At 45.7% G+C, this 61,831-nt stretch overlaps 1 protein-coding gene across 3 annotated transcripts; it reads left to right on the forward strand.

The window, feature by feature from the left end:
* The first annotated feature begins 11,513 nt into the window (after positions 1–11,513).
* Gpam (glycerol-3-phosphate acyltransferase, mitochondrial) lies at positions 11,514–41,981 on the forward strand. Of its 3 annotated transcripts, none has more exons than XR_004768936.1 (22): positions 11,514–11,651; positions 12,386–12,457; positions 13,332–13,462; positions 14,700–14,822; positions 16,737–16,810; positions 19,343–19,456; positions 21,846–21,992; positions 22,562–22,658; positions 24,082–24,218; positions 27,960–28,059; positions 28,334–28,546; positions 30,182–30,295; positions 30,427–30,512; positions 31,308–31,420; positions 32,832–32,902; positions 33,553–33,817; positions 34,144–34,286; positions 35,276–35,353; positions 35,985–36,096; positions 36,891–37,080; positions 37,911–37,969; positions 38,588–38,672. XR_004768936.1 is itself a non-coding variant. In XM_027407008.2 (22 exons), the coding sequence occupies exons 3-22, from the start codon at positions 13,361–13,363 to the stop codon at positions 38,702–38,704; spliced, it is 2,484 nt and encodes an 827-aa protein (XP_027262809.1). In that variant the 5' UTR covers positions 11,514–11,651; positions 12,386–12,457; positions 13,332–13,360; the 3' UTR covers positions 38,705–41,981. The 3 variants fall into 3 exon arrangements, 2 of the variants coding, with proteins under 2 accessions (XP_027262809.1, XP_027262812.1); XM_027407008.2 differs by having other exon boundaries at positions 35,985–36,125; positions 38,588–41,981; XM_027407011.2 differs by lacking the exon at positions 11,514–11,651 and adding an exon at positions 12,178–12,198 and having other exon boundaries at positions 35,985–36,125; positions 38,588–41,981.
* The last annotated feature ends 19,850 nt before the right edge of the window (positions 41,982–61,831 follow it).

Raw genomic sequence — 61,831 nt, forward strand, 5'->3', positions numbered from 1 at the left:
AGTCATATGGTGAGGGCAGGCAATTGATTGTTCCGCTTAATTACAGTTTGTCTGAGAGTCACTCTGGCTAAACACATAGGGTTACTTGGCTACACAGGACATTTTATTTTAGGTACTATTATTATTATTTAAAATTCACATAGTGGACATGGGCTTGGCTCAACTCTGTAGAGGTAAGAATCAAGGAAGTCTTATCTCTGAAAAGCTAAAATTCCCTTCATTCCAGCATTTGATCAATTGGTGAGGCTTTATATAATCATTATTTCTTGGTCTAGATTGTATTTGTTTAGTAGTTAGTGAGCAAGTGACCTAGAGATTTAGATGGGCTATTCTATTCGCCTCACTTATAAATAACCCTGAGAAAAACCAACCTCACTGGTATTGACATTTAATTACCTATCTGATGACTGAAGTTCCTAGGAATTCTACGATTTTTATATTTTTGGTTGTGAGCCTAGCCTTTAACGGGTGAGCCATCTCTCCAGTCTGAATTCTACGATTCTTGTGTGTAATCTACACATGGACATGCAGTAAGGGCACATACAATTCTTGTGTGTAATCATATACTCAGGGACATGCAGTGAGGGCACATAGGATTCTTGTGTGTAATCTACACAGGGACATGCTGTAGGGGTGCATGAACAGAACTGGTCACACCCTTCAAATGGAGTAACCATAGTGTCCTTGATAAATGGGGGCATGCTGTGTCACAAACAGAAAAACATGTTCAGTGACATGGATGTACTTTTTGCCCTGAGTGACAAGCTGGTTTCATGATCCAGCTAGCTGGTTGGGTAACAAGAGCAAATGGAGAGGTAACTGCAACCCGGATTCACCTGTGACTTTGGAAAATGAAACCCATCCCCCCCCATATCTGATTCTGTGTTAGAAGATGACTTTTTAACATGACAAGTGACTGGAGAACTAGATTTGATTAAAACCATACTCAACTGAATTTTCACTTTGTTTTTACATTTTCCTTTGTGTTTGATTTGTGTAATGAGATGGACATACTCTTCACCTTGAGTGACAGGTTGGTTGATGACTAACTCTTCCCTTTGGAAACCATTTATTTGGGAAATTTGTGAGTTAAAAACCAAAGACATTTGCATAGAGGATGTTTCTAATGCCCAAGTGAATATATTTCCCGAAAGCAAATCTTTGAGATTTTCTATGTCTTTGAAAGTAATAAAACCAAATTTTCTCAGAGATATGCTAAAAAAAAAGGTATTGATTAAATTTGATTGATCTTCTTCTCAGTTAGACTTAATGAGTGGAGTCTTAGTTTTCTTTGAACTCATTAGAAACAGAAAACATGCCAAGTAGTTCTGACCTCTGTCTTAGTTAGGGTTTCTATTGCTGTGAAGAGACACCATGGCTACAGCAACGTTTAAAAGGAAAACATGTAATTGAGGTGGCTTACAGTTTCAGAGGTTTAGTCCGTTATTTCAGGGCAGCATGCAGGCAGAGATGGTGCTGGGGAAGGAGAGTTCCCCATCTTGATCTGCAGGCAGCAGAAACAGCTGTGCTGAGCGTAGCTTGAGCACAGGAGACCTCAAAGCCCACCTCCACGTGAGACACTGCCTTCCACAAGGCTATATCTACTCTGACAAAGCCACACCTCCTAATGGTGCTACTCCCTATGGAGGCCAATTTTTTTTTCAAACTATCACACTTTCCTTTTCATGAAAGTTCTCTCCTTTGACACAGGCCAACCCTGAGAGGAAGGATAGCGAAAAGATCATCCCTGGCCACTTCTGGTTCTTTAAATATTTGAAAAGTTCTTTCAGGATTATTGGGCAGAAGTGTGTTTAGCTCTCATCTTCAACTTGGCTTTTTATTCACGGCTGTGACATTCTAGTCCAGTGGTTCTTAACTTGTGGTTTGAGACCCCTTTGGCAAAATATTGTCTCCAGAAATATCTACATCTCAATCTACAGTAGTAGCAAAATCACTGTGAAGAATTAGCAATGGAAATAATTTTATGGTTGGGGGGGTGGTCACCACAACGTGAGGAACTGTGTTAAAGAGTTGTGGCATTAGGAAGTTGAGAACCCCTCTTGTGGTCCATGGCTCCCAGCCCCCCACCTTGGGTAGTTGCTCACTTCTGGGGACCTAGCACCTACTCTCTTTTGTGCTTAACATTGTTTGCTTAACACTGACCCAGGTGTTGGTGGGTGTGGAGTGGACGGAAATCCATTGTCATCCCCCCTATTGCAATAAGAAACAGCGTGCTCAGGGAAATGCAGCTGTGTCTTTCCTGAGGAACGGAAAGGACTTGTATCAGTCGATTTTCTATTGCTGTGACAGAACACCACAGCTGAGGCGGCTTATTTGGGATTGTGATTCCAGAGGGATAAGAGTCCTTCGGGGTGGGATGGCAGCCAAGCAGGAAGCTGAGAGCGCTCATCCTCCACCACAGCCATGACACTGAGTGAGTGAAGCAGAAGTGATAAGAGGCTTTTTACATGTGATGAGCTTCCTCTAGCAAGGCTGCAACACCTAAAAACGCCCAAAATAATGCCACCATTTGGGGACAGAGTGTGAAAATGCCCAAGATTGTGGGGCCATTTCTAGTTCAAATTAACCCTAGATGCCAAGGTGGCTAAATTCAGAGAAAGGATGAGAAGAAAATGAGGGTAGGGAGTTAGGTACAGGCAAACTTTGACAGGTAGTAGAGAGTATGTTTAAGACATTAGTATATAAGGTATGTTGAATAAATTCTAATCAGTTGGAGCAGGGATAAGCGTTTGACATGGCCTGTGGCCTGCATTGTCTTTTTCAATTTTGTTTAGAGGAGTACAGAAGCTCCTTTGGTCTCCCAGGCTCCCTCTGGGAGAGCAGTGCCTAGCCTTTGGAGGTACTCTGGTCTCCCAGGCTCCCTCTGGGAGAGCAGTGCCTAGCCTTTGGAGGTACTCTGATCTCCAGGCTCCCTCTGGGAGAGCAGTGCCTAGCCTTTGGAGGTACTCTGGTCTCCCAGGCTCCCTCTGGGAGAGCAGGTGCCTAGTCCTTCTTCATTCCTGCCAGCGTCTTACTTTCACCAAGCAGCTTACACAACATTGTTCAAGAACAAAAGACAAGTTTCAGAGACACGGTCTTAAACAATATCTAAGGATAAACAGTTTTTTCCTAAACAAAGTGTTGTCTTCAGAGTTGCCACGCCCTGGCTCTGAGTGAAGAGGAAGACAACACTTTGGGCTGGCACCTGCAATGGCTTGGCTCCTTAGGACTTCCTCTGTTTCTTCATCCCAGAGTAAGGCCTTTCTTTTATCCCAGCCCAACTGGAATTGCCACTGATTGTTCTGGAGAGCATCTGGGCTGGTCCTTTCTTTTCCCACACGCTTGGTGGGGTTACTGTATCTAGTAAAATGTGAACAGACTGATATACGGATGAGGAGGGCATCTTTCCCCTCCTCCCTTGACAATCAGTGAGGTGTCTTTCAGTACGTTCTTCTTGGCTTACTCAGTGACCTACATGAGCACGGTCCCTGTAAGAACCATTTGCCAATATGCACATAGAATGTGCCCAAATTAACTTCTGTTGTCTTAACACTTAGAGTCATTTGTTGCTGCATCATAACTCAGCTCATCCTGACTGACCCGGAGGCACTCTTGCCAGAAAACAAACCTGAAGGGCTTATGTGAGCTTTGGAATTTTGGAGAAAAAAAAATCTTTGCTAGGATCCAAGCTCAAGAGAATAGGATTCTTATTTATGGCCCTAGGACTCCATAAGGAGTATGTTTCCCAAGCACAAGGCTTTACGCCATAGATCTCTGGAGATGAGAACTGTCAGAGAACTATGACTATGTCCATGGCACGTCTCTGCTAGGTATAATGAAGGCTGCCATTGAGGATATCTCACCTGCTGCAGGCCCTGTGCTGGTGATTTTGTATACATTATTTCGTTTCCATTCCCCAATAATGCAATCAGTAAAGGAACATCAGATAATCAACCATCCAGGTGGGTGAACTGGGGGGTCAGAGAGGGTTAAAGCAGGGGTACATCCAGAAGGGAAAGCAGGTTCTTTGTAGGGCTTGGGAAGGACAGGTCCCCATTTCCCTTTTTGACATCAGATCATTTTCTGCCTTTCCCCCTGCTTTCCTCATTGAGGAAATGATGGGTGAGGCTTCCCTGCAGCTTATATTTTGCTCATAGGGAGGCCAGTCAGTACTGAGAGAGGGAAAGGCAGGCTCTGGTCCCCTTACTGGGTGGTGGCTCTGTGGTTTAGGCTCCTCTTGGCAGTCTGCTTCCTGTGTCCCAGGTGACTGTCTCTCGAGACTTCAGGAGCATAGTGATTTGTGTTCCTGCTAATCTCTGGGCTGCTTCACACAGCAATTCCAGGATCTTTCTAAGTGGTTCTCTGTGTGAAAGTCCCACTCTTGAGCTCTTTGGCACAGACTGTATTTTCCTGGCTTCTCCATGGCTGAGAGGCTAGCTTGATACAGTGCCTACAGTGTGCTCAGCATGTAGCGAGTTCTGGATAGAGGGAGCCTACAAAATGAACCTACTGCCCACTAGTTCCTGCCTGCACTGCCAACTTGCCCCAGGCCGGCCCCTGGGAACACCAAAGCTTCTGAGCCACTGCCCACTCCTCCTTCCAGATTGCTCCCATCTTTAGACCTGTCTGTTGGCTCTTACCCAATCTAACAAGGTGGGGGAGACGCGAACTCCACGACACTCATATCATGTCCCAATTCTACTTTTAATTTTTCAAACTTACTGTGGCTTACAGAACCTTGCTTTATCTGGTCTCTACTTTCTTCTAGCCCTCCTCTGTGACTTCATTATTCTCCAACCTCGTTGGCCTTGGCGCAGCTTGCCAGCTCTGTCTTCCCTCTGGGCTCTGGAATGTTTCTTTGGCTCCTGGTCAGCTATTCTCTGTGCTCCTTCTATGGGGAGGTCATTTTCACCCTGGGTAAATGTGCCGCCCTCCACCTAGAAATGCTCTCTGAACATTACTAGGATTTCTGGCTCCCCTAGGATCCCCAGTTCTGTGATACTCATCATATGAGTTTAGATGAGACAGAGTATGGTATAGAAGGTAAGCGAAGGCGATTATAGAACGGGAAGTGTTCTCAAGGCTGAGAGTGAACAACTACCAAAGAGACCACCAGGGAAGGAGAGGGTCTTCTGGGGGGAGGGTATACAATGGTCAGAGATGATGGTTTAGGAGCAGACTTTCATTCCATGAGAGTAGACATTGGCCATATTAACCCTTATGTTGACACATTTCTTTAGATAGGCTCTCTCCATTTCTTGAAGTTTTAGGAATAGGTATCTTCCCAAAGGTGTATTTATTTATTTATTTATTTACTGTCCAGGAAATTGACAGACTGACAGGCCCATTTGTATTAACTTTTCTTACTTTTTTTTCTTTTCTCAAGATAGGGTTTCAGCGGTGTAACTAGGGGTTACAGTGAGTTCCCAATCCTTCTGCCTCTACCTCCTGAGTGCTGAGACTACATGATCTTCCAGCCTTCTAATGCCTAGTTAGAGACCTACCATGACTGTCGCAAGACTGCTCTCCCCATTCTGTGGCATGGACTCCTGATATGCCTTATTTTGTCTTTCCTATTTTATGTGTGTTTGCCTCTCATCCCTCTTCCCACCTCGGTGTGTAAAGGTCCGTTAGCCTCTTCACTCGCCAGGACCAGATCCAGGCCCAGCATCTTCATTTTTCTATACATACACTCAGCAAGACACCTGCTGCAAAACAGACTCTGAGTGGGGTCTGATTGAGAGCACGTTGATGAACCCATCTTTCAGCCATTTATCTTTAGAAGTCTGCCCCTGTCCTCTACTTGGGTGTACACAGTGCATGGGGGGCCATGCAGAAGCCCTGGCTCACTTTCGCTGGGTCTTTCCAATCCCTGCCGGGCCCAGCGTGGTTCTCAAAGCTCTAGCCCTCCTGTTACAAGCTCCACCATGGGGGACCTTCCCGGAGGCTCCAAAGACTCACTTCACCAGAGAGCCTGTTGCCTCCAACACTCTGCACTGGTGAGAGGGATCTCATATCTCAAGGACCCTTAGGTCCCGCAACTCTGTTCCCTTTCCAGTGTCTGGGTCTGCTGAATTCTGAGCCCCTTGCAGCCGACTCTTCTCTCTCACACAGCTAAGCTGAACTTGCAGTGGGAAATTAAAGCTCTCTTGAGTTCATCTTGTTGTCAAGAGACCAGTGATGGGGCTTCTCATTCTTCCCCCATTCTATCACAGACTGCAACTGCTTGGGCTCCCTGATAGGAAGGCGTCGGGAAGCCTGATTACACTCCAGAGCAGAGAGGAAATACAGCTCATTCCATAAGAGTGAGCTAGCTTGGTTCTTTAAAGACACACTACCTAATTTCTCGAATACCTGATTGCTCACCCTGCTCACCTATATGTAGACAGTTTCTCTTTTAAAACCAATTCACTACCCCCAGGCATAGAGAGTGGCTGGAATCCACCTACTTTCTGTCTTGTTTTTTTTTTTCTGAAAATTTTAGCCTTGTCCCTCACCCTACCACTTAGGCACTAGGTCATGCCAGGACAGGTTTCTCTGAAGTCTGATCATTTCTGGTGGATTTGAGGGCTGCCCTGAAAGGCTGTTGCTTTCATCCGTTTCAACCAGCCTTCAAACAGTCCAAAGCTATTATGTAGTTACAGCCGTTTTCAGCCAACACCCGTACTTAACATGGAAATCCTCTTTTGAGTTTATTTGGAGCTTAATCCATGCATCCATTCACTGCTGAAGCAACTTCCAGTGAGAGTGTGAGGTCTTTGCAGCACTATGAATGTGTTCAAAGTGAGTCAGGGATGTTCAGTCCCCTGTGGCCTGAGGTCATTTCTAAAAGATGGAGTCCACCCCTTCCACTGACAGTCTTCAGCCTGCTTGACTGGTAAGGTCGATCTTTAAAGCCCTTCTCTTTTGTTTATTCTTTCACGTGGTTGAGTCACTCTTGCAGCTTGAACTGTGGCCCGGTTAAAGTCAAAGCAGATGTGTCTCTGTCTGAGAGGAACAGAATTCTGTCAAATATTGGTGCTTTAAGTAGGTGGGGATCCGACACAATCGAGACAGCTCGAGTCGAGGGGGAGGCAGGGAAGCAGCAATGCCTGCTGTGTCCCTTTAACTGGGAGAGCAAAGCTGGGCAGTCCTCACAGTTGTTTTTCTCTTAGGTCACATTGCCCCAGACTAAGTCATGTGACCATCTTGGCTGCAGCAACAGTTGCAATATTCGGGAATGAGATTATCATAATTGGCTTAGACACCTTGTTTCCTTCTTTTCTCAGAGTCTGGCAAAAGATCACCATGAACAAAATCAGAGGGAAAAGACAGATAGATGTTAGACCAGCCACTCTCTCAGGGAGAGCAACTAAGAGGATACTAGAAGCCACAAGCCAAAGAGCTAAAGCCAAGCTTTGAATCTTTTGGGGAGCAATTACTGACAGGAGTTGAGTAAGTACACCAGACTCTAGAGAAGAGACGGCACTGTCTTGTTAAAGCTGTATTTACAGTGGAGTGCCTGACATAGAGAGGCTCTATAAATATTTACTGAATAATTGAATGCCCAAAATGATCCTGGAGAAAAGTAAATGATGAGAGGGGAAAAAAAGCATAGGTCTCTTTATCATTCAACTGATTTCTTCAACTAGAATTTTCTAGAATAATGGTTATATTTTAGATCAAGGGATGCCATGGTTACTGCATGATTGGATTTTGCAAAGTCAGCTAATACCATTCTCTTTTGGAGTAGTGTACATTCGTAGGTGGATCAGCAATAAATGAAACAAATGTACTCAGGTTCCTTTGGATCACCACGGGGAATCCTTTTGGAGAGGAACTGTTAAATGGGCAGTGTAAATATTGGGAAAACAATTTGGAGCTTATTGTTTGAAAGGCTTGGGTTCTGGTCCCTTCTCCGTCACCTCCTGTCTTTGTGGGGCTGTGCTCCCTGCTCTTGTCATACATGTTAGCTATCCATGCTATAAACTCCACGGTATATTGTTTTTATTTTTGTTGTAAGTAGTTGGTATCTTTTAAAGAGATTTTAATAAGAACATTACTTGGGGGTCCTTAAGAGCTTGTAATTTCTGTGTGTAGATTCAGATTTCAATCAGTAGCACTTTCCTTTTGTTTGAAAACCAGTAACATTCCTTGCAGCCTGGGTCTTCTAGAGATGAATCTTCCAGAATTTCCCTTCCCCTTCCTTCAGGGACACCAGTGCCATGCACCTCAAGTCCCGGATGCCAAGTTCATTAACTATTCCCAGTTCCTCACTGCTGCATTCTGCATAGTTCTGACAGTGTTTAAAGGAATTCATTTTGTTTTCAGTAACAATTAACCTGCTGTTAATTCATCACAAGTGTGTATGTGTTTATGTTTTTAAAAATCTCAATGATTTTATTATGTCTGTTTGATTTAGATTTTTTTTTTTGAGACAGGGTCTCTTGTAGCCCACCAGGCATTGAAGTCATCTTGTAGTGGAGGATGGTTTTGAACTCTGATCTTTTGCCTCTACTTCCTAAGTGCTGGAGTTAAAGGTCTGTCCACCACACCTGCTCTTATGTGGTGTTATGTATGAAATACATGACTTAATGCATGTTTCCTAGGCAAGCAATCTACCAACTGAGCTGTGTCCTCTCTGCCAGTCTAGACTTGGCTTAAATTCTTTTCCATGTCTCTACTCTACTTGCTATTAACCTACTATCTCTAGGAGTCTCAATTTATGGATTTCCCCATTTCTTCTTCTTCTTTTTGTGACCTAACAATTTCAATTTGACAACATCCAGAATTTCACTGTGAGGTACAGGATATGGGGTATTTTCTACTCCCTTAAGTATTCTCATGCACTATTCTTGGATATATATAATATATATATATATATATATATATATATATATATATTGCATATTATATATATGCAATTGACTAGGGGGCTGGAGGTGGAGCTTGGTTTTTAAGATTTGTTAACTAGGACCATGATAAACTTTATTGTAGGGATAGTTGTGCTCTGCTACTGAGGCGAGATCATTTATATCATGACTTATGGGGTTTTCAGGCTCTGTGAAGATCAGGCATCTTATCGTCTTGCATGACCACTGAGGATCTTTTAACTCTGACTTGTAGGAACAAGAATAATCCCCATCTTGTGCAAGCCACAGCGAGTGTTCTTTCCTCTCTTCATGGTTGTGTTCTTCTTCCTGTGCCTGGACAGCTTCCTGACATTGTAGGCTAATTAGCTGAAGATTGGACTGACATCTGCAGGTCTTCATGGATGCCTGTGCCACATAGCTTTCTCCTCTCTGGGACTCTGCTCCAGATCCAACACCCATAGTCTCGCAGTCTACCTAAACCTCTGAGTTTCTCCTTTTTGTACTGAAGCCTGATAACTTGTTCTAGGCGATAAATCAACACAATTATAGGGCTTAACTCATTTGCTTCCCTCCCCCTGGACTGTCCATCTCAGGCACATCATGTTTGAATGCCATTTTTTTTTTTTTATGTCTGCTTGTTTGTTTTTTGTTGTTAAACCAGGCAGTGAATTCACTCATTGCTCCATCTTGACTGGCTGGACTGGTTACTGTTGATAGAATAGATTGCTTAGGGTGTCACCTGTTTCCAAAACAATTTTCATTAGTAACCTGAACTTCTTGGCAGGGCAATCAACATTTACAAATACAGTAACCCTTGTGCAGGAAGAGTCCATACAACTGAGCTTTATGTAAGACACATTTTCCCTCTGGCTTAGATTCTAGAACTTCTCTGTTGTCAGCCTTTCTACTTCATTTCATGTTGGTTTTTTTTTTTTTCCCTCCTTCCATGTTTTGTTTTGTTGTTAGGGACAAGTATGCTGTGCACAAAATTTCATGTTTTGGGATAAGAATTACTCTTTGTAGTTAGCATACAGTGCTCCAGGACTTTAGTGAAGTGTGTTTGCTTTTTGCTAAGATACATGTGAGGCTAAATAAAGCAGGGTCTTTGACTTCAAGGTCTATATTGCTTCTTCTATGAACATCCACTTCCACTCTCCAGGGTTGTTTTCCAAAAGAGAATATTTGCTTCTTGGGATGGTTTATAAAGAGAAGTAGGAAGGTCAAGCTAAGAAACTCTTGTTTTTCTTGTGCCCCAGCTTCAGGTGTTTATGGGGAGCTTATTATAACATGGCACTGAGCGTTGATTATGGCTCTGGTGCAAGGCACTGCCTTCATGGGTTTGTATCCTTGTGGAATCCTGACACAGATTGATAAGGACCTGAGACATGGTGCCATTGTTAATCTTTGAGATGTCACCGGGGAATGTGATAATTGAGAACAGGAGTGAATAGGGGAGGCCTGGAGAACCAGTTTAGGGAGGAGCATCATAGCATGTCTCAGGACCATGGCAGGGACAACTGCTGGGGAAGTGGGCAAAGAGAGGCTCACTCACTGTTGTAGGCTTGATGTGCCTGCCGGGCCCAGGGATTTCAATACTAGGGAGCTCTGGGTAAGTTTTTATTGGGTTATTCATGCACAAAGATTTATTGGAGCAGACTAGAGTGAGAGCATACAAGATGGACAAGAACCAACAGCAGTGACTTGAGGACAGAGGCCATGCCTTAATTATCTCCGTGCTCCCAGATTCTAGTTCATATTTAATGTGTGCTGAGCGGTACAGCTTTTTCATTTTAATAGCAAATGCTTTTGATAACCATCACCCTTGTCGATAGCGTTGGCAAATATTGCAAGAGCCTCTTCCTGCCCAGTGTCGTTTTGTTTAAATGGCTCAAGTGAGGCAAAGTTTGACCCGGACTTCTTCAAGCCGTTTTTTAAAAAGGTATTTTTAATTGCAACACACACACACAAAGACACACAGCAAAGTGCTGTTGATTTTTGAATACAATGCAAAGTAAGTATGTTGAGCTAATTGGCATTCCATTATTTCACACACACAGCAGTTTTTGTGTGAGAACATTGGAAATGTACATTTCAGCACCCCTAGGAAGTCAGAACACGGCCATTTAGCACAATCACCGCACACACTGTTTTGCGCAATGTACCTCAAAGGAAAAAGCTAACTCTTCCTGCCTTGGCGGTTTTGTATCTCTCAAGCCGTAGGACCTTATCCATTCTTCATTTTTTTTTTTTTTCTCCTCTCCTGAGGCTCAGCCACTCACAGATATTTCACAACGCTGCCTTCTGCAACGAGCCCCCGGCCGCCCCCACATTCTTAACAAATTCCGCTTACTCTCACCCGTCTCGTAAAAGGGCAAGATCACGCGTGGGCGCCTGAACACACAGAGCCCCATGCACTCCACCGCACGCAGGTCAGCTGAGGTCACCCAGGGAAGGTGGCAGACAGACAGCAGACAGACAGACAGACAGGCCCGCCGACCCGCGCGCGAAGCGTGCACGCAGCATGCACGGGCAGCGTAACCCTTTAGGCTCACTCCCCACGCTCGCTCGGCGCCTACCCTCCGTGCAAGCGCCTTATGCCAGGCCCAGCGGCCGGCCGCCGCCGCCAACGTCACTGCCGCGCGCCGCTCGCCCGCGTCATCACGGCGCGCCGCCGCCGCTGCAGGCACAGAGCCGGAGCGCTGGCAGCTGCGGGCGCCCTGGCGCGAGCTGCCGGGGCGGGTGGAGCGGAGCGTGGCGCGGGCTGCGGCGCGGACGCCGCGGGCCCGGAGCGCGGGACAGGTGCGTGGGCGCCGCTCTCGCCGGGCCCGCCCGGGGCTTTGCAAGCGTCCCGGGCGAGCTCCGAGGTCCCCCGAGTGGGCCGGGCTCCGCGGCAGGTGGGCTGGCAGCGCCCGCGGGACCGGGCGGCGGGGCAGCGCCCGCGGGACCGGCGAGCGGCGGCAGCGCCGCGGGACCGGGCAGCGGCGGCCGGCGGCGGGCGGCGGCGGGGCCGTGGTCTCGGAGCCCCGGGGAGGCCGAGGCAGCTGGGCGAGCCGCTGGCCCTGGGGGCCGCCCGCTGACAGCTGCCACGCGCGGCGGGACCGCCCGGGCGCGCCGTGGGGACCCCGCCCTCCCTGCACCCCAGCCGGGCCCGGCGGGTTTGGCTGCTCCTTTCCCAGACCGGCCAAGCCAGGCGCGGATAGCAGCTCCCGGACTCGTCCGGACCCAGGCGCGGCGCGTGCAGCCGGCCGGGGCTTGAACTCCAGAGGGGCCTGCTTGCCTCTGCCTCTGTCCCACCGTCAGACTGGGTTCTGTGCCCTGCTCGGCACAGCTGTCTGGACGCTTTCAGGTTTTAGGTTTTCTTTCTTTCTTCTCCTTTTTTTAAATTCCTCCTCGCCTCTCCAGAAAAAAAAAAATCTGCCTTGACCTCGGGTAAACCCTATGGGGCGGGAGGGAGGAGCAAGGCGTGGACTCCTCTTGGCACTGGCCTCCTCCTCCTCCTCCTCCTCCTCTGATCTCCTCCTTTCTTTCCCCAGGCGGCAGCGTGCTCCCCCCGTTGTGTGGCCATTCTGGACAGGAAGTTGGTAGCTGAGGGCCGTTCCCCCCAGGTGAGATGCTTTAGGGGTCTCAGCTGTCAGCTGACTGCTTAGGCAGATGCAGGTGTTTTGAGGCTGAACAGTTACTGGAACAAATCCACGTGGGGGTGTCGAGAGTCCACGTGTTCCCTTTAGAGAACACTGTTTCTGAGGTGGTCTTTGGGTTTTAAGAGAAGACTCTTATGCTAGGTGAGAAATAGCCTATAGCTAAAATAATTAAAGATTGTACAAGAAAGTTTTTCAAAATTAAAAGGAAACCCCTGTACTCATACATATAACGTGTGTTGCACTAAGTAAGCTTATGCTGCAGCTGGAGAGGTGGGTCAGTGGTTAAGTGTGTTTGCTGATCTTTCAGAGGACCAGAGTGTGGTTCCCAGCACCTGCATCAGGTGCCCCACAACCACCTGTAACTCTAGCTCCAGGGGGTCTGATGCCCTGTCATGGCTCCCTCAGGTACTCATATGCACACATGCACACCTACTCATAAATAAATAGTAAAAACGTTTGCTGTCATCCTCTCAGGAATTACTCGGTTATTAACAAAGTGCAGTAGTTCGTTGCACGCCAGCATTAAGCCCTTGGTTCTTACAGGTGACTCTATGTCAGTTTTGCTCAGGAATCCAAAAGGTACACATGTTGTATTCTTGTATGCTTAGGAAATACTGGTATACAAATGTTGACTTTTTCCTCTGTGGTCAGGGCAGCTCAGCAGAAACATCAATACGTCAAGCCAGAAAAGCACTCTTCTACCAATCTGGAGTTTTTAATGCAGCTACTAACTGAACCAGAAATCTGTCAGTTCATTTGCTATCCTGTTTCTGACCGGGACCCTGCAGACCTGGCACTGTCTCTGGATGCTTCCTTGAGTGTTACTTTTTTCTTACAGCACATGATTCGGGACTCCCACGTTGTGACATGGATGAGTCTTCAGTGACACTTGGCACGATAGACGTTTCTTATCTGCCCAATTCATCAGAGTACAGCCTCGGCCGATGTAAACACGCAACTGAGGATTGGGTAAGCTTAAATCTTCAGAATGGTAGAACTGTTTGCCTCGTACCAAGTAGACTAATCACTGCAGAAACTGCTTCCAGCTGTTAGAAGTGGTTTTGCAGTCTAAGAATAATTTAAAGTTTTTAGTAGTATTAATTAGCAAGAAAAATTGGATGGAAAATTTCGAAATAGTGATTATATTAAGAAGCAAATTACTTGTCTGGAGGCATAAACACATAAATAGTAGCCATTGTTTTGGGTAGTATGCTCATAAACTCTTTTTGTTTCGGTATCTACTACACAACTTATATTTAGTAAGCATGAATTTTATAATGGAAATGAGCTCTAAAAACATTAAAAATGGGAAACTTGCTTATTAAACTAATTGAAAAAAACAGGCATTTCAAATTACAGAGTATTTCAAATACCTCAATACAAGTTTATAACAGTATTTGGTTAATTTTAAGACTGTCGTATCAGTGAGATCTGAACAATAAACAAACCCGAAGTTAAAGAGAAATCTCAACACAGTTGGGCAGAGTTTGACTCCAGTCAAACTGTCTCAGCTTTAAATCCTTGCCTTTCAGTGCTCTTGCTAAGAGAACACCATGAAGCATACTTCATTTTTGCTCTAAAATACTGTAAGAATGCCTGCTTGCTGCATTAGGCCTTCGTAGCTTTCCTGCAGGAATGACTGGAAGGGCGTGAGGCTGACTGAGCATGGGGATTCAGGAGTCTGATTTCCTGATCCCACTGTCAGAAGTCCCTTTGACCTTTGAACTTCGGTTACTCTTCTATTCTCTGCTTCTGTGAGGTCAACATTTTCAACTTGCAGGTGTAAGCTTTTGTGTGCCTGGTTATTGTTAACATAATGAACCCCAGGCTTTTTTGGGTTTCATCCCTTTTTGTGGCTGAATCATATTCCACTGGGTAATATGTATGCCATGTTTTTACTGTTTGCCCTCTGGTGAACATCAAAACTGATAAAACCTGTGAATGCTGTGTCAAGCATGTAGCAACTGTTACAAACTATGTTTTTAGGAAACCAACTTTCCCTTCTGTAACAACCTTTTTTCCCAGGTGGTAATTGGGGAACAAGATGGCTTTACATGGGAACACTCACGGCACATGTAATTATACTGCCCAAAGAAAGAAACAGCATAACTTTCTGTTTTATTTGAAATATCCTAGTTTTAGAGACCCAAGGGGATGAGAACAGTTCTCTGCCATTGAGACACAATTTCTGCCTTATATCTACCAGGGTGACTGTGGATTCAAAACTACCTTCTTCAGATCTGCAACGTTAAAATGGAAGGAGAGCCTCATGAGCCGGAAGAGGCCCTTCGTGGGAAGGTGCTGTTATTCCTGCACACCACAGAGCTGGGTAAGATCTCTCCTACTCACCACAGAGGGCTTCACTTATGTGGATTTTGTTGTTGGGTCTTAGTGAATTTGATTCCTTCAGAACCAAGACCCCTGCTTATAAGTTAAAAGTTTCTGGTAAAGAAATGGACTTATTAATCTACTCAGTAGTAATTGGTTTACAGTTAGGGGGAAGAGTAGATTTTACTTTGAGTTAATATCCGTTGAGTTGGTGGGGTGCTCAATACCTGCTGGGTGCTGACTTTTAGCCTGCAAGAATGCCCTTGGTTTTTGTTATTTTGTTGAGAAATAAGCATGCCCACATCTTCCTCATTCCCTGAGAAGAGCCGACTGGGTGAAAGGTGAGCTGCTAATGGCCTTTGGTAGAGGGATGAGTTGGCAACCCTAGAATTTCCTTCCCTACTGTTCCAAGGCTAGAGTTACATTTTGAAAGGTTGTTTAAGTTGTTAAGCTGTTGTTGGGATGGACCAAATATTTAGGAATCAGAAACTGTTGTTTACAGAGAGGTTGCTTATAATTTGTGTGAATTTTCCACTGGTGGCTGGCTTGGCAGGAGGTGTAGTTCTGAGTCTGGCATACAGGACTTTATTAATATTGGTGAGATTTAGGCAGAGCCTGAGCAGTTCTTAGTCCGTGTTCAGGTCTGCTCAAGAATGGCTTGTTAGAGATGCCCCTTTTAAACAGTAAGTGCCTTAATGCAGGAATTTGTTACAACTGAGGAAGTATGAAAATTGCCCATCCAAGAGTGAGACCACTTGGGATTTAGAGGTCAGTGGGAACAAAAATTTAAGTAGGTCATGTGGCTTTTGTTTTTAGACTGGCCTCTCACCTAATTCTAATTTTGAACACAAGATAATACCTTAACTCTAATTTTGAATGCAAGATGATGCCTTAAGGACAGTTTTACACCAAACAATATTGCAACCTCAGTGTTACAGTGTATTGTCAGCCAGAGCTTTGCACCAGTTACTGGGGTTGGGTAGATATATTGTAACAGGCTGTTTTTTGTGTAGAGATAGTTATGGATGGAACTACATTCTTCTTGGATTTTTTCCATGCTCATTCAAAAAAATTTGTTAGTAAATTTTTTAACGTTCTTGATATTTGAGAGCCATTTTTTGAAACCCTGTTTTTTTTTTTTTTTTTTTTTTGGTAAAGAATTTCATTGAAGTAATTTTTTACATCTTATTGACACATGTTTTTGTATTTATTTCTTGGACTTTTACTGTCTTGCTCACATTGTTAAAAGGGTAGACTGTCTTTTCAAGATCTCCTGTAAAGAGAGTGGCTGGTAGATGGATGTACTTTTAGGTGACCATTAGGTGGTCGGTTGTTTTAGGGAAGGGAAATGTCTGAATGCTCAAGTTTTGACAGCTTCAATTTTCTTACTCATATAATGAGTAATTTTCATGTGTCTTATGGGCCTAGGGGTTTACCACAATAGTAACTGGTGTTTAGGATAATAGTTTGCATTTGGGGACACTGAAATCTGTGACCGATTGTGGGTCCTGCTTAGTAGAGGAGGGAGCAGGGGTGGGAAAGGGGAGGGATTCCTGACCTTTGGTTTCAGCGTTTCAAAGTTAAACTTGAGTTTGTGACTATCTTTAAAGTACAAAAAGTACTATTTACTAAAACATGTGTTTTCTTCATTCTGTAAATTTTTTGGGTTTTCGAGACACGGTTTCTCTGTGTAGCTTTGGAGCCTATCCTGGCACTCGCTCTGGAGACCAGGCTGGCCTCAAACTCACAGAGATCCGCCTGCCTCTGCCTCCCGAGTGCTGGGATTAAAGGTGCCCGCCTTCATTCTGTAAGTTTTGAAGCAGCTTGAATTTAAGTGTCTTCTAGAGACATCACTGGGATTCGTGACCTCCAATCCAGCTGTGAATTCATGTCTGCATTCATTTTGTTCTTTTAGGAAAGATTTTTCAACCCCAGTATCCCATCTCTGGGTTTGCGGAATGTTATTTATATCAATGAAACTCACACAAGGTAAAAAGACATTTTCTATACTTGTAATAAGTCTTAGAAGTAAAATTCCGTAACGCTAATTAGCTACTTTAAGGTAAACTCGTGGTTTCTAGAGTGGATAGAGTGTGAGCCTTTGAAGCAGTAAGTTCATCTAAAGAGTAGACGCAGGACAGACAGCCTCCGAGGCCCGCCATGGTTACTGCTGCCCTACTGTCAGGCATGCCCATGTGGTGTAGCTGTCACCTGTGGTATTCTTTAACACATGTAGGTACTGGCTTTTGTTATGCAGTGGGAAGTATTTCTTTGACAAAAGAGATGTAGGTTTGAATGTCTTATGATACTTTGTAACTGTTTCATACTTCAAAACATATAAATGTGGCCAATGAGATGTCCTAGCTGATGACCTCCTAAGTTGGATTACTGTAACCCACTATGGAAGGAGAGCGTCAACTCCTGACACATCTCTGATGGCCATATATGTTCACATGTGTGTAGTCATATACCAGCACATGTGTGCAGTCACACACCAACACGTGTACAGTTGCAGACCAACACAATAATTAAAAAAATAGAACAAATGCTTAAAAAACCTCCCCACTCTGTAGAGTCCTGGAACATATTCTTTCCCGAGTAAATGCCCCCTTTTAATAGCATCTGTTGTACAGAATGTTGAGTTTCATTATATTTTCATGATGTACATCACAGTACTTTGCTCAGATTCAACTCCCTCTTTCCCTTTGGTCCTGTTGGTCCCCTCCCTGCAGTAAATGTTCTTTGATTTATTTACCAAAGATAATTTTGACTTCCAAATTCCAGTACATGGGACTTGGTAGGTGCCAGGGAGAAAGGAGCCTTTGCTTCATAATTCAAGAGGATAAGGGAAAGGTAGACTGTGTGTCTGCGAAGCAAGAGAAACAGCAGTCAAAATGCCCCTGGTCCTTACGGTCCCAAGAACAGATGCCTAAAGGTGCTAAGAGGTGTTCTTGGTTATGGGAAATGCTGAAATTCTATGAAAGGTGATCCAAGAATGTAGTACACGGATTTGGTCCTCGATGGCACTGCTCTTACCAGGGTGAAGAGGGTCTTGTGAGTATCGAGATCTGCTTGTGTGTTAAATTTGCCTTTGTAATAGAACCAGAGTCCAAACCCAACTTTTTTTTCTTTTCATTTCTCAGGTTTCCCTCTGTCTTCTTTGTTTAAATTTAAAGCAGAGAGGAGAGAGTGGTCCACAAAATTTGTTTTTATTTCCTGTTTCTTAGTTGATATGACTGTGACCCTCAGTAAAGAAGCAGTTTCTTCTTCGTGTAAAGGACATTTTACATACGAAGTCAATTTTTTGTCTGTTATCCCTGTTTGGAGTAATGTTAAAGACATTTTAAATGGCATAGGCTGTATTGACTTGATGGTAGCTCAAACTATTACCTGAAACAAGTTGCCTGTGAGCTGCTTGTGTGTTAAATGACAACGGCTAAACGCTTTTAAAGCTGTTATGAGCACAGGGTGTGCACTGTCCTGCTGCGATGCCCAGGTCCCCTCACATCCCCTCACATCCGTGTGTACTACTTCTCTCTTGTATTCTCAGGTGTTCACTCACCCACACCTCCACACCACACAAACGCCATGCTTCATAGGTCGAAAAGGCATTTCAGAGAGCGCTTAGGTTTTTTGTAGTGATCATCTGAAAATATTCACTGGAAAGGGTTTAGGGAGAATGCAACACAGAGAGCTAAGCTTTCTGAAGCTGGAAACAGGGAAGAAGTCAGGAGACATGAGAAGTTACTCACAGACGGTTCCACTCTTTGCGTCTTTTCAGGGCTATTGACCTCATGTTTGAATCTGCCGTCAGTATCACCGTGGAGAAAATAATAATGTTGCCTTATGCCATTATCAGACGTGCTTTCAAATCATTAGCGTGAGATTCATAGCTTCTTACTGTGAAATGTATCCCTATACCTCCTGCTAATCACCACATAGTTGTATTACCTATAAGAGCATGTCCTTCCCCTTAGATAGACCTGATGTGTGCTTACAGTGAAAATTTGAAACATTCAAAAGTTGAATGTCTCATTTCATTACCTTTTAATCCAATTTGAGACTCAGTGCTTATCTCGGAAGAACGTGTTAATACAAAAAATAGCCCTTTGTGTTGGAAGAGACCTCCAAGTTTCCTGTTTGTAGCCTAATGTTGTGGCTCTAAGCTGTACACATCTCTGTCTACCCCTGCTCATATGTAGCTAATGGGTAACATCCTACTTGCTGTCTCTGTAATGCTATTGAGAAAGTCACATTTTTCTTTTGTTTTTAGATTTGGGTTACTATTCAGAAAAATAGGACAATTTGAGCATTGATATACAATTTCCAAGTTTCAGTTTTACATGAGAGTATACAAAAGCAATTATGAGTCAAAATGTTTGTATAGCACCCCGACCTCGAGGACCATAGTCTGGAATAAGTGGCCGAAGCTCTCTCTGTGAGTGGGAAATCACTGTGTGGTGGAGGTGTGCTGGAGGACTTACTGAGAAGGCATGTGTTGTGTGTGTGTGTGTGTTGCAGGCACCGAGGATGGCTGGCAAGACGACTTTCTTACATCCTTTTTGTTCAAGAGCGGGATGTCCATAAGGGCATGTTTGCCACCAGTGTCACTGAAAACGTTCTGAACAGCAGCAGGTGAGTGGGGGACACTGTTGATAAGGTGGGGACAGGCCAGATGTGTGGCAGTGGGAGGGCAGAGGGAGTGAAGCCTCTTCTGTTGATTTCTCTGCTTTTCTCTAGGGAAATGCTGACATTTCCGAACAGTGAGTGTTAAGCCACAAAAGACATGGAGGAAAGTCAGGGGGGTGGAAGGTGTGGTGAAGGTGGATTGGACAGTTACTGAATAGTCTTCTAGAGTGTGAAAGGCAAGACCTAGCTAGCTACTGTTAGAGACGTGCACATGTGCCTAGGGTTCCCCATCAGCCTTCTGTAACATGAATATTGGGGACAACCCATTTTCTGTTTTGACAGTCCAAAGAGAGGTGCTTGGTATGTTGTCTAATGGTTACTGAGAACCTAAGTCCAAGCCCTTGTAGTAGGAAGCCACAGCTATAGTCTTGGGGATAAGATTCTTTGCTCTCTGAGAAAGTGTTTGCCTGCCAGGGAGGCTGACCTCAGCAGACTACCAGGAAAAAGAACTGCACACCTTCACTAATATGTACCAGCCTCCAGCAAAGCCATTGCCTGATGCAGCGAGAAACTGGAGTAGTTGCAGGGGAAAGGGAAACAAGGGTGTTTAGGTAGTTTTGCAGTGTAAATAACTGCAGGGGATTATGGGTGAGCTAAGGAAAACAATAGTAGGGACAGAGTTCTCTCTGAGGGAGATAGGTGAGCCACTGAGCTTCACCGGGGACAGAATGATTAGATTGCCCAGGTAGCTGGAAGCCTTCTTCAGAGGTCTAGTGACTTCACCCTAACCCTGCCCAGCAGCCTTCACTACCCACCGAAAAGAATTCCAGAAGTTACAGAGAATCTTATCTCTTAGATCAGGGGAGACCACGGAGAGCTAGGAAGTGTGAGGTAGTTTCATTTACCTTTAATTTAAAGTCAGTTTGCTCCATAGCTTTTGGGGTGGTTTTCTGATCCACTAAGTGTAGGGACTTGGGTGGGAGTTTCTCTGCTTCACCTCTTGGGTGTGACTGGAACTGGAGACTGGAGATGGGGAGACTGAAAACTTGAAATTCATGAAGTTTGTTTATAGCCCTGTCAGGGGTTGTGGCTTCATCCCCAATAGTGCTGGTTCATAGTAAGTACTTAGGAAAACATGTTAAATGAATTGCCGACTAGGTGAGAGTGGAGGTGTCATATTAGATACCCAGAGGAACATGCTAGGCCCGTGCAGTAAATGCTGTCTAGAGAAACATGCTAGGCCCATGCAGTAAACGCTGTCTAGGGAAACATGCTAGGCCCGTGCAGTAAATGCTGTCTAGGGAAACATGCTAGGGCCGTGCAGTAAACGCTGTCTAGGGAAACATGCTAGGCCCGTGCAGTAAATGCTGTCTAGAGAAACATGCTAGGCCCGTGCAGTAAATGCTGTCTAGGGAAACATGCTAGGCCCGTGCAGTAAACGCTGTCTAGGGAAAACCTTCAGGTCACTAGGGTGGTGGGGTTGCTCTTAGTCAAGAGAAGATCTGTCTGACTGGGGTGAGGTTCTTCTTCAGCACATTTCTTATGGCTGTGCTGATTTTGATCCTGAACTCTGCCTTGGTAAAATGACTGGATCAATTGGACAAAAGAAAAAGTAAATAGTTATTTCCACTTTAGCGCTTCTCACAGAGTTTTACATACAATTCTAGTGCTGTGGTAATACAAACAAATGACAACTTATGATTTCTAAGGGAAATCATACACTACTTTGACCTTTTTGTGGCAGTTCGTTTTAATTTGATTACTATACCAGGTTGCATAAAGCCATTTCCACAAAGTTTGCATCTTGTTGAGTACATTCTCCATCATGGGTTATGTGCACAGGAGTAACTCTCTTCATCTTTACTTTGCTAAAGTGTAACATGACTGGGGCATTCAAGTTCCGTAGCAGTCACTCAGTGAATCTGAGATTTGTAAGGGATTCTGTGGCTTAGGAATGCATTGCCCATTTTTAGTATTATTATTATTTGTGTGTGTGTGTGTGTGTGTGTGTGTGTGTGTGTGTGTGTGTGTGTGTGTGTAGGAAGAGGCCAGAGGGCTGGTCAATCCACTGGAGCTGGAATTACAGGCAGTTGTGAGCTGCCTGATGTGGGTTCTGGGAATCAAATTCAGGTCCTCTGCAAGAACAGTACAGACGCTTAGCCACCGAGACATCTCTCCAGGCCCTCAGTTTTGATAGTGAACAAGGGCTAATGGTCTTGAGCTTTCTCTTGCTGCTGTACTACTTCTTAAAGAGAACATGCATTTTCTGCATATTAAAGACAATGGGCATTTTATTCTGTTTTCCCATCCTATTCATTAGCATAGTCTAGAAAATACTGAACACATCCAGCAACATAGAATCCGTTTTATTGTCTGACTTTTACTTTCAAATCAGAGTCCAGGAGGCCATTGCTGAAGTGGCTGCTGAGATGAACCCGGATGGATCTGCCCAGCAACAGTCTAAAGCCATCCAGAAAGTGAAAAAGAAAGCCCGGAAGATCCTGCAGGAAATGGTTGCTACTGTCTCCCCAGGCATGATCAGGTAGTGAAGGCAGTGGGTGGCCTGAGGCCAAAGCCAGCGTGTCTCCATCCAGTGGGTTAAACTATTGAGTCTTCCTTTCCCAGCTCAAGGAAAAGATGTGAACAAAAGACACTGGTGTATTTCAGTGTTAAATCTACCCACTCAAATGCGACCTGCACAGCGGAGGCTTCCATCTGCCTTTGTCCCCATTGATTGGTAGCAGTCGCTCTATTATGGGTGTTGTCTGTTCTCCTCAAACGGCTGAGTCTAGTGTCTTACAGGGAGTGGTTGTGTGTGTTAGAACCATCCTTTTGCTCTCCAATTTAGCATGGCCTTCGAAGGATTAAGTGCTAGCAGAGAAAAATGTGTTTGTTGTCCACAGCAAGGAGTGTCTGTGAGCAGTGTCTGTTTATATTGGAACACACATTCGTCAGTCCAGACGCCTAAGTGCACACATGTGAAGTCATTTACAAGTGCTTTTAGGTTGTAGGCTCAGAAGCTGTGGGAGACAAAAGTGAACTGTGTGCAGATTTATAATATATACATGTTTGTCTATGTTTGTATAGATTCAAGTGTTTTTATTTCTTCAGGCTGACTGGCTGGGTGCTGCTAAAGCTCTTCAACAGCTTCTTCTGGAACATTCAGATTCACAAGGGTCAGCTCGAGATGGTCAAAGCTGCAACAGAGGTGAGGGTTGATTTCTGTGCCCTATCACTCTGTTTCCCCTGGGTGTGTGGTATGCCATTAGAGCTCTTTCAGAGTCCCTTCTTTGCTGTTAGGGATTTGAAGCGTCTCCCATTTTGTGACAACTGCAGTACTATTTCAGGAGAGAAGCAGGGTCTATCAAAAGTGTATAGAATTCTTTTCATAAGTTATCTCGCAACAACCCTGAACACCAAGTCATGCTATGTTTTATACATAGCAAATAGAGGAGTAGGTAGAGGGGCACCATTGGCTCAGGTCTCCATGTTCTAAACCAGCCTGGCTCCCAAACCTCTGCTCATTTTCCATAATGAAGACTTCCTCTAGAAGAGGTGTGATCAACCTGAGCTCAAGTTGTTCTTCCCCCAATAGTCGCTATGAAATAGCAGCTCTCATAGCTAGATACGTAGGCACTGAAGATTTATTGGAGCATTTTTTTTTTTATCATTTTTTATTTTAAAGGAATCTTTTCTCATTTTACATACCAATCCCAGTTCCTACTCCCTCCCCTCCTCCTGCTCTCCCCACCTCTATCCACTCCTCAGAGAGGGTAAGGCTTCCCCTGGGGAATCAAGGATTCTCATGGGGAGTCTAGCACCTCACTTTAAGGCAGGACTAAGGCAACCCCCCCCCCCCCCCCATCTAGGCTGAGCCATGGTATCCCTCCAAAGAGAATGGGCTCCTAAAAGCCAGTTCAAGCACCAGGAATAAATCCTGGTCCCATTGCCAGTGGCCCAAGCCATATAACTGTCACCCACATTCAGAAGGCCTAGTTTAGTCCTTTGCAGGTTCCTCTGTTGTCAGTCCGGAGTCAGTGAGCTCCTACTTGCTCAGGTCAGCTGTCTTTGTGGGTAGTCCCAAAATGGTCTTGACCCCTTTGCTCATATTATCACTCCTCCCTCTCTTCGACTGGACTCTGGGAGCTTGGCCCAGTGCTTAGCTGTGGATCTTTGCATCTACTTCCATCAGTTGCCGGACAAAGATTCTATGATGATAACTAAGATAGTCGTCAATGATGATAATTAAGATAGTCGTTAATCAGCTTACAGGGGAAGCCAGTTCAGGCACCCTCTGCACTAACGCTTAGTGTCTTAGCTGGGGTCATCCTTGTGAATTCCTAGGAATTCCCTAGTCCGGGTTTCTCAGTAGCCCCATAACGGCACCCTCTGCACTATCAAGGTATCTCTTCCCTTGCTCTCCCTTTCCATCCTCCCGTCTCGACCATCCTGCTCCCTCCTGTTCTCCTCCTCCCCTCCCTTCCCCTCCCCTCCCCTCCTGCCCTCCCTTATAGAGAGGGAGTCACTGATGAGCCAGGGATGAGTGACTGTAACTAGAATGCAGTAGCAAAGTGGGGCAGAAAGTTAAAGTGGACTCCTCCCTCCTCCCTCCCTCCCTCCGTCTGCCCTAGACGAACCTGCCGCTCCTGTTTCTGCCGGTGCACAGATCCCACATCGACTACCTGCTGCTCACCTTCATCCTCTTCTGCCACAACATCAAGGCTCCGTACATCGCGTCGGGCAATAACCTCAACATCCCCATCTTCAGGTGAGGTCAGCTGCGTCTGCATTCCAGGTCAGCACGCAGGACACACCTGTAATCACAGTATTGGAGAGGCTGAGGCAGGAGGATCTCTGAATTCTAGGCTGTCTCTGTCCACACTTCAAGTTCCTGGCCTGTCAGGGCTGTATAGTGAGTCTTTGTTTCAAGAAAAGAAAAAAAAATTGTTTTAAATTTGGGGTTTGTTTTTGTTCCATTTTGATAGTTGTTATGAAAATGCCTAGTTTTATTTTTATTAAAAAAGTCAGCTCACTGGGCTGGAGGTGGCTCAGCCGTTAAAGGCTAGGCTCACAACCAAAAAAGGTAATGCTTCATTGTGTAACCTTTGGCTAGTACACAAAACATGGCATTATTCATCACCGTATTTCTGATAGCATCATTATTTCTGATTTGATATGTGCTGGACTGTGGTTAGGTAAACTCAAGGGACAGCGTTTATCATGGGAATGAAAAGCTATTAAAACTCAATGAAGTAGGATGAGGTGCCAGACTTGTCAAAGGAAGGTGAGGTGCTGGCAGATAAAGGTTGGTAAGAGTAACTGCTACTACCTTGTCCTGCTGACGGGGAGAATCCAATCAACCCAAAGGTTTGCGCATTTGCAGAGGCTGCTGTGTACTCTGCTCAAAGGGAACAGGGTATTCAGAGGCACAGACTGCAGAGCGTGGTGGTAGGAAAACGATGGACCGGTAGGTAAGTTGGAGTGTGCACCAGGAGGGTCAGGAAAGACCAGAGGCTGGAGGTGGCGGCCACATAGACAGTAAGGGCCAGATCAAAAGCAACTCTAAGCTGAGGGCTGGTGTTTGTCCTGACTTTGGCTCTGATGGGTTCAGACCTTCTGACCTTGAAGAAATTAAAATCCTGACTCTGTTGAACGTTTAGGCAAGTGACTATATCAGGATATAGCTGTGCTGCTGGGGAGGAGGGCAGAGGCAGACTGAATAGAAATTAGTGAACTAAGTTCCTAGGTGTCAGAGCTTGTCCAGGTGTGAGCTCAGCAGGGGTGTAGGCGACTGGATCTACTGTCAGCTAGCTAAGCCTGGTCACTGAAGAGCCAGTGAGGACTGGGTGGAGCTGAGAAACGCAACTCTCAGCTCCAGGCAGCACGGAGCACTGAGGTCAGCTCTGTGACCCGACATGAGTTAGGTGCACACAGAGAAACTGCATGAAAAGCTGGTGGCCAGGCAGGTGGGGCCTCCCACAGTGGCATTCAAAGTCCTGGCCTCAGCCTCATGGTGCAGGGCTCTCTGTCCTGGTCCCCAGAGTGCTGTAGCTAGTCAGACTGGTGTCAGCAGAAGTCAGTGGGGTTTATTCTGATGAGCTTCAAGCAAATATGGACAAGACACATAGATTGTCATGTAACAGGAGCACAGACAAACAGCTGGCATAGTGACATGGTGGTGGGAGCCTACAGGACAGCCATGCTTTCCCAGGGACTAGAACATGCATGCCATACTCCAGGACATCTTTTCTCATTGCCAAGGAACAGAGAAGCTAAATTAGAAAATCATCAGACAGGTTGGCAGGGGAGATGGTGCAGTTGGTAAACTGCTTGCCAGGCTTGAGGGCCCGAGGTTCCTTCGAAAGAGTCTGGGTGTGTGGTGTCTGCTTGTAATCCTGGTGTTGGGAAGGCAGAGACAGGTGGAACCTCGGGCCTCTCTGGCCAGCCAACCTATCCTGTTTGTCAAGTTCCAGGCCAGTTAGAGACCCAGTCTCAAAATGTAGGTAGGTCTTGATTGAAGACACTTGTGGTTGTGCTCTGACTTCGAATGTGCGTGCATGCGCGCGTGTGCGCGCGCGCGTGCGCGCACACACACACACACACACACACACACACATATACTAGGCACTGGGGGGGCTGGGGGGGGTTGTGGGGAGAGACAGAGAGGCAGGCAGACAGACACAGACACACAGAGATGCCTGGTCTCAGAACTAAGGTGGCTGTTCACTGGTGCTCAGATAGCTCATATATTCATTCCCTTCTGATGTAGTTTTCAGAGAGGCTTTTTGTAAAGTGCCAAATGTTTATAGTTTCTCATAATTGAGTGTTGCTTTTCCCGAACTCACGCCAGCCATTGTTTAGCTTGCCTTTGCTTCAGATGTAGCCGACCGTAGACAAATTTGTCTGTTTAGAGTTTCCTTTTATCACATTTAAGTCTCCACAGTGACAAAAACATATCTCAGGGGACATTGTTCATTCAATGAATTTATTCTGAAGAATTTCAGAGTGACTCTACACTTAACCTGGCTTCTTATGTTAACATTTTAATATAATAGAGTATTGGTACTTACCACAGTGCAATGCTAATGTCTATTTGAAAACAGTTATTCCATTTGAAAAGCCCAGGAAGGGGCTGTAATTCAGGAAATCTGACTCAGAAACTTTTAACTTCATATCCAAGTGACTTGGGATTGGAAGCAGAATTGTTTTGTTCCTGTGTATGCAAATGAACCTAACTTTTGTTTTGCTAAACACACAGTCCAAAGGAGGAGATCTGACCCCATGGAATTAGAGTTACAGAGGGTTCTGAGCTTCCACATGGGTGCTGGGCATTGAACCAGGGTCCTCTGGGAGAGCAGTCAGTGCTCTTAACTGCTGAGCCATCTCTCCAGCACCTGTTTTCTGTTTTGTAAGGATGCTTAGATTTGATTTCAGTTAGATAATATTGTCCTCATCATAGGGACCCTCTTTTAAGCATTAGTTATTCGAGAGTATTTTCCCCAAAGAATATTTATTCACTTTACAAATTAGCCAAGGGCCAGTGTCTATTTGTCTGAGACTCATTGTCTGGAGAGCATGGACAGGATTTTATGCTAAATTTTTTTATTTTTTATTGTTTAATATTTTTTTTCCCATTTCTGAGAGACAGAGTTTTACTCTGTAGTTCTGGCTGGCCAGCAATGTAAACCAGGCTGAACATGAAAATTCTATGGTCTCTGCGTCCTGACTGCTGAGAGTAAAGGCATGTGCTGCCATGCTCAGCCATTGGTTTTGTTTTTGATGTTTTCTGTAGTCTGATTATTCTCTTCCTCATACTTCTACTTCCCTCCCATCTCTGTTAACCCTGTCCCATCCCTTCTCAAACTCATGACTTTGTTTTGTATGTGTGACCCATTTATGCTTAATTTTTAAAAAGTATTTCTTTTTGTGTATGAATGTTTTGCCCGCATGTATGTATAAGCATCACTTGTGTGCCTGGTGCCCAAGGAGTTTAGAAGAGCATGCCATATCTCTTGGAACTGGAGTTATAGATGGTTGGTGGTGGGAATTGAACCAGCATCCTCATTGAGCAGCCAGTACTCTTAACTTCTGTACCATCTGGTCAGGCTGTGAGCCATTTAGTTTAGCCAGGGCCACCCATCTGCGTGACCAGTGGACGGAGCTGTCCGTAGAGCTTGGAGGACTCACCAGTGGATACGGAACCTAAGGCAGTGACTCTCTACTTGTAAATTGAGAAGCATTCCAAAATCTTCAAAGCTGTGTCACAGCCTTTGCGGATGACATCACATTGGAACTCCCTTTTGGCGTAGAAGTTATGCAGCGCTTCTGCGAAGGCAGAGGGATGGGTGAAGCATGTCAGTGACACGGAAATGAGCATCCGTGTCTCCGCTGTCAACACTAGGGTGACACGGGCTTTCTGTCTGAATGGAAAATGCTTTGGAGTACTTGATGTTTGAGTCTTCTTTTTCCATTTTCCCTATAAATAATTCACATGTTCTCTCATTTGCAGTACGCTGATTCACAAGCTTGGGGGCTTCTTCATCCGAAGGCGGCTCGACGAGACCCCCGATGGACGAAAAGACGTTCTCTACAGAGCGCTGCTTCATGGGGTAGGCATGAACTTTAGCTGTCCTCGACACTCAGTGCTAGCTGTCACGGGAGAACCACCGAGATGTGCTGAAACTAAGATTTTTACAAACTTGTTCCTTCATTTGGGAGATGACTGCATAGTTAGGAGTGATCCTGTTTTGGTCATCTCCCAGATACAGCTTTGGTGGGAAGTGTTTGGTCTGTGGTGAAGTGATCTCTCCCCTGTGTTTTGTTTGAAATTAAGCTGTTCTGAATCGCACAGTCTTAGTCCATGTCTAATTTTCCCCATCTCAGCATGTAGTTGAACTACTCCGGCAGCAGCAGTTCCTGGAGATCTTCCTGGAAGGCACCCGTTCCCGGAGCGGGAAGACCTCGTGTGCTCGGGCAGGGCTGTTGTCAGTGGTAGTGGACACTCTGTCCTCCAACACCATCCCTGACATCCTTGTCATCCCTGTGGGCATCTCCTACGATCGCATAATTGAAGGTCACTACAATGGGGAACAGCTGGTAAGCAGCCAGCCAGCACAAGGCCAACTTGGCCTTTTAAGCTTCGCCTTTGTATCTGGTGGTTAGCATTGGATCACAGTGACATTTACTAACACGGTTCTTGTTTCCTATCTTAAACTGTCCTGGGTGGGCGTGATGAGCTGCCTTCATCTTGGCTGTCAGCTTGGGAGTGATTCTCTTGTGCTTCCCTGGGCCTGGAGAAGCACGGAACTCACACATCAGTGTTGGCCTTGATCATGGGATTGAGATAGAAAAAAGTCACTTGTCCGTGAGTGTGATCTCCACCATGGCGGAGAGGTTATTCATGCTTTGCTTTCTCTGAGGACAAGTGGCTCTCCTGGAGGGAGCAAACAGGAAGGATGTGGGGAAGATTCCTGGGGCCCTGAAAAAATTACTCCCATCTCTCATACTAGTTTGCAGGTGCTTTGCCAACATGACCCAGCCAGGCGTCAGGCTTCACTAACCCTCACTCACTAGCCTTACATGTTTCTCTTTGAGAACTGAGAGAATACACACTAAATGCACTAGCCTTACATGTTACTCTGTGAACTGAGAGAATACACACTAAATGCACTAGCCTTACATGTTACTCTGTGAACTGAGGGAATACATACTAAATGCACTAGCCTTACATGTTACTCTGTGAACTGAGGGAATACACACTAAATGCACTAGCCTTACATGTTACTCTGTGAACTGAGGGAATACATACTAAATGCACTAGCCTTACATGTTACTCTGTGAACTGAGGGAATACACACTAAATGCACTAGCCTTACATGTTACTCTGTGAACTGAGAGAATACACACTAAATGCACTAGCCTTACATGTTTCTCTTTGAGAACTGAGAGAATACATACTAAATGCACTAGCCTTACATGTTACTCTGTGAACTGAGGGAATACATACTAAATGCACTAGCTTTACATGTTTCTCTTTGAGAACTGAGAGAATACATACTAAATGCACTAGCCTTACATGTTACTCTGTGAACTGAGGGAATACACACTAAATGCACTAGCCTTACATGTTACTCTGTGAACTGAGGGAATACACACTAAATGCACTAGCCTTACATGTTACTCTGTGAACTGAGGGAATACATACTAAATGCACTAGCCTTACATGTTACTCTGTGAACTGAGGGAATACATACTAAATGCACTAACCTTACATGTTACTCTTTGCTCAGTTTCTTCCCATGAATGACAAGGCTGTATCTTGTGTGCATCTTTACATACCAGACATTGTCTGGCAGGTTTCAGTTGAAGCAGTCAGGCCTGTCCAGTCTGTCCTGTGGGTCACATGATCCCAGGGAAGCTGTGAATGTGGCCAGACCCCTTAGAGTCAGAAGGCTGACAACCCTGGCTCCCAGCCGCTCAATTTTTCTTCTTTACATATCATTGTCTTTTTTTATCAAGACAGAACTCAAGTTTCTATTGAGAAATTATTCTGAGTCAGGCACAGTGTCTCCTGGCTGTCTCTGAGCAGTTGAGGGGCTGCAGGAGTGCAGATTTGGATAGCATAGTGAGATAGTAAGTGAGTGAGTTTCTTAAATTTTCCAGAACTGAAAATTCATTGTCATTTAGAACAAACACCAGCACACCAGAGCACCCTCCCCTTCGCTGTTGTAGGGCAAGCCCAAGAAGAATGAGAGTTTGTGGAGTGTGGCGAGAGGGGTTATCAGAATGCTGCGGAAAAACTACGGCTATGTCAGAGTGGATTTTGCACAACCGTTTTCCTTGAAGGTGAGAGACCGTTAAAGCACTGGCCTGAAGCTTGTAACATAAACAGTTCCTTTTAACTGTTGAAAATCGAAATATAGTGTATATGTTGTCATGAAGGTTTTTTATTTTTTCCTTTCTTTTAATTTTACCAGGAATACTTAGAAAGCCAAAGTCAGAAGCCAACGTCCGCTCCCCTTTCTCTGGAGCAAGCTCTGCTACCAGCCATTCTTCCTGCAAGGTTGGTGTGCAGCCCAGTGCTGACTCAGCTGCCCTCCAGGTCTCATGCCCTCATTGTATGGGAACATGTTCCCCTCCTCAGTGCAGTGGCATCCTCTTGATTTGATAAATAATGCTCGCTCTCTCTTTCACTTTTTCTCTCTCTCTGTAGCCTTTGTCTAATTATGTGTCACACTTCTGATTTTGTGAATCTTGTTGGGTTATTTGATTTATGCTTTTGAATATTTGAGCTGAATTTATTTGGGGGTCGCTTGGGTTATGCATATTGTAAGTGAGTAAGTGAGTGAGTTTCTTAAATTTTCCAGAACTGAAAATTCATTGTCATTTAGAGCCTTCCTTTATAGTAGGTAAAATGTTGAGTTTTCGGATACTCTAAAACAGGATATCTTGCTTCCTGCATTCTTTCTGTCAGTTAGTTTGGAAGTGATGTATTGATAGACTATTTAGTCATTAATAGACAAAGAATTCTGCCTGAAAAACGATATGTTAGGCTCTACATTGTAGAGGAAAAAAACCCAGAAAAATGATCTGCTTATAATTTAAAGTATGTGGTGATCAGAGCTATCCATACATTTGGAAATTACTCCTATATTGTGAACTAGGGCTATGTGTGGTACATGTATGTCACCCCAACAGTTGGAAGGCAGGAGGAGTGCTGTAAGCTTGAGGCAGACCTAGTCTCTATAGTGAATTTTAGCTAGCCTGGGCAACAGAATGAAATGCTATCTCAAAATATAAAGTAAAAATAAACTTGAAGTGTGAGGCTATAGAAGGCTGATTTGACGAATTTTTTTAGGCCTAATGATGCTGCTGAAAGTGAAGACACGTCCAGCAATGAGCCCAGAAACACAGCAGATGAGGCCTTCCGAAGACGGCTGATTGCAAACCTGGGCGAGCACATTCTCTTCAGTGAGTGGAACTCCACGCTTGCTTGTCAGATACACACTGTGTAGTGTAGTGTGGAGCAGTGTAGGCCGTGCAGGCTGGACGTCTGCCCAATTTAGTTCCTCTTCAGAGTCCATTACCTCTTCCAAAAGTTGTGATAGGCAAGATCCTGGCAGGTGGGTGGCTGTCTGAAAAATACAGCAAAACACCCAGAGGGTGTCTGACAAGAGTAGTCCTTGTGCAGTAATTCTCATGCTTCTTAACACATACTTTGTCAAGAGGATTTGTAGATTCCTTTTGCTCATAAATATGTGCCTGACCTATTGGATGGTGTGGTATCTGTTGCTGTCCACTCTCCTGATAGTCAGTCAGCGGTGTTTCTGTCCACTCTGTTCTGACAGTCAGTGGTGTTGCTGTCCACTCTGTCCTGACAGTCAGTGGTGTTGCTGTTCACTCTGTCCTGACAGTCAGTCAGTGGTGTTGCTGTCCACTCTGTTCTGACAATCAGCGGTGTTGCTTTCCTCTGTTCTGACAGTCAGTGGTGTTGTATGGTCTCTAAAAATACTTTGTGGCTGTGAATTGTTTTCTATTTATTGCACATTTACTGGTGTTTTTAAGTTTGCATAAATTCTTTTCTAGTGGCTATAAAATGGTGCTGGACCCTTTTCAAACCCTGGAGACAGTTTTAATCGCAAGTGAAATATTTCTTAATTCACTGTTATTTCAAAAGACCCACAAATGGCATTTCTAGTCCATATTTCTCCATATGATGACAATTTTCTACAGATTCAAAGTGCTGGGCACCAGAGCATAGGTGTTCCAAATGTGTGTCCATGTCTCCCACTCCCCGCTTCTCTGGGCCACATTGGAAAGAGGAAATGCAAGTGTACTGAGCATTCTTGTTCTGAGTGGCCGCCAGGCAGTCAGCCTATTTCCTGTTTAAAAACGGAGGTTATGAATTCATTTCGAGTCATGAAATCAATTAGTGTAGAAGTTAGAATTTGAGCCCTAATTTTGTGACTTCAAGTCTACTGTGTCCTTATTCTTTCATTTTTACACATGGAGATACACAAGAAGAAGGAAATAAGACTGTAGCCCGTAGCTTGCCAAGGCCCACAGTGAAGGGGCCCTTAGAGTTCCAGAGTGTGCTGACATTTTGGTCTTGGATCTTGGTATTTCAGTAAAGACATCCATTTAGTGATTTGATCTCATTGGTCTGGATTGAAGGTGGACTTGTCATAGAATGTGGTCTCATGGCTAGCGATTGCTGTGAGGCTCCAGAACACTGGCAAATCCAGTTGTATCTCCGTGGTAAACTGTAGTCATGGAAATACAGCAGAAGATGGGGTTAGCGCCATAGTTCTGTTGAAAGCTAAGGCACTTCCAAGGTCTCGCTTATTAGAGCAAGGTCAGCTAATGCTCTGTCTCTTTACAGCTGCTAGCAAGTCCTGCGCCATCATGTCCACTCACATTGTGGCCTGCCTGCTTCTCTACAGACACCGGCAGGTATGTCTGATGCTCCTGGTGGTTCAGCCGGAAGCCTGGGTATTTGTCAGCCTGTTCCGGGCTGAGGCTGTGAGATGAACAGTGAAGCTAAGCGACCTGCCCAGCGTTCACCAGCCCAGCGAGGGAAGAAGTTTGCATGAAACTGAGCCAGACTGTAAACACATAGAGCAGGAGGATGCCGCAGTGGTGTAGTTAACTTAAGGTGTATTTCAGTGGCACACAATATGCACAGAACAGTTTCCAGGAAGTTTGCTTAGTATGCCAGAGCCCCCTTCTGCCTACCATAACAGGCTTGTGTAGCTCTGCCATGAGAGAGGCCCTGCCTTTCATGTTCACTGTCATGCTCTTGATGCCAGACATAGGGTCTGTGTACAGACACCAAGTAAACATTCGGTGGGGGCGTGCTTAAGAGGGCATCCTCACTTCAGACTGTTTGTGTCTCCCTCCCATTGTGATCCCGTGTGCTCAGGTTTTGTGATGTGACATCTGCCCATGACACTCCCCAGGAGCAGCTTTTTAGTGCCTTTCCTACTGCTGGAGTTGCTGGTCTGGGCCTGTTTCTGTGTGTGCCAGCAGAACAGCCACAGCAGGGAGAAAATCTGGGGAAATCAGGCTTTCTGCTGTCACAATCCCTTTTTGTTTCTCTATAGGGAATCCACCTCTCCACATTAGTGGAAGACTTCTTCGTGATGAAGGAGGAAGTCCTAGCTCGTGACTTTGACCTGGGATTCTCAGGGAATTCAGAAGATGTAGTCATGCATGCTATCCAGCTTCTGGGAAACTGTGTCACAATCACCCACACTAGCAGGAAAGACGAATTTTTTATTACCCCCAGCACAACTGTCCCATCGGTCTTTGAACTCAACTTCTACAGCAATGGGGTTCTTCATGTCTTTATCATGGAAGCCATCATAGGTACGTGAGGGCCTGAAACATCCTCAGAGATGTCCCTGATGCTCTAGAAACATATAGGGTGCCTGCTTGGTTTAGGTGCCAGCATCTCGCTTGAGGGAGTCCACCACTGTAGTTCAGTCTGCAGTGGACACAGTGTCTACTGAGTCACCTCCACAGCACTGTGTTTTCTACTGTGGAGGTGAGTTAGAGCTGTGGGGGCAACAGAGGACCTGAGCTGCTTACAGAATGGGATGCTATTGCAGACTATTATTTTGTTAATTGTTAATAGGCTCTAATGTAAGAGTCACCCGGCACTGGTGACTCCACTGTTCCTTGTGTTTTCTCAGCCTGCAGCCTGTATGCAGTTCTGAATAAGAGGGGCTCAGGAGCCTCTGCGGGTGGCCCTGGTAGCTTCATCAGTCAGGAGCAGCTGGTACGGAAGGCAGCCAGCCTGTGTTATCTTCTTTCCAACGAAGGCACCATCTCGCTGGTGAGTGAAGGCTCCTCCATGCTTAATTGTGTGAAATACCTTTACTTTTCTGTTAGAGGACCTTTGTCCTATTGCTGCAACCTTCTGAGTTTCAGGGACTACTAATCTAGTTTTGGCGTTGACTGTCTTGGTTTGTGTCTGGCTAAGTGTCCAGTGCCCTGGTTCTGAGGCATGAGAAATTCCTGGAAGTTCTCAGTCAGACCCCAAGTTACTGTGCAGTGACGATGCGGAAGGAAGGTACTGAGTTGGTTGTCAGTAACTAGCACACCCACTTGTGGATGTGGAAACCCAGATGATAGGTGGATAAGCCAGAAGTGAGCTGTCCCACACCTCCTCGGCTTACATGCTCAGAGGCTCAGAAGTGTGTGTTTACTCTATCACATCTCTGCACTAGTTGACATTGAAAATGAGGCCTGCATATTGAGCAGATTTTGGATACTCAAAACCAAGTAGAACTGTTTGCACTGTACTATTCTTTTTTCTCATATGGCTGATTATTCGGACATTCATGAGTGTGTACATTTTGAATGTGTTCTTCCTGAACATGCTCTTTGTGTGTGGTTGACACTTGGGTGGTGGGATCAGGAGGGGTGTGGGCAGATAGGGCTCCTAAAGTGGACCTCGTATTTTTTATGGGTCTTTTCTGAGTTATTGGAGTGTTGTGTTCATTTCTTGTGTGAGCTATTTTCACTGAGAGATAGCTCCTGCACGGAGATCACCATAAAACAAAAGAGACAAAAGGTCCCGAAAGGCCCAGGAAGCTGGTCCTTCAGGGCTTGTCCTACTCAGGGCACTGGGATCAGGAGCTCTCTCTGTGGTTGGCACCACATAAGTGCACTGCTGTCCCTGGGAAAGGACTCTTTTCTCTGGCCTTGTCACGACCATTTGTTAAGACGGTGGAGCTGAGATCTTAGGCCGTCCTCGGTGTGGAATGGAAGGACTAACAGCTGCACCAGGCTGACTCACCCATAAATGACTTTTCTCTGTAGCCCTGCCAGACTTTTCACCAAGTTTGTCACGAGACAGTAGGAAAGTTCATCCAGTATGGCGTTCTTACAGTGGCAGAGGTAAGAGAGCACAACACGCATGCCTTGTTTTCTTCACTTAGCTGCTTGTCCTTCACTGTCTTTTTCTACCGATTGTTCATCTAAACCAGTGTTTCTACCAGTTATCTCAACCAATAAAATACATTTGCTATGGATTTACATTCAGATGGTAGAAGAGGACAATAAGAATGGGGCACAAGTATCCTGGGATTGTTTAATATTTGGATTTCTTTTGTAAATGTTATTTTCTAGATGAAATAGATGAAAGCATATCTTGATTTGATTCTCTGGCATGCAGAAGTTGATTCTGGGATGAGACATGAAGCATGTCAGGGTTCTTGGAGCTTATGCGTAGTGAGTTTTTTTATCTTCTGAGATTCCAAGTCTGGTCCTTGGAATAGACTTAGTGTCATTCTGAGGGACTGGGAAAGCAGCTAGAGAAGATAGGAAAGTTCCATCTTGCAGCTCTCCCTCAACCGCCATCTGCTCTCCCTGCTGCCTCCCAAGTGGTTTTGTGTTTGGAAAAGGCCGGAAGTTATCGTGAGGGATGTGCAGCAGAGAAGGCACAGGTGGACTCTGAGGAGAGGGTGGCTTTGTCAGGGTCCGTTGGATGTTGGCTGTGTATTTACTGTCGGCTATGTTCTTGGAATAGCAAGATGACCAAGAAGATGTCAGTCCTGGTCTTGCAGAGCAACACTGGGACAAGAAGCTTCCAGAACCTCTGAATTGGAGAAGTGATGAAGAAGATGAAGACAGTGATTTTGGTGAGGAGCAGCGAGATTGCTATCTGAAGGTACTTTGGTGAAGGATTCTGGGTATATAATAGTGAAGCATTAAGTTTGTGTTGCAGCTGGATAATGGGGACTGGTGACTTTCTCATGTCCAAAGTACTTGTGAACCAGCTCTAACCAGCTCTGGTACCTCTCACCAAGTAAAGTCATTTAAAGTTAACGCCTTATATTGTCAAGTTTGGGGACTGGTAAGTGGAGGGGGACTAGGATTTGCAAAGCTAGGAAGAAAAGAGGTGACCTCCAGCACGTCTGAGAGATGTACAGGTGGCAGCTGCTACCCACTTGTCCCCACTCTCCACAGGGCAGTGGTTGTGTTTTCAAATGACACTCAGGAGCTCCCGCTCTTTCCGTTTGGGTTTCACTAGTTTCACATTGGACAGTGGTCTTGCTTCATGCATTTGAATATATAATTGCTGTTCCCTGCTTTTTGGATGCATAAGTGACCGTCATGCTTGAATTGTAAACCCTAGAGGGCTCAGCCCTATACCAGCTGTTTTCGGTGATGAGAATTTGTTACAGTTCTGTCAGTCAATTGAGACAATGTCCTCTAGCTGACTGTTGAATGGAGACAGCCCTTAAGTCCTGAGGAAGTGCATGACTGCACAGAAGAGCTCCCTGATCTCAGCTGCTCTTTCCTAGTCAGCCATGTGCCAGAGAAGCAGGCTGCTTTCATGCTCTGGGAGGGACCCATCTTAAGAACTGTTCTCCCCAACTCGCTCTGCATCTGGCTCTGCTTTACCATCTCCCCTCCTCTCTCACACTCTCAGGTGAGCCAATCCAAGGAGCACCAGCAATTCATCACCTTTCTTCAGAGACTCCTGGGGCCCTTGCTAGAGGCCTACAGCTCTGCTGCCATCTTTGTCCACAACTTCAGTGGTCCAGTTCCCGAGACTGAGTATCTGCAGAAGCTGCACAGATACCTTATCACCAGGACAGAGAGGAACGTCGCCGTGTACGGTATGTGACAGTCCCCATATAAATCTGTCTGTTAATTTTGGGAAGTTGGGAAAAATGTGGAATTGTGCTGACCTCTCATTCCATAGCTCTGCCATGGTTGTCATATAAATTGAGTGGTACAGTTATGGATCCTGTGTCTGCCTTTCTGCAGTTAGCATGAAGAGTGAGATTTACCCATGTTCCGTGTGGCTCTGTCTGCTATGTAGTCTTTCACTGTACAAATGCAACCTCTCTTTCATTTTGCTGTTGTGAGTATTGAGCCACTGGCAGCCAAGAGCTCCTTCGAGAAGTCCCGCTGTGCCCCTGTCTGCATCCAGGTAGAGGGTCACCACAGCTGAATGTGTGCCCTTGACATGTCTGTAGGTCAGCCAGTTTTCAGAGCCAGAAGAGATGTAGAGATAGTTAATCCCCTCATGCCACTTTAGGGACAACTGTCCTAGGCCCTTGGCTAATTAGTGGCAAACATGGGTTAGAACTCTAGTTTCCTGACCTCTAGACTTGAGCTTCATGTGTGGTCATGAGCCTAGGAAGCATCTCTGCATCACCTCTTTACCCACCATCTTGTTTGAGTCTCACAAACCCTGCCTGACAGATGCTGTGTGTGTCTTTCTCCTCTCCTCTCTGCCTCTTCTCTGTTTGTGTTAGTAGATGATAGAATAGATTTAAAGAGGTAGTAGTACATTTGAAGGAGGCCTTGTGGTAGTTGCCAGTAGCAGTAGAGAACTTGCTCCAATCTGGACTCCTGTGTTCATGCCCTTTGGAGCCTCCAATATAGAGTCTTGTGTGTGCGGAGCCTGAACACACTGACAGGCCTTGTTGTCTCTCTGCAGCTGAGAGTGCCACTTACTGTCTTGTGAAGAACGCTGTGAAAATGTTTAAGGATATCGGGGTATGTGTCCACGAGCGTGCTGGCCTATGTTTCATGTGGCTCTAATCTGTTGCTCTGCCTTTGTGGGGTCCAGAAGAAGCATTTTCTTCTGGGTTAATTGGGAGTGAATTTCCTGGGTGAGGGTTGGGGCAGGGCATGTTGAAGGCTTGTTTGAATGTATCAGGGTTCTGTGGGTTTCACATTCATTCCCAGACTATAAACAACAGCCGCTGGGCACCTATTCCACATTCTGTTATTTTCTTGCATGTTTACCCCATTGCTAGAATTAGCGTCAGTTTTCTTTACCGTCATGTATGAGGATCTCCATGGATCTGCTTGTGACTTTTTTTATAAGGGCCTGTTTCTGACTTTATTCTCAGTTGTGAAACCCAAGGCTCTGGCTGAATTCCCCTGGAACACCGTCTCACGCCTTCATGCTTGCATCAGACCCACATGCCTACAGTGCTAGCCTTGGACATGCACACCTCTATGCCACATTTATGTAAAGCTTTCTGTCTGTACTGATAGCAAAGGGTCAGTCTTTCTGGGTCTTGGACGTACATCTAGGGCTGCTAACAAAAGCGCTTTCTCCCTACCCCGTTTGTTTTTTGACTGGTATTTTCTCTCACCTCTCTTCAGGTTTTCAAAGAGACCAAACGAAAAAGAGTCTCTGTTTTAGAACTGAGCGGTACTTTCCTACCTCAGTGCAACCGGCAGAAACTCCTGGAGTATATTCTGAGTTTTGTGGTGCTGTAGGGATCTCTTGGCACCTATGGCGAGGGAGGAGCTGTAGAGGAGTCTGACCCAGAGTGGCAGGTGTCGTGGTGTGACCCAGCCTGCCTTACCCCGAGGAGACCTCCAGGAAGATGCGTGCCTTCTGCCCACCCCATGGACCTGCGCTCCTCCCAACACAGTCACAGTGGCCTGTGCAGAGCACTTGGGGCCGGTGCCATCTGTGATTCATGATCACTAGGTTACTAGGTGAAATCTCAGTAAGTTATTTTGGAGTTGATTAAAGATTCACTTTTAAGTTTGACTTTTAAGGACTAGTTACTGCGATGGACATAGAGGTGTATGTAGAACTGACTCTTGTATAGTGTGTAATAACGCTTCCTTTAAAACAAACGGGTCATCCATTCTCTGTCTCCATCTTCTCGCTGTCAACAGAGCTGTGGTTGTGTGGGAGCCCTTACTTCTCAAGTGCTTTACTAAGGAGTGACTCTGCCCTGGGCTGGCAATCTCCCAGTGTGTTTGAATAGCTGCCTGAAAGCAGAGGATACTGTGTAGAGCAGGAGGTGAGACACTGTGACAAAGGGCCTGTGTCAGGAGTGACTATGGTTGGCAAGGGTAAAGCTGCACTTGACTAGGAAAGTGGCACTGGAGGTTTCGCTCACGTGACCAAGTGCCATTGCGTTGTAATGCCCAGCAAGTGTTTAGAATTGCCCGCTGTTTGGTGGCTGTACCCTCCCTGCCCTTTAAGGGCAGGTGTCTGCTGCTGCTTAGGGCCCTCCAGCCAGTTGGCTTCTGTGCTGCTCGATAGCTCAGCTGGAGGGCCTGCTGGCCTGTGGCACACTGCTGCACCCAAGTCTGGATGACCAGCACTCAAATGGCGCACTGTGCAGCCTGTGTGGCATGCACAAGTGACCCTACAGAGTGGTGGATGGTTAGAGGCCTTTGTGGATTTTAAGCTCTGAGAAGGATCCTTGGTTCCTTAGACATTTATATGGGCTACATACCCAAACTCCATTGCCGCTTGAAGGCAAATAATTATGAAATTTTTTTGTTTTCTATGGGTAGGTGCCTTTTTGTGAGAAAGGAGCATAATTGTTAATTATTTGTGGTAGTTATGGCAGTTTCTTAATGATCATGTGACAGTACAATTTCTAACAATCTGTTTTCCATATCGCCATCATTTTATGGAATTTTTCTGCTGAGTGTTCCATAGATTATTTGAATTTATAAAGTATTAGGGATGACGTTTGTACTTTCCTGACTTGAATTTTAAACACTAATAGTATCCAGTGAGAGATGTGTATGCTTGGCGAGGGTAGGGTCCTGCCTGGCGTCCTACAGTGCATGAAATGGCTGGTTTGGAGCTCATCGCGATAATGCTGTGCTCTGGTGGCTTTCCACCCTTCCCAGCTGTGCATGCCAGATCCCCCTTTCCTCTGCATCAGTTCACTGTCAATTGTAGCAACTTGGGTGTGGAGTGAGCTGTTCACCTTTTAGCCTTCTGTATTGATAACGAGGGCCTTCCCTTGGCTGTACTTGGGGATGCCCAGGGAGTCTGGCTTACTCCCTTGGGACACCCTTCTGGGGACTCAAGCATTGTGTTAGTCTTTCTTTCTCCTTTACCCTCTGAATGGAAACTGAAGGTGGCTCCCTCTGTCAGGTGGCTGCAAAGCCGTGGACCTGACCTCCCTGCCTATCACCTGCAAATAATGGCTGCCTCTGCAGCCTGCGCAGAGAAGCGTGCCCTTCATTTGCTGTGCTTTCCCTTTTGTCCGGTTCATTTTAGGGACTGCAGTTCACTTGCTGTTGCCAGACACTTAGCTCACTGTGAGGACAAGTCCGCATGCTTTTTGTAATTAACTGGTGCTTTGAGACCAAATCTCAACCAAAGTTATGCGCATCCCTACAAGCTGACCCTTGAGTTAATTTAGCACAACTCATTCTTCAGTGCCTCGTTAGGAAGAGGGAAAAGTGGAAGTCTTGCAGGGAGCCTGCTCGCTAATAGAGACAGTCCCTCCTTTCCAGCAGTGGGCAGCGTCCTCGGAATTAAACTAACTAGGTGCTTGTATATAACTTATTACAGTTTACTCTGCTGCATTTCTGTCAGACCGAAATGCATGCCCTTCAGGGGAAGACTGTGAGACAAGTTTAAATAAACAAATAAAAGCCTAATAATAAGCAATATGAAGCTGCACTCTGTTTTCAAATGAGGCTAACCCAAGTAACTCAGAGAGGGGAAGGCTATTTGCTTTTCTAATCCTGAGGAAAATGAAGGCAAAAACAAATTTTAGGTGAGCACACCCAGGAATACGCTGTATCCTTCTGGACTCTGTTAACCCTGGGAACTCATGAGGGTGGGCGCAGACATTAGATCTGCTTAGGCAGTGAAGGGAAGCTCAGATGGGGATTTCCTGTGCTGGTGTCTGTGTCAGGTGGCTGCTCTGAGATGGGTTTCTGGGTTTGGGCATACAGCACATTGCAGTGCTGTTGCATTCTGCAGTGCACAAGCCTGCTGAACCTGGAATTTCCCCAGCTGCTTTGACCTCAGGACCTTCTCCCCTCTGCACTCACTGCATGCCATGGAAAACATTGTGGGAAATTGCATCAGTTAGTTCCTTGAGCAGACCCAGATGGTCACAGACAGTGGCGCTGAGGCAGAATTTGCATGCTTTTGTATAGTCCCTGATGCAGCCAGTGAACGTTATTTTTCCTTGCTGGAAAGAGTCAGCACAGGACATTGGCTGGAGCGCTTTCCTTTGGTGGAAATCAGCTACCCACGGCCCTGGCCTTTTAAAACTGAAAGTAGCAGAATTAATACAAGGATTAATTGGGGTAAATAATGAAGGTTTTAATTTAGATCTAGAAGAAAACACTGCACAATCGAATGCAGATTTTTATCCACAGACAACTGTAGTGTTTTGCAATGATAAACCCTATCTTTGAAGTTTATAAGACTTACTATGGGATGTAAATCTGTTTTTTAAAAACACTTTTTAGGAGCTTGAGAGTTGCCATCTGGCATTTAGTTTAGTACAACCAATGACTGCTTCTAGAGGCTCTTGACCTTACTTCCCTTCAGCTAAAGGGCTAACCGTCTCTGTGAGGTGTTTGTTACAGTATTTGCCCATTGTACAGCGTATACTAGATTGTTGTAAAAAGAATTGCTACTGTAGAATAGCACTGTATGATTTTATGAGAGACACTGCTTTGAAAATGTTGGCTGGTTTTTATGCCTGATGATGGTGTATCCTGAGAAGCATGGAAATGGAGTTTTGTTTTAATAAATCAGAAAAAAAAACAACCTGTTGTGGAATATTATTTTACTTGTGTAAAGGTGTGTTGCATTTGTTTCTGCTGCTTTTGTTAATAATGCAAAGACGTGTTACATTTGTTTGACTAAATAAAATTAACCTGGTTTGAGCAACTGACAGGAAGTGGTCGGGAGGAGCCAAGTGTAGTGAGGTCCTTAAGTGGGGGCTGCTGAGCAGAAGGACAGCTCCCCCCTTTTTTTGGGAGATGGGAGCAAGGAGAGGAGAGAGAGAGGAGGGTCAGGGAAAGGAGGAGAGGAGGGCATCAGGGCCCAGGGCAAGCCAGGCATGGAGTAAGAAGGAAAGAAAGATGTGTAGGCTAAAGAAAGGTAAAAAGCCCAGAGGCAAAATGTAGAAGGAGAGAAATGGGTTAATTTAAGTTAGAGAAGTAATAAAATCTTAGCATCCAGAGGTAATTTTACAAAATGTTGAGGCTGAGAGTAATAGAAATGACATTTTGGGGGAAGAGAAATGAATCAGTGGGTGCCAGATGTCCTGTCTGGGAAGCGGAGCCTCTGCTGAAGAACGGCCTCTGCCAGGTTAGCCTGTGGTTGTGTCTGCGGAACTGTCTTGAATGATGATTGCCACTGAGGGACAGGGCTCGGCCCACTGTGGGTGGCACTGTACCTATGCAGGTGGCCCTGGGCTGAATAAGAAAGCTAGAAAAATACAAGCCGATGAGAGAGCCAAAAGCAGCCTTTCCACCTTCAGTTCCTGCCCTGACTTCCCTCAGCGATGGACGGTGAGCTGGAAGTATAAGCTGAAAGAAATCCTTTCTTCTCCAAGTTGCTTTTGGTCAGTGTTTTATCGTAACAGAATAGAATGGAGTGCTTGCTGTGCAAATGTGTGTGGGGGGGATCTGAGTTGGGATCTCAGCACTGATGTGAAAAGCCAGGTATGGCTGAAAATGCTTGTGACTCCAGTGCTGTAGAGGGCAGAGACTGGGAGACAGACCACCAGGGCTTCAGCAAAAATCCCATCACAAGGAAATAAAGTGGACAGAGCAGGATGCCCAAGGGGCCCCGCCCTCCCCATCCTCTATATCTGCACACATGCACAGATATGGTGGACACTGACCATGGGGTCTCTGTGGCCAAACCAAGAGCTTCAGACATAGTGCCACCTATGTGATGTGTACTGGAGTGCTATCAAGGAATTAACATCAAAATTCCAAAATAGGATTGAGTGCTTTGCTACATAAGGTAATTCCCTGGCAAGGTCTTTTATAATAGGAATTTCAACAAGTATGCAAGTTTACTCAACAAGTATTAGAGTTAGTTCATTGCTTGCATGACTTTGAATGTATGCTTGAATTCACCCTTTTATGAATTGGGGCTAATAAAAGTAAGTTCCATGAGTCCACTGAAGTGTTCCAGAAGTATAATTTATTCTCTGCTTGAAGGTGGGCTGCTTTATTGTACTGGGTTTTTCTGAGGCAGGTTTTTTCAGTGGATTTAGAAGGCCTCTGACCTTTTTCTTCTTGACTACCATGACAGTCACCTGTATCCATCTCTTCCTGAATATGCCCGGAGTGCTGGTGAGCCATCATGTCATGTCTGACCTTCCGCTTATAAGGTGGGATCCATCAGTAACTCACAGCCTCTGCCTGTAGCTTCTTTACCTCTCAGGAACACTCTGAGGGTCCTGGTGCTAGCAGGCTTCTGTTGAAGTCCATGGCAATGACCACTCACCAACACTCCTTTCTCCGTTTTCCCTTTCTCTGTCTCCTTTGTCAGTCCCTTGCTGCTCCTTCCTGGCATCAGCTTGTGCATAGATGACTTGCTGCTGAACTCTTGTCTCGTGACTGGTCCTCGAAAACCAGGTGAAGATGGTCTTCTTTTCTCTTCCCTAGACGATGCTCTGCTGTGCACCTATGTCAAGAGTTAGCGTTTCCAAAGACTGAAGTTGTACAGTTAAAAATATTTTATGTATATGTATGTGTGCACGAGTATATTTCTGCACCATGTCTGAAGTGTCCTTGGAACAGGGTGTTGGATCCCCTGGAACTGGAGTCACCAATAGGTGTGAGCATTATGTGGGTGCTGGGAAATGATCCTGGGTCCTCTAGATCAGCCAGTGCTCTTGAACACTGAGCCATCTTCCCAGCACCCCCAAACATTTGGACGAGCAACAGGAGAGCCCCATGAGAGCATAGTGATGGAGAACAGCTCCTGTTAGTTTCTCTGAGAAAGGTCTACCTACAATGGTTGACCATGTCAAAATTTGGGAGGCAAGTGCCCAGGAAGTGCAAGTGCTAGTATTACCAGAGCCAACCTTCAGAGTATTCAGAAATCATACAAGTGGCGAGTAAGTCCCACCCTCACTCTGGGGCAGCACTGTCTCCCAGGGGACAAGTACCACACCGAAGAAAAATTTCCAAAGGACACTGCAATTGGGTGAGATAGTTCCAGAGCCTCCTGGGCTGCTGTGGAGATGGGGGCATGACTGTGCGGGTTCTCATCCAACAGACACCCTTTCACTGGGTCCTGAAGGAAGGGGAAGAACAGAGCGTTTAGATGGGAATCTTTCAAAATTTCACCTGTGAATTCACTTCCACAGCTATAAAGTGGTTGGATACAGGATCTATATCTATGTTGTCACCCCATCCACTCTGGTGACTTGGAGGCTCCAGGCTGATCCACTTGTGCTTGTTTGAAGCAAGTGAAATACATTTTCTAAGCTGTTGAAAGTTTTTATTTTATTTTATTTTTTTCCATGGGAACCTCTGGCTGTGGTTAAAGTTGATAGATCTACAGCCCTACCTGGACTTGGAGGCTGGCGGGGAACAGAGAAGTGTGTCTTTCTGTTACTGTGTTTGCCCATGCCTCGTGCCAAGGGCCATTTGATCACTGGGCCTGTGCAGTCTCTCTCTCTCTCTCTCTCTCTCTCTCTCTCTCTCTCTCTCTCTCTCCCTCCCTCTCTCCCTCCCTCCCTTCCTTTCCTTTCTTTTCCCGAGACAGGTTTCTCTGTGGCTTTGAATCCTGTCCTGGAACTCGCTCTGTAGATCAGGCTGGTCTCAAACTCACAGAGATCCACCTGCCTCTGTCTCCCAAGTGCTGGGATTAAAGGCGTGTGCCACCAATGCCTGTCTATTTTGTTTTCTAAAATGGACAGTGGCGTCTCTGAATGCTCACATCTTTAAAATGAAGGCAGCAGGCCATTTGAATCTTTAGGTGGAGCAATTTGGTTTTTCAGAGCACAAACTGGCAGCCAATCACTGAGCTGCCAGCTGTGGGGCAGGACCCCCCACTCCCCAATGGACTGATGAAGTTGAGGCTGTTGGGTGAAATTCTTCAACAGAAACTCAGCTTCTTCAGGGAAGCTGGCAGCTAGGAGGCCAAACCTCAGATTCCTTCAGCCTTGGCCTTCTTTGTGGATTTTGGGATTTCAGGTAAATCTCATCTGTGGTGGGGGAATAGGAGGGGTAGGATGGAGAAGCACTAGGAAATAGAAAGTTATTATTTCCTTCAAAATGTGAAGCCCTATGCCATGACCCATCCTGGGGCAAAGGGGCTGCAGCTGTGGCTATGTGTGTAGGTGTGGGAACCCCAATGTCACACTGCATGTGGTGAACAGCCCATCTCACCTTTGTGAACTCCGGGAAAAGAAAAGATGGCCATTGTGTGTAAGGTCGTAGGCGTAGGTGTGTGCCCCTTTAAATTGCTTTCTTTTGGCTTGGAGCCTAAATTGCCAATACAAAATTTGAGCCTGTGTAAACTGGTTTCAGAATCTGGAGATGCCTCCCCGCCTACAGCAGCTTCAGGAGTAACCGTTGGCATGATACTGTGACCAAAGCTTTGCTACCCAGTTCAAGTCCTAGCTTGGCACCTACCAACCACTGGATCCCGAGCCTGTTTTCTGGTGACCTGCCTTTACCTAACAGGCGACAACGTGAAGGAGCGAACACATTGGAAGCACTCTGTCCCTGCCCGGCTTATTAAGATGACTGCTTTTTAAATGTTAGCTCAGGTCAGGGGGCTGGCTGTCTCTTCAGATAATCTGGCAAATTCAGTTTTCTTCTGCCTTCCCACTCATTGCTTGGCCAGCGTTTGACAGACACAGGTCTAAACTCTTCATACACAGGCTCTGGGATTCTCCAACCTCATTATGTCTTGAAGTCATACCTTAATTTTCATTTCCTTCAGTCGGGCCCACCTGCACCAGGACGCTGGGTGTGGCCCTGCCGCAGTTTTGGATCTGACCACTAGGTGGCGATAGAACCCCATCAAGAGGTTCTTAGCCACAGACCTAGGTAGATGGGGGGCGCGGGGGGGTGCGAGCATGGCCGGGGCCGCCCTGACAACTAGGGTGGGTGCATCTACAAATACTCAACAGTGTTGCTTGTCACAGACATCCCAAGTTAGAACCCAGAACGGCTTCCTCAAATGAAGGCAGGCCAGGGAAAGCCACAGGGACCCGGCCTGGGCACGGGGCGTGGCAGAGAGCGTGGCTCGGGCTGTATGCTCCTGTGGCTGCGGGCCACCTGATGTCAAGGAACCCTAGGAGTGCATGCCTGCGAGGGCTGCGGAGGTGGCGCCGGCTAGGCCTTTGCTCTTCTCCCCGGCTTTCCATTCACTGGTGCGAGGGCACTCCAAGCCCCATCACCGAGCTCAGAGTCCGTCTTACTCCCCGCTTCGGCCTTCCTTTGCAGTATCCGAAAGTAGGGTGCAAATAATTCCCGAAGGAATTATTGAGGGAGCGAGTGCCCCCCCCCCCAGATGCCCGGAAACGCCCCTTTGGTGCCGGTGTGGGAACTTGACTCAGCCCAGGCTTTGTCCGTTGAAACCGACTTACTTCCTCCCGACTCCCATTTTCATCTCCTTTATTCACCCACAGTGTGAGTGTTACATGAGGGCAAAGGAGCGGGCTGGGAAGGGGCTGTAGGGAGGGTGTGAGTTTGGATCTGGACCTGTGTGAAAATGGGGGACCGCTGAGGAGGAGCCAGGGAAGGGGACTGGGGCTGGAGACAGTTTTTTTCTTGGTTGTCCTCTGGAGCAGTTAAGACAGTGGGCGAGCTGTCCACTAGAAGGCGCAGGCGTCCTTCGGTTTAGCCTGGAGTTGGAGTCAGCTTGATGTGCGTGAGGTTTGGGGAGTAGTCTAAGGAACCCCTAAACACCGACTTTCTTGCATCCCCTTAGGCCCCTCAACAGTTAGGGTTTAACCCTTTCCTGCTCAAGTTTGTCTGTTATTTCCTTGGGCATATTACGCCCAGGTCTGGTCCCACCTTTGCTGGAGTGAACTCTGGGGTGGGTGGCTTTCAGCGGGGCCTGGGGACTTGGGCTGCTGTGGGAAACATCCTAGGGCTTTCCCAGGAAAGCTCCTTACTATGGCCATTTCTGATGTGCGAGCTTCCTGGACACAATGAGGCACCCTTAGCATGTTCTTTTACATGTTCTTTTTGAAACTGGAGTCTTAGTTAGTGTTTGGGGGACGGGGGGGGGGGGAGGCACTGAGGTCAGAAGACAGTTCTGTCCTTACGTGTGGGTCCCAGGGATGAAACTCAGGTGGCAGGCTTGGCAGCAAGCAACTTTACTGGCCAGAGCCATGGTGTTGGTAGCATAGGTTTCTTCTTCTTTATCCCCTCCAGGCATGGCTTGATCCATCACATGGAGCTCAAGGCCTCTACTAGGCCCCGGTGTTCTGGAATCAGCCGTGAACAGATAACCGCGGCGGTGCTCCCCAGCTTCCTGAGTGCTGTCCTTCCCTTCTGCTAAGCTGTTGTAGGCCAGGGAAGCAGACTCTTACCATTTTGTGGCATGGCCCTCAGTTGTTCTCTGCCAAACTTTTTGGGGAGCCAGGGATACTGCTCCAGAGGACAACCAAGAAAAAAACTGTCTCCAGCCCCAGTTGCCAGGCTATTCAGCGACAGCCTTACTGGCCTTTCCACTGGAACTTTGGAAGTGTTGACGGTGGCAGGTACGGGTGTCAAGCACTGTACAGACAGAGGCTGGTGGGACTCTTGAGGACCGATTCCACACAGGCTGTTCTACGCAGGGCTGCATTGTGGTCTTGTATGGGGCGTTAGCATGTGTCTCTGGGCCTGCTTGTCAAGCCACACTTGCCAGGCAGATTTTCTTCAGTAGATTGTAGCAGCAGCATCCAGCCTTGCCAGTGTATTTGTGTTAGTGGCCACACCCCTTGGGCGTGGCTCCAGGTGCAGCCTGAACAGCCAGGAAGCATGGGGCAGGCTCTCCCTTGTTTGCACACACTCTCTCTTCAGTCTGGGATTGGGAGGGCAGAGAGTGCCAATGCCGCGGCTCTTTATTATTATCTGTTCCCCAATAAGACACCCATTTATCATTTGTCTGGGGTCTGGTGAACTTATTACAATCCCGCCTTCAGTAGCTGACACTTCTGTCTCTGCAGTGGGGCCCCTGTTCCTCAAAGTGACCCTCACTCCCTAACAGCCCCTCAGTGGTTTGCCTGTGTAGTGGGTTTGTCTCAAATGTTCAATAGTGACCTTGGGGGATGCTTGCTAGAACCTTAGTGATGGAACTCACCCAGGATCTGAAGTCTGTGCAGAGCCGTACAGCAAATACCAAGGAGAGGGAAGGCTAGAGGTCTGGTACCTCTGAAGCTGAGGGCCACTGTGGACACCTAGGGAGCTGCTTTGTGTGTGGGGTACTGGTCAGTTCCCAGCAGTGCAGGTCTCCTCTCTTCCTGAGGAACAGCAATAGAAGGCTGTGCTTGAAGTCACCATGCAGGAGGCAGTGAGTTGGTGTGATTTATAAGATGGGAGACTCAGAGAAGGTAAGATTCTTGCCCAGAGTCACACAGCAAGAAAAAAATAGAGGCAGAGTTTTTTTGTTTTTTTGTTTTTTTATCATAGCATGCAGAGTTCTGTCTGCAGATGGTACCCTAAGGGCCAGGGGTACCATCATTTATCTAGTCCAACAATATTGCTGCACACTTAATGCAGGCTAGAGGCTGAGGAGAGAACTCAAGGGGATGCCAAGGCCACGAGACAAATCCATGCAGAATGTCAGGGTGACCCAAAGGAGAGGCCTCCATCCTGGGTAAGAAGATAGGATCACCATGATGACCTTATTAGCTACTTGTCCTGGGAAGCAGGACTCCTCGCTTCTGAGGCAGAGACTTGGAGAGAGTTGGGATGTTCTGATCTGGAAGTCTTCCTAGGCAGAGGCTTTTTAACCTCCTCCTTAAAAAAACAATTCCTGCTCATCATGGGTCGTTCCAAACACTTATCAGGGCGGTAAGAGCAGGGTCTTGTTGCCGGGTCCCACATTCCAGTTACGGGCTCCAACTACTGTCAACCAGAGACAACTTCCTCCCAGCTATGCCCCTCTCTCTTCCACCCCTGGACTGTCTCGCAGCAAATCTCCCACATACTAACATTTCATGAATATTTCCGCAGACAGCTGTAGAGGGTGATGAGGCACTGGAAGGAAAAAATCAGAATCCAATGACACACGTAAAACACTGGCCTTGATTCCAGCCAGTGTTCATTATCTTCTTTTTCTCTCCCTCCGCCTTCTTCTTTCTGAGGTTTATTTCTAAGTGTTGTGTTGCCTGCATGTATGTCTGTGTAAGGGTGCCAGATTCCCCCAGGTGTGGGCTGCCATGTGGGTGCTGGGAATTGAACCCAGGTCCTCTGGAAGAACAGCCAATGATGCTCTTCACCAATGAGCCATCTCTTCAGTCCTTCTCTTCCTCTTTCTCTTTTTCTTCTTGGTCCAAGTAAGGACCCGAACAAGTGTCACATGTAGTTAAGTCTTAGAGTTTCTTCTGAACTGCATTTCTCTCTCCCTCTTTATTTCCCTTGTAATAATTTTTTTAGGAAAGCTGGTTGAGTCTTGGGTGGCTTCCGATACCTAGGGTTTAGTTTTTGTATTGTGGCATTCTGTCAAGCAAGCTGCCAGGCTCTGTGTTTTCTTGTGTGTGTGAACCTGGAGGCTTGAACAATTCAGGCTTGACGTTTTGGAGTGTGGCATCTGGAAAGCACAAGTCAAAGGACAGCCTGCTCAGTGCCATGCGTGTGTGTGTGTGTGTGTGTGTGTGTGTGTGTGTGTGTCTCTCCCTCTGTGTATCTCTCTCTCTCTCTCTCTGTCTCTCTCTCTCTCTCTCTCTCCCTCTGTGTGTGTATGTGTGTGTGTGTGTCTGTGTCTCTCTGTCTCTGTCTCTGTCTTGTCTCTCTCTCTCTCTCTCTCTCTCTCTCTCTCTCTCTCTCTCTCTCTCTCTGTGTGTGTCTCTCCCTCTGTGTGTGTCTGTGTGTCTGTGTCTCTCTGTCTCTCTGTCTCTCTGTGTGTGTATGTGTGTGTACTCATATACTTGTGTGTTTGGGTGATTCTTCCCACCTCATTTCCAGAAGCCTTTGCTCTGTTGCCCACAGGTTCTTCTAGGCCTCTTGTTTGGCAGGCAAGGAGTAAGTCAAACGTGCCCCCAAAGCTCCTGGAAAACCTTAGGGAAAAGGAGGGTGGGCCTCAGTCAGCAGATAGAATTCTATGGGGGCGGGGGATACCCCCAATCAGATAAGATCAGAGCATTGCAGCATTGAATTGTATTTGGAGGTGATGGGCAGAGCAAAGGAGGTGAGGCTTAAAAGCAATCACAAAAGAGTATGGAGTTCAAGATGCAGAAAGGAGGAGGGACGCCGAGGGAGAGGAGCTGGCTCAGCTCCGCTGGTAATGTCCCTGGCTTGAGAATTATCTAGGATGTGCATTGCTAGGGTGTTTCCTGAGAGATTTAACTGAGAAAGAAGACCTATTCTGAATGTGGGTGCCGCCACTCCATGAGCTTGATCCTAAAATGAGGAGAAAGAAAAGAGGGCATACTGAGATTGGCATTCCTACTCTTTCTTCTTCCTAAGGACACAATGTAACAGCCACTTCATACCTTTCCCCAATAATGGACCTTAATCCTGGAGACAGAGACAGAGAGAGAGAGAGAGAGAGAGAGAGAGAGAGAGAGAGAGAGAGAGAGAGAGAGAATATTGAGAATATTAGCCCCTAACAACTACTACAGCCCAGGTGGTGGGTACCAGAGAGGAAAATGACGACCCATATATCATGTCCTGTTGACAACACAGATGGCAACCAGGAGAAGCCACCTGCAGCAGGCTTTGCGGAAAATCTGGCACCAGAGTGCGGGGAATTCATCTAGGGAATCACTGAGCTGTGAACTTGCTAAACTGTGTCTGCTGGAGGCCCCGTGCTCGGCTGACATGGCAGTGTGACAGGCAACTGAGCCAGATGGTGCCAATAGTAGCTGTGGATCCGGGGTCTCCTTAAAGTGAGCCAGGGCATGGCAAATGCCTATGTCTGCAGGCCTGGAAGGGTCGGACTACTAGGAGCACTTTCCTAGCTTCAGGGAGGGGCACATTCTCAGGGTGTGGCACAGCTCTCATTCCAGTGTCTACTTTGCTCCGTCCAGCAAATGTTTCTGACGGATCCTGGTGCTTCCATGCCCCCTGCCCATCAGGATGAGATTGGTCCTCTTTAGGAATGGAGGTTGCCGATGTGGGAAGTGATGGATGGTGTGGCATAGAGGACACCAGAATTCTGGTTCCACGTGGGTGTGGCTCTCAGTCTTCACTCCACTCTGACTGGGATTTGGGGACAGAAGGTAAAAACTCAGACATTCCAGCCCTCAGTTAGTTCTTTTGTCAAATGGGGGTATGTACCTCATACAATGGCTTTGAGGCTACATGAGGTATTGTGAAGACAAAGCACCTGGTACCTACCAGTGGAACAACTTCCTCACTGAAAGCAAGCATGCACAGTGACTCTTGCATAGCCTTTGTCATATACAAGCTGGATGGTGGCCTAGCCCAGAGCCACAGAAGGGGCAGTAGCATGTAGACCTCAGGACCTGTCTTTTAAAGCCTCTTTCCTACTGCTGGAATGCGATTCCTTTTACTTCCCTCAGACCAGACCGTGCAGTCCCAGCTGCTCACCATCACGAATGCTGGCCCTTCCACACAGAATCGTATTAGAGGTTTCCATTTCCTGAACCCCTGTCTGTTTCTAATTACTGTACCTACCCATAATTGGATGATTGTGGACTGAAAGAATGGGAACTGCCTGGCCTCACTGGGTTGGCGTGGAAACTTCCAACCTCCTTAACAAACATTTTGGTGATGAACTTTTGACCACAGGATACATCTTTGCCCCCACGAGCATCCTTTGCTCAAAGGCTGCATGTGGAGAGGGGCATTCAGGTCCTCCATCAAGACTGAGGATGTTTCTCTGAGCCACATCTACAAAGCAAGAGTTTTGTACCCCATGGCCCCCAGGGTTCTTTGATGGGGAATGTACTGTGTATGTTTATCTTATTGATTGTTAAATAAAATACTGTTTGGCCAATGAGACAGCAAGTTAGATGGGACTAGGAGTCAAAGAGGATTCTGGGAAATGTAGTAGAGAAGTGCTGATCCAGGCAGGAAGTGACATAGCAAGGAGACTCATATTTAAGTGAAGGAGAAACAGGAAGGGTCCCTATTTCCCGCTCTTCCTCCAGCAGCACAATGTGATCCACCATCAAGGAGGGACACCAATAGGGCATCCCATAAGATAAGTCTTATAAAATATATAGATTTATGATAATTAAGACTGAGCTAACAGATGAGAAATCCTAGTCATTGGCCGAGCAGCTTTGAACCTAATACAAGTTTCTGTGTATTCATTTGGGCTTAACTCAGGTGGGTGGCTGGCGTAAAGCTCACACATGGCGGTGAGGCTCAGGCTGCTTTAGGTGCAAAGATTTATCGTAACAGTTCTTTCATTACTTTAGTGAACTTGAGTACTCGTGGGAGAAATTTAGATCTAGGGTTAGCTGCCAGGTTTTCAGTGCCCTTAAGCTTTGGAAGTTGTTTCTCTGAGGTTGACTGTGAGTAGGTGGTAAGGTTCTGTGGCCCTTCAGGAGGGAGAGTGTTGAGCAGTGACTGGCTAGGTGGTAGGTTGCATGAAAGCATACTTCCATTGCAAAGGTGTTCTCATCAGGGTTTTATCGCACTTTCAGAGTTGTGCTGAGTCTGGCTATCTGGAGACCTTTTCAGCATGTGATGCTCACGTTACATCTTGGAACAAATGCAAGGGAATTCTGGGGAGTAGGGGGTGAGGCATCAAAGTTTTGTAAAGATCACCTATGCAATCCAGTGTGAGGACAACGTGGACCGTCAGCTATGCATCAGCATGTCCCAAATGTCCCAGGGTGCAGCGGGCCAGGGACCTGGGATGACTCAGTGTGCATTGGCAATCTGTTCAATGACATTCTCATCCTGAACAGTGACTTTTAACTTTTTAAAATATGGGTTTATTGATAAATATCACATGCTAAGTAAATCACAGAGGTGAGCATTTGGTAGCACTCTTTAAAAACATGTTTTAATGTTTCTTTAAGAACTCCATCATCTAGCAAGTGGCTTCTACGATGTCTTATAATGCATGGTGATTCATACAAATCTCAGGGTCAGGGAGGCTATCAGAAAGGCAGAGGAAGGTGGACACACAGCATTGTGCTCTTGAGCAGTGGTCACGGTCCCACCACGGTCACGGTGACAGCCGATTTGCGGCATCAGCGAGGCAGGTCGATGCTCACATACTCATTTGTTGTTGGTTTTTACAACCTCAGACATTTTCCTACGATCTGATCTCCAGTCTTGTGTGCAAGGTCCTCCCTGGGCTAGTCACAAGACTCTATTTTGGCCTTCCCAATTCCCATTTTTCTTATCATTTAGAGAAAGGAGTGCCTACTGAAGTAGGGCCCGGGACTGACCCTCTCTGATTGGTAGACTTTTAGTGGTCCTTTTTGTTTCTTTCTTCTTGCAATCCCAATAATATGAGCACCATTGATGGTTCCTTTAGTCACCGATGGGGCTTTTAAGTGGTACTGATATCAGACGGGGCCAATAGATCCTATGGTTTTATATTGCTAAGTTCTCAGAAGACAGTTGGTCATTTCAATATGGGGGGTGGGTGGATACACCTCAGAACTGTAAGCGTCAAAGAGCCATGAGGTTATCCCACAGGAAAATCACATCAGCAACACAGGGAGGTCCCACTTTGTTCACAGTGGGACAGTTAACCACAGAAAGATGGGTCATCCCCAGTGTTGAAGGATAGAAAGAAAATGCAAAGCCCATACATTTCTTGGAGGAATTACAAAGAGTTCAGTGTTTTGGGAAGCAGTCTTGTAGTTCCTCAGAAGGTTAAATAATAGCAGGGTGCTGGCATGAGAACAGACAAGCCGAAGGATGGAATAGAGGATTCTAGCAGGAAATTCACACATTTACGGTGAGTTGATCTTGATGGACACCAAGAACACACGTGGAGAAAGGACTGCCGCACCAACAAGTCGTGCTGAGAAAACCGAGACAAAGGCAATCTATGGGGCGTGAGAAAGTGTCTGCAGGCTTGATAGATTCACGCAAACAGAAGCTAAATTAAAAGACTGCCACAGAGCTGGCTTATCACCCAGCAATTCAGACCTAGGTACATAGATAGCAAGACATACTTACAGATGAATGTTCAAGGTAACATTCCTCATCATAACCTGAAGGAGGAAATAACACACAACTCCACCATGAGTGGATCAACAGAACGAGCTCTATCCATGCAATAGAGTAATAGCTAGCCATTACAGGATGGTATTGATAGACTGTATAACAGGGGTAAACTTTAAATGTATCATTCTCTGCAACTGTGAAACCTGGGGAAAAAGACAAATGGAAGGTAGGATTCTATCTATGTGAGGTATTCCATGTGGGAAAATCTATGTAGACAGACAGGTAGAGATTAGCTATGGATATATCTGATGTCTAGGGAGAAGGAAGAAAGGGCTGCAGCTGTGTTGTTCATGGGGTTTCTTTTTGGCAGTAAGGAAACAGTTCTGGAATCACAGTTATTATGGTTGTATAATTCAGATAAATATTAAAAATAATCAAGGTGTGTCATTTAAAATGGGTGAATGGAATAACATATAGATTATTTCTGATTAAAACAAATGTGGAAGCCAGGTGTGATGGCACAATGCTTTTATCCCCAGCACCGGAAGAGGAAAGTGACTCTCTGTAAGTTCAGTGTGATCTGAGGACAACCGTGGGTGTCATTCCTCAGGAGATGTTCACCTTGTTTTGTGGATCATGGTCTCTTACTGGACTGCAGCTCACCCAGTAGGCTAGGCTGGCTGTCAGGGAGCCCCGGGATCACCTGCCTCCACCTCCCCAGTGCAAGCATCACAAGCCTGTGCCACCACACCTAGCATTTTCACGTTGCTTCTGGAGATTGAGAATGTTATAAAAATCACACACTTTAGCCGGGAGTTGGTGGCACATGCCTTTAATCCCAGCACTCGGGAGGCAGAGGCAGATGGATCTCTGTGAATTCAAGGCCAGCCTGGTCTCCAGAGCGAGTGCCAGGATAGGCTCCAAAGCTACACAGAGAAACTCTATCTCGAAAAACCAAAAAAAAAAAAAAAAAATCACACACTTTACTGACTGAGCTGTCTCCCCAGCACACTCTACAAGGTTAGTTGGCTCTTTACTGCTCTGTGGACATGTGCTTCGAGCACATGGCTCCAGTCCTCACCCAGAAGACTTACGGGAGGGCTTGGGTGTTTACTGCCCACCTTGTGCACTCTGCTGCATTGGACTTGGCTCTGGGGTCAACTCCTGTCTGAGGCACTTGCTGTTTTCTTTGTTCAGTCTCCATACAAGGTGGAGCTCATTACTTGCTCTGTATAAATCTCTTCTGCACCAAAGCCAAAAGCAGAGGGTTCATACAGGTAACCCCATGTGCACCTCACATCACCATGTATTCTTTGTGTGGTCCATGGTGGCTACTGGCCTCTCCAGGCCCCCGTTTCTCTCTTTAAAGTGTGGAAGTTATAGTGCCTGGCTCACAGGATAGACTCAGAATTAAACCAAGCGGTTTGTGTAAAATACTGGGACATGGGGACCATTGACAGGATGTTCCGACCAAGTTTTCACACGAGGGAGGTGATGCTGTTGTGTGTTCATGTTTATGTTTATGCAACTACAACTGGACTAAGCCAGCCTGATGAGGATGAGCTGATCTGACATTTTCACCCTTCAGTTCCTAGAACAGAGGTGGAGAAAGAGCAGACTTATAATTGGTCCACAGTTCACCATTGCGTCTCAATGAGTCTTTGAGACTGACGAAGCTGCTGCCCATGGATGGTGTGACTGGGAGTGACTGGGGAGTGACCTGAGTCTCAGTGCAAAGGACGCTGGGAGCGTGGGGTGCTGGACACACCTACAGTGGAGGCTGGAAGCATGGGGTGCTGGGCACACCTGAGTTCCCAGTTCCTGGGAATGACATGCTGGATGGGATCTTGATTGTACTTATTTATGCAAAAAACAGCTAAATAATGATACTATAAAATTTAAAAAGCCAATCTCTTAATAATTAAAACATATATTCAAGAAATATGTGCAGTACAGAGTACACAGGCTCTTGTCTTATTGAAAGCCCATGTTTTTAGCTCAGTGTGGTTGTGTCCACCTACAACTGCAGTGTGTGGGAGACTGAGGCCGGAGGCTTGCATAACAAACTCTCATCTCAAATAAAAGAGGAAGTGTCACCATTTAGCTTGTTAGAGCACTTGTTGGTGACTTCAGCAGTGACTTTTCTAAAGGTTGGCCTGTTGGAAATGAGCCTTTCAGCAACATTAGTACTTACTCCATCACTTAGCTGTAAGTGAGACATAAGCAACGTGACCGTGCTGTGTCTTCCTTTTCACTGGAGCTGTAAATTTAACTAGAAGAAGACAAATGCTTCCTTGTCTGGAAATGACAACATCTCTCTTTTGTAAATGTCACCAGCATCTGTCTTTGAGTTTGGAGGAATATATGTTAAGGGCAAATTCGAGCCTTGCAGAATGTCATCCTTAAATGGAGTTTTCCTGATTTATTTTTTAAGTCATAATTTATCATAGAAATCCACAATGTTTTGCCTAGCACTAACCATCAATTGACTGACTTGTTAAAAACAAAGAACATTCTTTATGTAGTATTTGCTATCCCTTTTCTTTATCAGGAGAAAAATTCTCTTATTTAGCTTGTGGTATCATAGTGGAGAACTCTCAGGTGTAGCCACTTAAATGATCCTTATTTCACTGGAGTGGTTTAGTTTACAAATGATCAAAGAACACAGGATTAAGACAGGGCTCCTGCTGTTTGGATTTCATGAAGAATTAGAATAAAAAAAGTGCCAGTTTCCTAATACCTCGCTTATCTAACTTTGCCCTATTTTTCTTTGTCTTGGATATCTGCTGTTGCAGAATAATGGGATGCTAGCTCTGTGGAGAATGTGATATCAGTTGGTCCTAGCAGACTCCCTTTGCCCTAATAAGCCCACTGAATTCTCATCATTTTCTCTGCCTCTTTGCTACTTTCTTTATACAAACAAGAGCATAGACATTATTGCTCATCACTCATTCAATTTTGGCAGTGAGCTTTGACCAGGAGCTTCGGTCACGAATCCTATTGAGACTCCCTATTTCCCAGGTGTCTCTAATAAACTCTGCTCTGTTGTAGATGGTGAACTGAAGCAAACAAATTCTCTGATGGTGTCTAAAGCCAAGCACCTGGAGCTAGTTTTGTTTTATTGAGTTTTCCATGCTGTTTGGCATAATGAGTTGTGTTGAAATACTTACCACTTCTCTGCCTGTCTTTATTAATTTGAAATTTAGATCTTTTTTATTGGTGGTGGTGCTAGGAATAAGTTTTAAATATGATATGCAATTATCTTTCTGTCATGTTCATTTTGGTTTAATCGCCTAGTCTATATCATAATGGGCTAAGTCAGCAGAAGACAATGTCCATTTGCCTGAGGAAGCTAAGATGCCTTCCATACTCTTCTAAGTATTTGTAATTCAGGCAACATGGAAACCACCACTTCAGAAACACATCCATCCCTATTCCCTTCAAAACTACTTACAACCTAGCATTTTCCTGCATACCCAGATAGAATCTGATTCAATTCTTCCTTTGTTTTTATTTTGTTTGGTTGTACTGTGCAATTTTGATTGCTGCTGCATTCCCATCTTTTAAATACATTCATGCTTTGCTGTCTGCAGATTTCCAAACTCATGGGAGTTTGTATTTTCTAGAAGAACTGTATATGTAGTTTTGCAAAGACAAGAAATAGAGTATCTAGCTGATGGGCTAAGAGAGACTATGCCCCTTTATGGAGTCATTCTTCATCCACTGAAGGCTTTAGATTGACCTGTGTAACAGCAAATTACAGATTTCAAATTTATTTTTAGATTTCATATTTTTTTCTTGTTTGGATGACTGTTTGCTTGTTTATATTTGTGTGCCCTGGGAGGTCAGAAGAGGGTGTCAGGTCCCCTAGAATTGGGGTCACAGATGGGATGGTTGTGAGCTACTACGTGGGTGCTGGAAACTGAACTCAGGTCCTCTTCTAGATTGAGAAGTACTCTTAATATTGAGCCTTCTCTGCAGCTCCCTAAATTATAGACTTTAGAGGTATGTATTGGCATGGCCTTTGAGCTATTTTCAGGCAGTTTCTTAATTCTTTAAAAAATAATTGATACTTAGAAATTATTTCCTTGAAATTTGTGTCAGAGGGGCTGAATATGTGTAGTTAAAATTTTATCTTCATATAGTTATTTATACGTGTGAATGTACATGTCAGGGCATGTGTGAGGAGATGAGGGTAACTGTGGGATCTGCTTCCCGCCTTTGACTGTGTGCTTCCCTGGCATCAAATTTAAGGTGTTGGGTTTGGCAGCAAGCACCGTTACCCTTTGAGTCATCGAACCTCACAAGCCCCAGTGTGCATGTTTTTAAGCTTCCTAGGGACATTTATACAGGATTGCAATGTGGAGTTGTGCTAGTTGTTTTTTCCCCCACACGAATCACCTGAGAAGAATCCTTAATTGAGGAATTGCCTCCACCAGGTTGGACCATGAACATCCATGGAGCATCTTGCTCAATAATTGATGTGGGAAGGCTCAGCCCACTGTGGGCGGTGCCACTCCTGAGCAGGTCGTCCTGGGTTACATAAGAAAGCAAGCTGAGCAAGCCATGAAAAAGCAAGCCAGTAAGCAGTGTTCCTCCATTGGTTTCTGCTTCAACTCCTACCTGAGATTCCTTCAGTAATGATCATGAACCATAACCTTTAAGGTAAAATAATCCCTTCCCCCCCCTAAGTTCCCTTTAGTAGTGGAGTTTATCACAGCAGTATAAAGCAGCAGGCTAGGTCACATTTTAAACTCCTGAGCACCCATCTCCCAGCTTAAAGAGGGATTGAATGTTGCTGCTATGACAATGCTCAGTCCCTTTAGCACCCACTAAAGCAGTGGTTCTCAACCTTCCTAATGCTGTGACCCTTTAGTACAGTTCTTCAGGTTGTGGTGACCCCCAAGCATAAATTTATTTTTGTTGCTACTTTGTATCTTAAGTTTGCTACTGCTCTGAATTGTAACGTAAATCTGTGTTTTCCAATGTTTTTTGTTTTTGTTTTTGTGGGTTGAGCCCCACAGGCTGAGAATGACTGCACTAAAGCAATACCTTCTCTGAGGCCTGTGTTTCAAGGTATTGTACGGACTGTTTCTCAATATATTGTATGTATTGTGTCTCAACATATTGTATGCAATGTGACTCAGCATATTGTGTATTTCTCAACATATTGTATGTACTGTGTTTATTTATTTCTTCCAAGGCTTTGTTTATGATCACGAATCCAAGGACTAACCAGGCACAACTCTACTGAGATTTTGAGACCAGATGAAATGACGCCTCTGTTTCTCCTGGCATGACTTTGTCTGGAAAAGCTCTTCTCCTCTCTCCTTTCCTACTGAACTCCTATGGCTCACAACTACTGGAGTCCTCAAAATGTCATCTTCAGGCTGTGTTACATGCATGGGCAAATGGTTTCTTGTGATTTCCTTTTCTCCCCAAAGAATCCAATATTACTATATCTATTTTCGGGTTTGCTGGTAATGTCTGTTCTCTAAGGTTTTATCATCATCCGGTTGCCAAACTGGGCAAATCATCAAAATGCTGAGGAGAGATTCAAGCAATTGGAGATGCTTGGCTATCTTTTGTGGACGTTTAGGGGTCAGGACAGGGATATGGAACCATAAAGGGCACCCTGGATAGACCCAAGGGTTCCCTAGGGAGATACAGGCACTGCCTGGAGAAATCCTCTCCAATCCTTGAGCAATTGTTTCAACTAGCAACAGGGAGGGGGTGGCTAAAGCAAAGGAGGCCTCTGATCAAGGAGTTTCACCTTTTATTTAGACAAGGAGTAAGCTAGAGAGAATAGTTGCACAGAGTGATGGCCAATGTGAGGGGCTGGCGAGACACCTCAGGGGTTAAGATGACAGACTGCTCTTGCAGAGGATACAAGTCTGTCCTCCAACACATGTCAGATGGCTCCCAAGAACTTGTAACTCCAGATCCAGGAGATCCAACATTCTCTTTTGGTTTCCACAGCCACTACACTCAAGGGCACACACACACACACACACACACACACACACACACACACACACACACACACCAATAAACAAATCTTTAAAAACTATGGTCTATTATATATTTAACAATTGCTAAAACAGTTGTAAATGGCTTCTGAACAAAATAGGGTAAGTAGCTGAAGTTATAGATTTGTTGATTAGTTTAATTTAGTCATAATGTATTATAAACACAAAATTGGACCCCATAAATATACAGAATACAAATATATATGTAAATTATTTGTCAAATGAAATTAAGATAAACAGGCTAGGGTTGAGCTGTGTACTGGAGTCACGGTTTGGTGTGAATGTATTTAGGGGTTACCTGAAAGGTCAACATGCTGAAAAGGGAATTGTGGAAAGGAGGAGCAAAGTAATGGATAAGTGGGCAGTTGTTTGTGCAACTGGAGCAGTTCGCCTGGCTGATGATGATACAGCAAAGAGTGATTCATATCAGAGACAAGTCATGTAATACCAGATAACTCAATTCCTTTATCCACTAATCTATTTGAAATTTTTGGCTGCCAAGTGGGGTTTTCATCCTTAATCTCTTTTTTTCTCTCATTTACCCTCAACAAAATAATATTTCTGGGCTGGAGATGGTTCTGTTGGTAACCTAGTTGTTATGTAAGAACAAGATGTGAGTTTGGACTCCCAGCACCCACAGAAAAAGATGGGTGGGACAGTGCTGGTTTGTAACCCTAGAATGGAGGCCTTCCAGGCTAGCCAATTTGCTGGCCACAGGTTCAGTCAGAGACCATGTCTTAAAAATTGAGGAGAGTGACAGTGACAGAGGAAGACATTGGATGTTGACCTCTGGCCTCTAAATGCACAACACATACAATACTTCCAGTATTCTAGTATTTTTATTTGGAAGAAAGTTGAAGGAACATGTGGAAAAGATAACTGGATTACTTTTTATAGGAAAAAAAATTTCCCTTTACTTTGAAAACCTGAAAACCCTAGGACACACCCAACAGCATGCTGTGATGGTTTGAATCTTAAATCTTGTATTTTAAACAGTTGTTTCCCAGCTGGTGGCACTGTTTTGGGAGGCTGTGGAACCCCTAGGAGGTAGCTGGTGGCAGTAGGTCTCTAGGGTGTACCCTTGAGGAATATAGGCAGTCCCCCCCCCCCGGGTCCCATTTTCTCTCCTCTTCCACTGAGCAGTGAGGAGCCTCCGCCACACATTCCCACTACTCAGAGTCCACATCCCTTTCTCACGAGTACTAGACTGAAGCCTGAAGTCATGAGTCAAAACTAATTTTTCAACCCTTTTGTTGTTTCCATAAAGTATTGTTGCCACGGGGCTATAAAAATAACGAATACAGCATCCCAAGGGTCTCTGGGACACTAAAGGTATTGGGGGAGACAGTAG

Source organism: Cricetulus griseus, chromosome 3 (assembly GCF_003668045.3).
Source record: "Cricetulus griseus strain 17A/GY chromosome 3, alternate assembly CriGri-PICRH-1.0, whole genome shotgun sequence".
NCBI lineage: Eukaryota > Metazoa > Chordata > Mammalia > Rodentia > Cricetidae > Cricetulus > Cricetulus griseus.

Excerpts from the sequence above, each read along its gene's own strand:
- Gpam (XM_027407008.2), top strand. The coding sequence starts at position 13,361 with ATGGATGAGTCTTCAGTGACACTTGGCACGATAGACGTTTCTTATCTG. Across the intron at positions 31,421-32,831 it reads GGGCGAGCACATTCTCTTCA|CTGCTAGCAAGTCCTGCGCC; the intron begins GTGAGTGGAACT and ends GTCTCTTTACAG. Across the intron at positions 35,354-35,984 it reads GCGTTCTTACAGTGGCAGAG|CAAGATGACCAAGAAGATGT; the intron begins GTAAGAGAGCAC and ends TTCTTGGAATAG.